Source organism: Aegilops tauschii, chromosome 3, assembly GCF_002575655.3.
Source record: "Aegilops tauschii subsp. strangulata cultivar AL8/78 chromosome 3, Aet v6.0, whole genome shotgun sequence".
Taxonomy (NCBI): domain Eukaryota; kingdom Viridiplantae; phylum Streptophyta; class Magnoliopsida; order Poales; family Poaceae; genus Aegilops; species Aegilops tauschii.
The window spans coordinates 607,291,788-607,363,876 of record NC_053037.3 but is presented as its reverse complement, the minus strand read 5'-3'; the positions used below and the strand labels follow the sequence as shown (position 1 = coordinate 607,363,876).

At 48.1% G+C, this 72,089-nt stretch overlaps 1 long non-coding RNA gene and 1 pseudogene across 1 annotated transcript; one reads left to right on the top strand and one right to left on the bottom strand.

Moving 5' to 3' along the window:
- Positions 1-47,841: 47,841 nt before the first annotated feature.
- Positions 47,842-49,588, bottom strand: LOC120976110 (protein ANTAGONIST OF LIKE HETEROCHROMATIN PROTEIN 1-like; annotated as a pseudogene).
- Positions 49,589-51,883: 2,295 nt separating this feature from the next.
- Positions 51,884-55,496, top strand: LOC141042547 (uncharacterized). Its single transcript, XR_012205741.1, has 2 exons — positions 51,884-52,716; positions 53,063-55,496. It is a non-coding gene; the product is annotated as an uncharacterized lncRNA (long non-coding RNA).
- Positions 55,497-72,089: the final 16,593 nt, after the last annotated feature.

The window sequence follows — 72,089 nt, the reverse complement described above, 5'->3', positions numbered from 1 at the left end:
CTTTTGGGACTAACCTATTAACCGGAGGCCCAGCCCAGAATTGCTGTTTTTTTGCCTATTTCAGAGTTTCGCAGAAAAAATATCAAACGGAGTCCAAACGGAATGAAACCTTCGGGAACGTGATTTTTAGGAAGATTATGATCCAGGAGACTTGGACCCTACGTCAAGAAACAAAAGAGGAGGCCACGAGGTAGGGGGATGCGCCCACCCCCCTAGGGCGCGCCCTCCACCCTCGTGGGCCCCTGTTGCTCCACCGACGTACTCCTTCCTCCTATATATACCTACGTACCCCCAAACGATCAGAGATGGAGCCAAAAACCTAATTCCACCGCCGCAACCTTCTGTACCCACGAGATCCCATCTTGGGGCCTGTTCCGGAGCTCCGCCGGAGGGGGCATCCATCACGGAGGGCTTCTACATCATCATCATAGCCTCTCTGATGAAGTGTGAGTAGTTTACCTCAAATCTTCGGGTCCATAGTTAGTAGCTAGATGGCTTCTTCTCTCTTTTTGGATCTCAATACAATGTTCTCCCCCTCTCTCGTGGAGACCTATTCGATGTAATCTTCTTTTTGCGGTGTGTTTGTTGAGACCGATGAATTGTGGGTTTATGATCAAGATTATCTATGAACAATATTTGATTCTTCTCTGAATTCTTTTATGTATGATTAGTTATCTTTGCAAGTCTCTTTGAATTATCAGTTTGGTTTGGCCTACTAGATTAATCTTTCTTGCAATGGGAGAAGTGCTTAGCTTTGGGTTCAATCTTGCGGTGTCCTTTCCCAGTGACAGTAGGGGCAACAAGGCACGTATTGTATTGCTGCCTTCGAGGATAACAAGATGGGGTTTTTATCATATTGCATGAATTTATCCCTCTACATCATGTCATCTTGCTTAAGGCGTTACTCTGTTTTCATGAAGTTAATACTCTAGATGCATGCTGGATAGCGGTCGATGAGTGGAGTAATAGTAGTAGATGCAGGCAGGAGTCGGTCTACTTGTATCGGACGTGATGCCTGTATACATGATCATACCTAGATATTTTCATAACTATGCTCAATTCTGTCAATTGCTCAATAGTAATTTGTTCACCTACTGTAAAATACCTATGCTCTCGAGAGAAGCCACTAGTGAAACCTATGGCCCCCGGGTCTATCTTCATCATATTAATCTTTCAACACTTAGTTATTTCCTTTGCTTTTTACTTTGCTTTTATTTTACTTTGCATCTTTATCACAAAAATACCAAAAATATTATCCTATCATATCTATCAGATCTCACTCTCGTAAGTGACCGTGAAGGGATTGACAACCCCTTATCGCGTTGGTTGCGGGGATTTATTTATTTTGTGTAGGTGCGAGGGACTCGCGCGTAGCCTCCTACTGGATTGATACCTTGGTTCTCAAAAACTGAGGGAAATACTTACGCTACTTTGTTGCATCACCCTTTCCTCTTCAAGGGAGAACTAACGCAGTGCTCAAGAGGTAGCAGCGTACCCAACTTACAGGAGGAGCATACAGCTCCGCTATAGCAGGTTCAGCTGATTCCAATTTTTCAGTCCCCGTCAAATCCACGGCAGCCTTAATCTCGCCAGACCAGATCGAGCCTTCCCCATATGACTTGGAACGAATCTCACCTGCCATAACTGAGGAGATCTCCATAGCTCTTCTCCTCGACAGCGCCACGCACCGCTCCCGATTCTTCGCCCGATTGATGATTCGCCTTGATTTCTCTCGCAAAACTTCCCAGTCGCGCACACTGAAGAGGCTTCCCTCTAGGCCCTCTCTAGGAGGGAATCCCCCTTTCTTCGGCATGGTCGCCGGCGTCAGGTCCGCCATCTCACCTGCCCGCTTCCTCCGTCGCCTCCAGATTGCCACTGCGATCGCGGGAGCCCCCAGGGGTGTTTTTGCAAAGTGTACTAGGTATCCTAAGAAGGACAACGCTTCTTGTCAGACTATAGCGAAGGGTGTAATCTTCGTAGTCTTGTAAACAAAGCATGCAGGTGAATGAGATGATAATAGATAGGGTCTGCATCAGTGTCTGCAGACTGGTCCTTGCTATCCGCGGATGGATGTCGGAGCCTAAATGTCCGGCTGTCTGAACGTGCCGACCTACGTCGGGACCATGCATGCATGGCCGTGAAAGGGGTCACGCGAGTAGCCAAAGCTACACCTTGGACACTAATGCATGAGAGAAGGTGAGGGAGAGAGAGATGGGTGCTCCCGTTTCTAGTAATCTACTATATACCACTAGTAGAAAAAGGGCCATTTGTCCCGGTTCGCAAGGCCCATTTGTCCCGGTTGGGGAACTGGGACTAAAGGATCGGTACTAAAGCCCTACATTTTTAGCCCCGGTTCTTACATCAACCGGGACACATGGGCCTCCACGTGGCCGCTGCGGCGAGCCCAGGCAGGAGGGCCTTTGGTCCCGGTTGGTAGCACCAACCGGGACCAATAAGCTACCACGCGTCAGCAGTTCAGGGGCTGGGATTGGGGGTTTGGGGGTTTTAGGGGGTTTTGTAGGGTTAATTTAGGTCTTTCATATATTGTGTTAGCCAGCTAATTAATAGAGAGAAGTGTCCTCTCTTATCTCCATGCTTGGTCGACGCTACGTACTATACGTATAGAGAGGACTCGACACGCTAGCTAGTAAGCAAATGAAGGAAACCATTAAGTACAGAAGATCGTCATGAACATATGCATACGGAGAGAAGTGATATCGACCTCTCCTCCTCCGAGAGATTGGTTGAACAACAAGCTGTCGTATATCTATCCGACGCTACTGGCTACATATATACAATATAAGATCTCTTACAATATAATCCCCTAATTATATATGAACTCAGGGTCCACATGGTATTCTCCGTCTTTATTGATCACGTGGTCTATAAAGAATCCCACCAATTCCTCTTGAATTGCTCGCATGCGATCTGGTGCTATGAGTTCATCCCGCATCCGAAACATCTAATTTGAAGAAGGGGGTCAATACATATATATGAATGAATGAAACTCAACACAAATTATGGTAATAAAATAAAATTGTGAGTATTATTGCTTACGCACTTCATATTGTTTGTTAGAGTAGCCCCGCTCACAGGTCGTGTGGCGGATGGACTCGCAAACATAGTATCCACAGTAATTATTTCCGGCTTCCTGCCACAACCACTTTACAAGAAATAGAGGCCAATCAAACTGATAAGCAAGCATGCTAAATGGTATTGATGAAACTAGCGCTTGAATCAGTAGGAGATGCGTGGAACTAGCTAGTAGTACTTACTTTCGGGTGTGTAAATCGCAGCTTCCCCGGCAGTCCCGAAGCTTTTGCGGTAATTGTTTTCCAAACCCTGCCAGACAAAGAAAACAATTACTTGATATCAGGAAATGAAAAAAGTTGCCGATATGGTGCGATAATGATCGATTTAACTTACTTCTCAAGCATTTCAGTCATGTCCACATACTCCTGGGGATCTTTTCGTATCGACTCTAAGACGGTTACTAGTCCCTGCTCAAGCTTAATCTCTAGGAAAATATAGTGGAAGCTGAGGGAGTCCTGGACTAAGGGGTCCTCGGGCATCCGGCCTATTACCCATGGGCCGAAATGATGGGCTGTGAAGATACGAAGACCGAAGACATCACCCGTGTCCGGATGGGACTCTCCTTGGCGTGGAAGGCAAGCTTGGCGACCAAATATGAAGGTTTCCTTTCTCTGTAACCGACCCTGTGTAACCCTAGATCCCTCCGGTGTCTATATAAACCAGAGGGCTTAGTCCGGATGAGAAGACTCATTATGATAGTCATACAAGCTAGACTTCTAGGGTTTAGCCATTACGATCTCGTGGTAGATCAACTCTTGTAATACTCATATTCATCAAGATTAATCAAGCATGAAGTAGGGTATTACCTCCATAGAGAGGGCCCGAACCTGGGTAAACATTGTGTCCACCGTCTCCTGTTACCATCGATCCTAGACGCACAGTTCGGGACCCCCTACCCGAGATCCGCCGGTTTTGACGCTAACATTGGTGCTTTCATTGGGAGTTCCACTGTGCCGTCGTTAAGAGGTTCGATGGCCCCTTGAATCATCCACAACGATGCTGTCCAGGGGGAAGTCTTCCTCCCCGGGTAGATCTTCGTATTCGGCGGCTTCGCACTGCGGGCCAACTCGCTTGGCCATCTGGAGCAGATCGAAAGCTACGCCCCTGGCCATCAGGTCAGATTTGGGAGCTTGAATTACGTTATGGACATCCGCGGAGACTTGATCTTCAACGGATTCGAGACTGCGGCAGCCGCTCCCTGTCACCTCGATGAACATGACTTAAATCTGTCATCGGACCACATCCAGGAGATAGCTCCTGCAACTACTCTGGCCTTAGGTCCGGAGCAAATCGCGCCATCCGACGACGGGAAGCTCAACCCCGCCACGGAGGCCGCAGATCCCGCGGTGTTGGAGCCGCACACAGACCTAGCCTCATGTGGTGTCTACGTCACCGGAACTCCGGACTTGTTTCCGGCTATAGGTTCCAAACCATGTGCGTCCGCGGACACCGATCTTGATCGGTTATCGGTCTTCGAATTCAGCGCCGCAGACATCTTCCGACACTCTCCTTTTGGCGATGTGCTAGACTCATTAAACACTACTAGGAAAAGGCCTACTAGTGGCGCACCAGTTTTGCCTACTAATGGCGCACTACTGGTGCGCACTAGTACCACGCCACTAGTATTAAATACTAATGGCGCACCCCTGGTGCGCCATTAGTATCTGGTATACTAATGGCGCACTTAGGAGTAGGTGCGCCATTAGTATGGCCTCCCAGGAGCCATATATACCCATGTGCTTTGCCATACTAATGGTGCACTGCGGGTTGATGCGCCATTAGTATCCTTTGGCATACTAATGGCGCACGTTGGGGTGATGCGCCATTAGTATGTATATTAGGGATTTTTTCTTTTCTGATATTTGCACATATTACAAAATATATTATTGGACAGAATATAGACAGCACCACACAGCAACAGCAGATTCATCGAATACAATAGAAGATTAGTCTCCAAATACAATTCATCATATTAGTCTCCGAATTCAAAAGACCGAACAAAGATAGAACATTACAAGTCTCGAGACCGCGAGCAGCGAGTTTGTCTTCACATTACAAGTCGATATCGATCATCTAAACTACCATCACATAGAAGAGAGCTGCGGTCATCACGATGAGCATCATCGCGATGAAACTGGTCTTCATCCGGTTCCTCCAACGCTCCCTCCTCTCTCCCGCTAGATAGCGCGCGTATCTAGATTCCGCCTCCGCCCTAGTGGTGTACCCTTTGTAACTGTTACTGCTGAAACGGTGAACCTATCTCCGACACTCCTCCCAGTCGTCGTAAACTCCGGGAACCTTACCCTTGTACACGACATACGACAGCATCTCTATGCACTAGCCAAACAACAGACAATACATAAGCAATATATAAGTATGCAACAAAAGGATCGGAAGAGAAAAGCAAGACATTAATAGCACGATTCATAGTCCTACTAATAAATAGCATCGATTACATCTAAGTTGAACGACTGTCCAAACCAAAGAGACATACAAGTTCATTAAAGTTTAATTACAGCATGAGCTAATCGATGTTTCAGAACTACACATAGCATCACTACTTTCGACTCGACTCATGGGACCGGAGCGTGGATGAAGCCGCCGTCTGTCGTGATGGTCATGAAGTCGCAGGCGTTGTCAGCCTGCATTTGTAGCGTTGTGTCTATCTCACTGTTGGACGGTTGATATTTGAGGTAGAACTGCCCCGAGGTATGAAGGACATCTTGATGGATGATTTCTTCAAACTCCGACTGGATGCGAAAGAATTCTTGTCGGATGTCCGCGTCCTGGATTGCCGCCAAGCTTGCGGCCCAATCTTTGAGATTATTTGGTAGCAGAAGGTGATTATGGTCCCGTACGATCGCCCGCATGTGATGGAGGGCGTAATAGGCATCATTCTGACCGCCAGGCGGCTGCTTGACGCAGGGGAACGTCGTATTGTGGGTGAACACGCGCCTGCCGTACCTACGAGCTGGCCTCTTAAAGGTGCCTCCAGATGCGGCGTAGCAGGGAAGAGCATCATCAAGAACTTGCTTGATATTTGTGTAGTCTATCTTGGAGTCACGGTCCGGGTCAAAATACGTGGCCATGGAATATTTCGGGCTTAAGAGGATGAGTGTGCAATGTGTGTCACTGCACAGAACACGGAATGTTAGAAAAAAAGGAACGATCGAAATCTAAGAAATCATATGTTACGGGGCGGTTAGGGGATGACTTACTCGGGAAAGTAAGGCATGAGGAAGTTATCCTTATCTGGGTTTGCCAGAATGACGCCTTCGAGGTGTGAACTCGCGACTTGCCGGTCCCCAGCGCTGCCCAAGATCTTGGCACGCATGTAGAAGGGGTCGACTATCACAATGTCCGGGGTCTTGTCTCTAATGATCTGCATCTCCATACTCAGCGAAAACAGCCGAACGAAGGTGTAGTGCAGCGGATGAAGGTTAAACATAGCAAAGATGTCATCAAACAGCAGGACGATCGTACCCCCGACGACGCTATCCACAAAGCCCTTGCCCTCTGGCACCTTGGCCACGAAAACTGGGTATGCCACATCATTCTTTGTGAGACGCCACTTCTCCAAAGAAAGAGCACTGTCATGCAGACTCCGCATAGCACCGGTTGCAGCATTGAGCATATTTGTTGGTAGCATCGCCCTACCCGCCACATGCACCCTCCTCGAGATATCCTTAGATGAAGGTGGCCCGTCCTGAGCACGGATCGTACTCGGTGCCGGCTGGCTTGCACAGGCGCCCTTGTTAGTCTTTCGTTTCCGTCCTTTCTTCCTGATCTGCTGTAATGGGATCGAGTTCTGCTCACAGACCGCCTTCTTGAGCGTGTTGGGGCTGATAATATTTCGCACCTCAGCTATCTGAGGCTCGGTGAAGGCGGCAGCTGGAGGCGTCTCCTGAGAACTGAACGCCAGACGACGCCTGTTGCAATTGGGTTTCTCCGCCGTACCAGCTAGATCGCGGTCGTCTTTTTCAGGGTTGGGTTCTTGAGAAGGAGGCCCGCAGAACTCGTCACCGTACCCATGTTCGGCAAAGTACTTATCGACGTTGGTAAATGTACCGTCGTCGTTGTCGTCGTCATCCGGATCCTGTGCCATATGCATGTCTGGATCCTGTGCCATAGGGATGTCCGGCATGTCCGGTAGCGTTGCGGCGTTCTTGCCATGGCTTGGCGCTGGCACGACTGGGGGTCTTGTCTGTGGGGTGGTGTCCCCCGCCCCCAAACGAATCTGGCTCTTCGGCCAAAGCAGGGGCCAGCTTACGCAGGCGCTGAGGGTCATCACATCATCTTCGTCGGCCCCAACGGGTCGAATCGGAGGTAACAACTTGTCGCAGCCTGGCAGCACCCGAACCAGTTCAACCCTATACAAGCTGGGTGGCACCGGATTACCGTGGAACACGCGGTTGCCCGGTTGAACGATTCTGCCCTTGGCGACATCGACTAACTCGCCGCCCACGAAGTGCAGGAGAGTGCAAGGAACGTCGGCGGCGCCCTGCGGAAACATGTAGGGCGTCAGGGATGCCCAGTCAAAGGCAAGGAGATGATGTCATCGGCCGAGAGGCTTAGTTACCGTGATGCCATCGAGCTCGGCTAATGTCGAGGCACCGCCAACGGTGGGCGTGCAACTGACGGAGGGGCCGCTTGTTGGCGAGGTGTCGGCCGGCATACACCCGGGTGCATTAAGCTCCAATGCCCATGCCGGCGCCGGAGACACGAATACCGCCTCTGTCGGAGACACCAATGGCGCCGCCTGCGCGTTGTGCGAGTTGCTGGCCGTGAAGCTGGGAACCGGGGGAGGCCCCTGTTGGCCGCCCGCAATCCACGTCGTCAGCCCCTGAATCAAGGTAGGCACCATGGCGGTGAGCGTCGTTCCCAGTTGTTGTTGCACTTGCTCTTGGACAATCTCTGGAATCCGCGCCACTTGTGCCTTGAGTTCTTGAACCTCGCGCGACTGGCTTTCCGAGCTGGTCTTTTTCTCCTTTCGCCCACCAGCGGTATAGTATGACGACCATTTTGTGGACAAGCCTTTGCCGGCCACACGACCAGCTAACGACGGCTTACTGAGCTTATCCTTGTTTTTCATTATGTTCAACGCCCTATTTAAAGGGGTGTCAAAAGGGGAGCTCTGAGACGACCCCGCGCTACTACTTTCAGCCTCCTGCGGAAGGAATGTGAACCATTTAGAAATTTGGCTTCATTAATTACAATGCAACCATATGGAGCTAATTACGTGGGGGTGTATTCCTTACCAGAACAAGATCAAGCGCCCTGGTCTTCGGATCCGTGGTAAGCTCCTTTGTTACCGGGTCCTCCTTGTACCGGGCCCTGACAAAGTTCCTGGTCTGCTTGTCACGGAATTTCTCGAAGGGGGGCGGTAGGCCTTGCTCGGCACGCTCCGCGTCCTCCTTGTCCCATATAGGCTCCGCCACTCTGTAACCGCCGAGACCGAGTTGGTGGACCCCTAAGTTCAACTGCCGCATTTCTTTCCCCCACTGACTTGATTCAGAGGTTCCGCTGCTCTCGCACTTGATCTTGAACTCCTTGTAGTCATCTTCGCTCATCAAAGGATATTTCGCCTTGATCTTCTCATAACTATCACCTTTTTCAATCATTGCCTTCACCGTGCTTCTCCATGTAGACAGGGCCGTGCTCATCCTCGTGAGGGCGGCACTGTTCACTTTATTCCCTGAGAGGCGTGTGTTTGCAAACTCAGCGGGTAACTTGTATTGTTCGTGCAGCTTCGTGAAGAGGAGGCTGCGCGAATTCCCTCGGTCCTTATGCCTTAGGTTCTCGGTGTTGATCGAGACGGTGGTCCGGAGAATGCACCCGAGCTGAACCGAGTACCCCTTGACTACTTGTTTGGGCGCCGTTGGATGCCCGTCGGAGTTCACTTCGGTAAATTCCTCCTTGACGGTGCCGAGCACGCTCGGGCGCCGGTCCTTCCGTTGCCTCTTTGGTTGGCTGCCATCTGTGTGTGCGCTGCCATCATCAGTGGCGGCATCCTCGGCGGCACCATCAGTGGTGTCATCCCCGACGCCACTAGGGGTTGTGTAGTCAGGATCGGTGTCTTCCGCGGCGTCCTCATAGCGGTGAGATTCTTCCTCCAGCTCCTGGGACAGCTCCCAGAATTGCTTGCCGCCCGAACCGCCGGCCTCATCGTTGTGGGCCATGTTTCGCTCTAAATAGGAAAAAAGTTTGGTCAAAAAGTTGGTTATTGTCAAGGAACAAGATCATGGTCTCATCATTTAGGGTTTGTCGACACCGAGAGGCATCCTAAAAGCTAAGCTTTTTATCATTTAGGGTTTGTCGACGCCAAGACACCCTAAAAGCCTAAGCTTTCATCATTTGGGCCTAATCACTTGGCTCTATTGCCACCTATGGTTTAATGCAGCAATAATAAAGGGGCAATTGATCCTACTTAATTAAGTACTAAGATACCCCGGCCCATGCATTAGTCGCAAGTACCCCATATGTCCTATTTTTAGCAAAGTCATGCTAAAATTCACGGAAAATTTCAGCATGACCTTTGCTGAAAATAGGACATATGGAGTACCCGAATTTGCCAGAATGGAAGTTAATCGACATTCCGGCAAACTCAAGGGCCTCTCGGGGTACCTGCAAAATCATCACGACACGATGGTCGGAGACAAAACCCAGCAAACTAGCACCACAATGTGCCTCTACTTTCATATGGATGAAAAGGCCACAGACCATATGGTCCTCTGCTTTCATATGGACAAAAAGCAGCTCAACTTATGTGAGCTTCCATTCCAGATCTAATAGGTCACCCAACAAAATCAGCTCAACTTAGACTGTGAGCAAACTACCTATTGAAGCAAAGGCAAATATCTCTGAAGTCTGAACTAATGCACGGTTTCCTTGCTAATGATCCACAGTCCCACACTACTGAATGGGTTTTTGTAGAAACAAAACAGACATCACAGGAGAGAAGTCCCAGTGGACAAGTCAGAATGGCATAAAAACATGACTGCATACATTAGGGCAGATGTGATTTTGGTACAGCTACACTACTGCAGGCTGCAAATATTCAGTCATTCTAAAATTTATTTTAGTCTACTACTAAAATTTAGCACTAGCATATCTTCAACACTCCAATTTCTTTCAGTTTTGGCAGTTTATTTCCAGCTTCAAAATGGAAAATACACATCTTCAATACTGCAATTTTACAAATAGTTGGTGTGACTGTACAAATTACTCTACTGATACATGATACATGTGTCATGTGCGTGTGCTATGCTGTCTGTGATTCACAATGTGCCTCTGTATGTATGTGTGTGCTGTCTAGATGCCAGCCACAGATCACAGAAAAAATCTGGAGTCACCAAGCTGGCTAACAAACTCCCAAAGTCCACTAGCAGATCGAAGATCTAATTCTATTACACACAACATAGCAATTTAAGAGAATTAGAATAAGGATAGTAGGAAATGAAAAAGAATTATGCTCAAAGAACAATGGTAACAGCAAAATATTGAAACCTTTGGTAAGCATTATATTACAAAAAAACAAGATATGCAGTACTATACAATATCCATAACCAGAAAACAAGACATGCATAGGCTATATTTGAAACAAGATATTCTGCCAATCTTAGTTAACTGAAACTATCTACAATTCATGTGTTCAAAAATTCAGTTGCATTCAGCTGTTGTGCAAAAACTATCCTCACTTTGCTTGAGCACTGCAAAATACCTTTCCTATGCAGCAAGAGAAAGCTGTAAAGCAGGTGATCTCACCTGCAAGGCACCAGGGTTGAGAAGCAACACACAGATGCCTTCTTTTGGGGAGGAAACAGCAGCCCAATTAGTAGTGCCTCATTGTTAAGGTGTTGTTCAAGCTTCTTATATGGATGAGATGGTATGATTTGTGGTCCTAGGAGATTTAGTTTGGGGGTCATAATCTCCAACCTCATCACAAAATACTACTACTACTGCTGAATATGATTCATGCCCTAAGCACAATATACTACTACTACTACTGCATCATATCATAGGAAATAATTGCCACTGATATCATTCCAGCCTCTCAAGTGGAAGATGACCCAGCTAACTGAATTTAGTTTCAGTAAGGTTTTCAGTAAAGCCAAATTAACTGAATTTTTAGTGAATTTAACAACAGGAATTTTCTTGCTGGCATATCTGAGAAACTTTAATTTCTCATAATTTATCATCATGCTAGTCAACATTAAAGCTCTCCTTGTTTCGAAAGTAACTAGAACAACAATTGTGCAGACCTGGCAATTTTTTTGCACTGCAAATTCACACTGGCATTGCAAATCGTCAGGTGTAGTACTGGCATTGCATTGCAAATTCACCATGATCCCTCATTACAGTTAGATGGAGTAGCACTCTTGATTAACAGGACAGGAACATGGTGGCAGCACTGTTAGATGTAGTAGCAACTAACAGGGTGTGTTTCAGAATTAACATGAACAGGGTGCATATCTAGACTTTGTGTACTCTTGTTTGCAGTGACTTTGGTAGATGGTGTACTCCAGCAACAACATCTAGATACACAAAATCTTCAGATCCTACTACTCCACATGTACTCCAGAAATTACAGTTTCAGAATTAACAATCTGACATTAAGAGTTAAGATTTACTGAACTTGGTGATGGTGGATCAAAATCTCAGTGTGGCACTGAATTTGTAAACATCTTAATTACAACACATATGCCTAAAATTCACCCAACAAGTCCTAAAATTTGCACAACTGGAAAGTACAGAGCTAAGAACAACATGAAAACAACAAGGATTTAATTGCCTATACCAGCGGGGCGTTTGCAGGCTGCGTGTGCTGCAGGATGGCGGCGAATTTCCTGGTGTGGAGCGCGTGGAAGACGAGGTGGGGCGGCGTGTAGACGGGCACCTTGGCGTGCAGGCGCTCGAGGGCGACGAAGCGGCAGAGGTCGAGCGCATAGGGCTTGAGCAGCTCCCCGGAGAGCGCCTCTAGCCACGTCTCCTCCACGAGCAGCTCCGGACTCGGCGAGGCGGAGGTTGCGGCGCACGCGGGCGAGGGCGAGGTTGGTGTCGGCCCTGCGGCACTGCTCCGGCGAGAGTGGGGTGGGGTCGGAGGGGAGGAAGGGGAGGATGGGGAGAGGGAGGCGGCGGGGGCGTGGATTGGGAGCGGACGGTGGTGCTCCCTGGATCGTGGGTCAGGTGAGTGCGCGGGTGGACTGGCGAGGGAGAGGGACGAAGGGGAACTGGCGAGGGAGAGGGAGGAATTAGCTAGGGGGAAACTTACTAATGGCGCACCCCGAAGCGGTGCACCATTAGAATGTTTTTTTAGATAGCAATGGCGCACCCACGATCGGTGCGCCATTAGTAATCTTTTTTTATATAGCAATGGCGCACCAGCCAGAGGTGCACCATTAGTAATGTTTTTTTATATAGCAATGGCGCACCAGCCAGAGGTGCGCCATAAGTAATTTATTATTATTATTATTATTTTGCATCTAATAATTTTTTAGAAAATGAATATGAATATGAAACAGTAATAATTTTTTATAAAAACAGTAATAATTTTTTAAAAAATATCATCAAATTTGTTATTTGAAAATATTTATGAATATGAAAAAATATCATCAAATTTATTATTTGAAAAAATCATCAAATTTGTTATTTGAAAATATAATCAAATTTGTTTTTTTTGCAATTTTAGTTGCATTCATTTGTGACGGTGGAGCGGGCCGGGGAGGGTGCGGGGGAGGGTGCGGGGGGTCGTCGACGGCGGTGGAGCGGGCCGGGGAGGGTGCGGTGGGTCATCGGCGGCGGTGGAGCAGGAGAGGATGCAGTGGGTCGTCGGCGGCGGTGGAGCGGGGGAGGGTGCGGGGGGTCGGCAGCGGCGGCCGGTGGAGCGGGGTAGAGGGTGCGGGGGGTGCTCGGCGGCGAGGGGGACCGGATCTGGCGAGGTGGGATAGCGATCGAGATGGAGGGGGATCGAGATCGAGTGTCCATGAAAATTAAAAATATTCATGAGTTCAAAAAGTGCCCATGAAATACAATCGAGAAATGAAGGCTACAATTTAAATACAATCGATCTTAGCTAGCTATCTGTTCACAATCTTCTTGCCCTTATTTTTCGTAAATGGAGTTCTTCTCTTGAACGGACGTGCTTTAGGTAGGGTGGCCCTGCTTCTTCTTGTGGTGTATGCTGATACTTCATCGTCGTCGTCATTTTCCATCTTCGGGTCGCCGTACTTGTCGAAGTCTTGCTCATTGGCGACTCCATCCATTCCGATGATCTTCCTTTTGCATCTCCTCACGACAACACGACTGGGCTTTGACGGGTCGGTAATGAAGAAGCATTGGTCCACTTGGGAAGCCAGTGCCCATGGCTCATTTTTCGCGGTGACGTTCGCGCCTGCGGTCTTGGATTTGGCTTCGGGTATAACCATGGTGGTGAAATACCGGTCTTCTTTTATAACGCTCTTGGCCCATCTGACACGGAACATCAGGACCTTCTCTCCAGCGTAGCTCAGCTCCTAGATCTCCTCGATCCTTCCGTAGTATCTGTCCTTTTCGTTACCGGTGTAGGATTCCATCGTTACCCCGGAGTTCTGATAACCATCGCTCTTCATGTCCTTGTCCTCGGTGTAGAATGTGTAGCCGTGTATATCGTACGCCTCATACGTCATCAGGTTGTACTCGGCGCCCTGTGACAAGGCGAATATGAGTTGTTCTTCCGCGGAAGAATCCTCATGTAAAGGGTACGACAGAAGCTTCTGCTTGAACCAACACGTGAAACATGAGTTGTGCTCTTTGATTATATCTCCGTCCGTCCTCTGTTGGCCTCGGTCATTGTACGTCTTCTCAATAAAGGTTTTGTGCTCTACCACCGAAGGATCGACCAAGTCGATGTGTTGTAGCGCGACTAGGTTTGCTCTTTCAAAGTCAGCGAGTCGACCCTCGAAGTCGACATGCATTTCGCGGCAACCCTCACGGTGACCCCATCCAGCGAGCCTGCCGAGGTGCCTGTTGACGGGCAGACCAACGGGGTTCTCGATGCCTAGATAATTCGTGCAGTAGGAGATGCACTCTTCGGTCAGAAAGCCCCTGGCTATGCTTCCCTTTGGATGTGACATGTTGCGAACGTATCCTTTGATGACACCATTCATCCTTTCGAATGGCATCATGCTGTGCAGGAACGTCGGCCCGAGTTGGATGATATCCTCCACGATATGGACCAGCAGATGCACCATAACGTCGAAGAATGCGGGCGAGAAGTACATCTCAAGCTCGCATAGTATCACCATGATCTCTTCCTGTAGCCTTCTGAGTTGCCTCACGCCAACCGACTTCCGAGAGATGACGTCGAAAAAGTTGCATAGGCCAAATAGCGTTTCACGGACGTGCGCGTCCATGATCCCACGGATTGCAACTGGAAGTATCTGCGTCATCAGCACGTGACAGTCGTGAGACTTCATCCCGCTGAACTTCTGCTTCGCTGAGTCTAGGTATCTGCTTATCTTGCCCGCGTAACCGTAAGGAAGTTTTACTCCTACGAGGCAGGTGAAAAACTGATCGATCTCCTCCTGACTTAGAGTGAAGCACGCGGGAGGGAAGTCATTTCCGGTCTTCTTGGCCTTTTTGCCTTTGCGACGACTTTCCGTGTCCTGCTTCGCCTCATCATCACCATCATTAGCGTGAAGCTCCTCCCTGATGCCCATTGATTTCAAGTCTGCCCTTGCTTTCGGCCCATCTTGGGTCCTCTCTGGCATGTTGAGTAGGGTACCAAGCAGACTCTCGCACACGTTCTTCGTGATATGCATGACATCAAGGCTGTGAGGCACATGGTGGATCTTCCAGTACGGCAAGTCCCAAAAAACAGACCTCGTTTTCCATACCTTCAGCAGCGGCTCTGGCGCCTTTCGCTTCTTTCCCGGCTCTGGCGCCTTTTGCTTCTTTCCCGGCAGTGGGCAATCTTTCCAATTTTTCAACAACTCGTCTATTTCCTCGCCGCTCCTCGTACGCGGGCGTCTTCGGGGTTCGGTTTCACCATCGAACAGAACCTTGCGTTTCCTCCACGGGTCATCGTCGCGAAGCCACCTTCGATGTCCCATGAACACGGTTTTCGAAGACCCGGGATCTCTATCTAGCTGGCGGTACGTTGTGTCATCCATGCACCTGACCCATCCAGAAAATCCGTGGACCACCTGCCCCGCGAGATATCCGTAACCGAGATAGTCATGCACCGTCGTGAGCAGTGCGGCTCTCATAGGGAAATATTCTTTCTCTGCGGCGTCCCACGTATTGGCTGGCGTTTTCCACAGCGTGTCTAGCTCCTCTTTCAGTAGCCCCAGATACAGATTGATGTCGTTCCCCGGTTGTTTCGGCCCTTCAATTAGCATACTCATGTGAATGTACTTCCTCTTCATGCACAACCAGGGGGGAAGGTTGTACATCCACACAAACACAAGCCAAGTGCTATGTGTGCTTCTCTGGCTGCCAAACAGATTGACTCCATCGGTGCTCGCGCCCAACACGATGTTCCTTGGATCCTTCCCAAATTCTGGGTGTTTGAAGTTCAACGCTTGCCACTGGCTCCCATCCTTAGGGTGACTCAGCATCTTGTCTTTTTTATTTATCTCCGGATCATTTGCGTCATCTTCTCGCTTCTTCTCCTCCCTATCCGCGTGCCAACGCAGGAGCTTTGCTACCTTAGGGTCCGCGAAATACCGCTGCAGACGAGGAGTGATCGGAAAGTACCACACCACTTTTCGAGGAGCTTTCTTCCTCTTCTTGTATCGAGTGACGCCGCACACTGGACATATGGTAGACTCCGCGTGCTCGTCCCGATAAATGATGCAATTGTTCATGCACACATGGTATTTCACGTGCGGTAAATCCAGAGGACACACGGTTTTCTTCGCCTCCTCGAAACTGGTTGGGCACTTGTTCCCCTTGGGAAGACGTTCGTGCCAGAATGACATGTTCTCGTCGAAGCATGCGTCGGTCATTTTGTGTTTTACCTTCATCTCTAGAGCCATGAGCGTTACTTTCAGGCGGGTATCCTCGGGCCTGCATCCTTCATACAATGGAGTAACCGCGTCTATCTCCAGGTGATCCAGCTTGGCTTTCTCTCGGGCGGCAGCTCTTGCGTTATCCGTCTGCTTGAGAAGCAGCTCTTGAATATGAGGGTCCTGCACCCAGCCCATCGATGGTCCATCGTCGTCTGCTCCGCCGGCATCTTCATCTTCATGATCATGCCCTTTGTCTGCTCCCGCATCTTCCTCATCATCATGTCCGGCATCTTCTACATGATGACTGTGTACAACATCACCGTCGTGATCATGTCCTGGAGATTCTTCGTCTTCTCGCCCGCCCGAGCCGCGGTGGTTGTCTTGCTGCCCTTCCTCATTTCTTGCCCGGCCCCCATGGACGACTTCATAGTCATCTTCATCACCTTGCCACCGATAGCCATCCATGAAACCACGCAAGAGCAGGTGGTCCCGCACCTGCCCGGAATCCGGGTCCGCAATAAGGCTCTTCAGCTTGCATCTTCGACACGGACATCTTATCTCCATCTCGTTCTTTTCAAGCATCTCGGCCTTCGCGGAGCTCAAAAACCTATTCACGATGCCTTCAGTCTTCGTGCGAACCACGGCCGCCTGCGGGGTAGAGCAAAACGATATTTTAGAACCAAGAAAAAAATTTGGCATGACTTTCCCTAAAAATAGGACCAAAAAGAATGCATAGTGCCAAAATTCTCGCCGAAATGGAAATGAATCAACATTCCGGCAAAATATTGGCAACTATCGCATTTCAAATACCGGTACCTGCAAACACGAACATATATGCAACACCACAAACATATGCAACACCACAAGCATACATAGATCTAGCTAGGCCATAAAAAGTGCATGTGCACGTTGTTGGAGGGAGAACAACATAAAGATAGCTTCCCCCTTACTTACCTATCAAAAAAGGTAATTTAACCACTTAATTTGGATGAATTTATGGTGCAAATGAGGTGAGGAGGAGGAGGCAGCCGAGACATGCTTGGAGGAGGAGGTGGAGAGATTGAAGTGGGGAAAGTGAGTGGGTAGGTGTGGCTGTCCAAAATATCTAGCTGGCCCTAGGTTACTAATGGCGCACCACCTACAAATGCGCCATTAGTAACCCTGCTTACTAATGGCGCACCTGCTGGTGGTGCGCCATTAGTAGTTTTGCAAAAAAAATACACACTAATGGCGCACCAGGGCACAGTGCGCCATTACTAGTTTAAACTAGTAATGGCGAACTACACACTGGTGCGCCATTAGTAGTTTTGCAAAAAGAAAAATATAGTAGTGTCGCACTATGAGGCTGGTGCGCCATTACTAGTTAGAACTAGTAATGGCGCACTGTGCCCTGGTGCGCCATTAGTATGTTTGGAAAAATAATAAAAAAAATTATTACTAGTGGCGCACCGTGTGTCTGGTGCGCCATTAGTGTCTTTCACACTAATGGCGCACCAGCACATGGTGCGCCACTACTATATAGTAGTGGCGCACCACATGTCTGGTGCGCCATTAGTGGCCATTTCATCTATAGCCCTTTTCCTAGTAGTGAAAGAACCTATCCCTGGTGGGAGACTCACAGCCGAATTATGTCCGGTTCGAACTGGAGGCTGATGATGGAGAATTTCGCTTCCCACCCACTACCCACTTCATAGCCACCGTCGATGACTTAACCGACGCGCTCGACTATGACTCCGAAGACATCAATGGTATGGATGAGATGCTGGAGAAGAGGAGGCCCAAAACCCGCCGTTCACCGGACGATGGATGACCACGTCCTCATATGACGTATACATGGTGGATACGCCGAAAGATAATAGCGGCGACGACAAGGAAAACCAAGTGGAGGATAGCCCCCCTAGGACACAACCAAAGCGCTGGCGTCAGCGGCGCCGCTCTAAACCACGCCGCAGCAAGGATAGCAACACTGGCACAGGAGACAACAACACTCCGGATGGTGCCGAAGACGTAAAAGACCACGATGAACAAATTGTCGAACAGGACAATCAGGAGGATGGGCAAGTCAGCCCTGACGAACATGCCATAAATGAAGACTCGGAGGATGGTAGTTATCATCCGCTCTCCGAGGAGGAGGTGAGCCTCAGCAACGAGGAATTTATCGTGCCTGAGGAGCCCCTTGGGCAGGAGCGCTTTAAGCTTCAGCTAATAGCCACTGCAAGGAGCGTGAAAAAGAAGCAGCAGCAACTTCAAGCTGATCAAGATCTGCTCAACGATAAATGGACTGATGTCCTGGCAGCCGAAGAATATGGCCTTAAGCGCCCAGCCAAAAGCTACCCGCAGCGTAAATTGCTACCTTAGTTTGATGATGAGACGTTGGAGCCCATACCATCATCGCGCAATGCGGCTGACCGACCACCACGGGGTCGGGACAAGGCGGCAACTCAAGCCGAGCACCAGCCTGCTCCACCTCACCGTAAGGGTATATATCAAACAGCTCAGGGACATACCTATGACCTACGGCAAAAACTGGACAGTAATGCAGGACACACCAGATCGATCTATGGATCGCGAGGGCGTGCCCCAACACGTGACGATGGCCACCTATTTGGACGTAATAAGCCCAGTCACGCCCTGGCCGAACTCCGCAGACGGACTCCATCAGAGCTACGTCGCGATGTGGCCCGATATAGAGGCGCCGCACACCCTCTTTGCTTCACCGATGAAGTAATGGACCATGAATTCCTAGAAGGGTTTAAACCCGTAAACATCGAATCATATGATGGGACGACAGACCTTGCGGTCTGGATAGAGGATTTCCTCCTCCATATTCATATGGCTCGTGGCGACGATCTCCACGCCATCAAATATCTCCCACTGAAACTCAAAGGACCAGCTCAGTACTGGTTGAACAGTCTGCCAGAAAACTCCATCGGTAGCTGGGAAGACTTGGAAGATGCCTTCTTGGACAACTTCCAAGGAACATACGTCCGGCCTCCGGATGCAGATGATTTAAGTCATATAGTCCAATAGCCCGGAGAATCAGCCCGGAAATTCTGGACTAGGTTCCTAACAAAAAAGAACCAGACCATCGACTGTCCTGACGCCGAAGCCTTAGCAGCATTTAAGCATAGCATCCGCGACGAATGGCTAGCCCGACATCTCAGGCAGGAAAAGCCGAAGTCCATGGCGGCCCTTACGGCTCTTATGACCCGCTTTTGCGCGGGCGAAGATAGTTGGCTAGCCCGTTGCAATATTAATTCAAGCGAACCCAGCGCCTCTGAAGCCATGGATAACAACGACAAGCCCCGACGCCACAGACACAAGCGTCGAATCAATGGCAACCATACCGATGACACGGCGGTCAACGCCGGATTCAGTGGCTCCAAGTCCGGTTAGCGAAAGAAGCCATACAATAAGAACAATTCGGGCTCATCCAGTCTGGACCGCATACTCGATCGTCCGTGCCAGATACAAGGCACCTCTAAAAAACCAGCCAACCACACCAACAGTGATTGTTGGGTCTTTAAACAGGCCAGCAAGTTAAATGCCGAGAACAAGGAGAAGCGGTTGCAAAGCGAGGACGATGACGAGGATACCCGGCCACCGAACACAGGGGGATAGAAGAAGTTTCCCCCTCAGGTCAAAACGGTGAACATGATATACGCTACACACATCCCCAAGAGGGAGCGCAAGCGCGCACTCCGGGATGTCTATGCGATAGAGCCAGTCGCCACAAAATTCAATCCATGGTCGTAGTGCCCGATCACTTTTGATCGTCGGGATCATTCGACTAGTACCCGGCATGGCGGATCAGCCGCACTAGTCGTCGACCCAATCATTGATGGATTCCACCTGACGCGAGTCCTCATGGACGGTGGCAGCAGCCTTAATCTGCTCTATTAGGATACAGTACGAAAGATGGTCATAAACCAATCCCGGATCAAACCCACAAAGACTACCTTCAAAGGGGTCATACCAGGTGTGGAGGCCCGCTGTACGGGCTCAATCACACTGGGGGTCGTTTTCGGATCTCCGGCAACTTCCGAAGCGAGGAGTTAATCTTCGATATCGTCCCCTTTCGTAGCGGCTATCACGCACTGCTTGGACGAACCGCATTTGCTCGATTCAACGCGGTACCTCACTACGCATATCTCAAGCTCAAAATGCCCGGACCACGCGGCGTCATAACAGTCAATGGAAATACGGAACGCTCCCTTCGTACCGAAGAGCATACCGCTGCCTTAGCAGCAGAAGTACAGAGTGGCGTTTTCAATCAGAACCTCAATCCGGCAGCCAAGCTCCCAGACACTGTCAAAAGGGTCCGGACTATTCTGCAGCATGACAACTTGGCTCGTCAAGAGCTCAATTAGAAATTCAGCCTCCGTCCCGGTCCTGATCAGGTGGCTGCATTAGTCCTACGCGTACATAACTACACACTCAAAATTCCATGGGCGTCGACAGAGGCATAGCTAGCTCGTGATCCACAGTACGGCTCGACCGACCCCGGATACACACATGTGTTCACCTCCCCTTTTTCTTCCTTTTATTCCCTGTTCAGGTTCTTTTCCACAGGCCCTCCCTGAAGGCCAAATCACCTGCCCTTTCGAAGGATAAAATACACCAAGGCGGCAAGCAGCTCGGACAAATAAGGGAAGCTCTAGGCGGCCTCTTCAATGATCATTCTACCTGTTTTTGGTACCCGCACGCAGCTTTGCCTTGGTTGTGGCATGTTAAATAGCCCTATTGCTTATTGCACCGCTTGTACAAATACGCTTTGACGTATTAATTTTGCTATTATGGAAACTAGTTCGCAGTCCTAGTATTTGCGGCACTGGCTTACTGTCCCTTTCCTATTTCTTTTTCCTGATATTTTTATCAATTGCACCCGTACACTCTGGTACGCTTTCATTCGCCAGGGGCTTCATTATGCCTCATAACACGGCAACAAAGTCCGAACACTTTCACAGTATAGTTCGGCACCCCGATCTTTAGCATTATATGCATCGGCTCCGAATCATGTCTTTGGTCAATAGTTGGGTTGCCCGGCTCCTGTGCTTATTACCTTACGTTCCGCTATATCGGCTAGGGTAGTAAAGGGAGAACTACTGCGATTGTGCCCTGGTTCATCCGGCTGAGCACCTCAGTAGAGAAAGCCAAAAACTGACTATCATGATGCGGCGTGAGCCGGTCAGCTGGTCGAGAGGTTACAAATCGTTAGAGGTTTTTTCCGTATTTCGTGAAGGATCGATTTTTACCCGATCAGGTGTCTACAACATCCCAAGTTCGGCTTACAAACACTAGGGGTTGCACCTAAATTTTTATCTGTCAAACTCCTATGGCTAAGTGAGGGTAGTAAAGCCGTATAGTCTGATTGCCTGGTTCGCAGCACTAACGCCTCCTTAACGGACCAAAAAGCTTTGGATGAAGTGTGTTTTGGCGCCAACCGAACACCCCGGTACTTCCTACATGGGGGCTGAAGCCGACGACTGGCCAACTCTCATATTTAATAAAAAACGGCCGCTAAGGAGGTAAAACCAAAATTTAAATACAAGCATTATATTACATAACGGCTCTGTTTTTTCCTACAAGGCAGGGATAATACGAATGTATTCATTCAAAAACAATGTCCTTAGCACATTGGTCCGCCACAATGCGGGCTCCCTCCAGGACACTGTCAAAATACAGTTAGGGCTTGCGGTGCTCTTTGCCCTCAGGCGGCCCCTCGACCACAAGCTTGGCATCCATCTTCGCCCACCACACCTTTACCCGTGCGAAGGCCATACGCGCGCCCTCGATGCAGACTGATCGCTTGATGACGTCTAGCCGAGGACATGCATTCACCAGCCGCTTCACGAGGCCAAAGTAGCTGCTGGGTATAGCTTCGGCAGGCCACATCCGGATTATCAAATCCTTCATGGCCAGTTCGGCCGTCCTATTCAGCTCAACCAGCTGTTTCAGCTGATCGCTAAAGGGCACTGGATGTTCTGGTGCAAAGAACAGCGACCAGAACAGCTTCTCCGTTGAGCTCCCTTCTTCGGCCCGGAAGAACTCCGCAGCGTCGGACGCACTGCGAGGCAGATCTGCAAACGCCCCTGGAGAACTCCGAATCCGGGTTAGCAAGAAATACTTCTTCTTCACATACTTGCTTTGCATACTAAACGCCTTACCCACTGCAATCTTCTCGGCCTCCTGGATCTCCTGGAGGGCGCCCTAGGCTTCAACCCGGGCTTCTTCTGCGATTTGGCGAGCCCTGGCAAGTTCGGTGTCTCGAGCCGAAATATCACCCTCCAAGGTCTCGCATTTCTTAACAGCATCCTGGAGCTATTGCTGGACCTCGTTGACCCCGGCCTTGAGCTTTTTACGAGTGGCCTGCTCCTTGACAGCTTTTTCCTCAGCTTCGGCCAGGGCCTTCTTAAGGGCCTCGACATCGGTCGTAGTTCCTACATATATCATGCCACTACGGTCAATAAAACTCATTTATTCTTTCCGAATACATAGCAAGTTATTACATACCTTGTTGGTCTTCCAGCTGCTTCCTCGCTTGGCCGAGCTCGCCTGGGCCTGCTCTAGTTTCTGCTTCAGTCCGGAGACTTCAGCAGCGCGTGAGGTCGCGGCCAGCAGCGATGCCTGCTCAGTCACATAAGACATATCTAGTTAGTCTTGTACAGGATATTGATCCTCTGTCCTGCTTTTTCTTTCCGAACACCGGACAGTGTCTCAGGGGCTACTGTCTATATTGGGACTTTCTCAATTACATTACTTACCTCAAAGCCTGTTAGAAGGCTAGTGCAGGCTTCGGTCAGTCCGCTCTTGACGGACTGAACCTTCTCAATCACCGTACCCATAAGGACACGGTGCTCATCTACAATGGAAGCGCCTTGTAGCGCTTCCAGCAGATTATCCGGTGCCTCTGGTTGGGCAGAGGTAACCGGCAGAAAAGGCACACCTCCTCCTTTCGGGGAAGGCTGCTCGCTTGACTCCGGAGCCGTATAGGTTTCCGGAATGGTATTCGGCTGGGGGGCGAATGGGACATGGCCCCCGTTGCCAGTCTCCATGGGGGATTTCTCCCCCATGTGTCCGGCGGCCGAGGAGTCATCCTCTGGGGCCGCCCTGACGGCCTCCTGAACCTCTCCCTGTCCTGGGAAGGTCCTTTGGGACATCCCCTTGTTGTTGCCCTTGGCCGTGGGAGAGTGAGCGGTCGGCGGTGACTTGCTGGCCATCGCCTTTGAATCTAACGAACCCCCCAATGAGGATCACTGGAAGCTGTCGTGGGCCGGACTGTAATAGCACAACTTAATATATTAATGCCATGAGGCTGGACACATGGACATACACAAGTTTTTACTACTTCCAATGCGGCCAGGGGCTTGGTCCTAGGAGGTTGCTCCGGACTGCTGTCGACATCCCACGCGGAGTTATCCGTGAAGGGGCCTTTTCCCTTCTTGGGCGCCTCCGCCTCCAAATTTGTGGAGGCCGCCCTCTTCTTCCTTCCCCCCTCCGGGGGGGGGGAGTTGCTTTCTTCCTCCACCTCGTCGTCGTCTTTGGTGGCCGAGGAGTGAGTTTGGTCTTCGGACAACATGTCCGAGGCTCCCTTACGGGGGGGGGGGGGGGGGGCACTTCGGACCCCCTTGGCCTTCTTCTCCGACGCCTTGTAAGGCGCTGGAACCAGCATCTTCTCCAGGAGCGGGATGACTGGTTCTTCGGGCAGCAGAGCCGGACATCGAATCCGCTCCGCCTTCTCTGTCCACGCCTGAAAGGCGAACAGTAAAAGTTTTTAGATATCTTCCTTGAGTAACTAGGAGGAGGGCGCACCTTGAGACATAAATGACTTACCGCACTTGCAGGGTGAGCAAGATCGTGCCCACGGTCCGAGTCTATGGCCGCTGGCGTCTCGGTGCCTTTGAAGAGCAACTTCCAGACATCTTCATGAGTGGTTCCGAAGGGCCTCTCCAAAGTCTGGTGCTTCTCTGAATCAAATTCCCACAGAGGGCATGTTTGGCTCTGGCATGGGAGGATCCGGCGAACAAGCATCACCTGGATCACATTGACAAGCTTGATGTTTTTATCCACCATGCTCTTGAAGCGCGTTTGCAGCGCTGTCAGTTTGTCCGACGAAGACCAGTCCAGGCCCTTCTTTAGCCAGGAGGTGAGCTGTATTGGAGCTGCAGACTTGAACTCTGGAGCCGCGGTCCAAGTGGCGTCGCAAGGCTCTGTGATATAGAACCACTACTTCTGCCACTCCTTGACGGTCTCCACAAACGTACCTTTGGGCCATGTGACGTTGGGCATCTTGCTCACCATGGCTCCTCCGCACTCCGCGTGTTGGCCATCTACCACCTTCGGCTTCACGTTGAAGATCTTGAGCCACAGCCCGAAGTGGGGCTGGATGCGGAGGAAAGCCTCGCACACGACGATGAACACCGAGATGTTGAGGAATGAGTTCGGGGCCAGGTCATGAAAATCTAGCCCGTAATAGAACATCATTCCGCGGATGAAAGGGTGGAGTGGAAACCCTAGCCCGCGGACGAAATGAGGGAGGAACACCACCCTCCCGTTGGGCTTCGGTGTGGGGATGACTTGCCCCTTGGCTCGAAGCCGGAGGGCGATTTCTTTCGCCAGATACCCGCCCCCCCGAAGCTTGATGATGTCCTTCTCCTTGACAGAGGAGGCCATCCATTTGCCTTGCCCTCCAGATCCGGACATAGTGGAATGCTTTCTTGGGGTAGAAAAGGCAAGAACTTGGGCGCTGGAGCTCGAGAACGGAAGGGCAGAGAGAGAGAGGGAGAAGGAGTGGGTGAAGAAAGGTAGTCCTTATCCCCTTATAAAGGCAGTAAATGTCAAGCGCCTCCCCACTCGCCTTAAAACTCTCCTATTCCCAACGGCCGTGCAGATGGCACGGTTGGGTTACCCACGCCCGTATTGATGAGAATCCCGCAATAAGGGGACATGATCTCTGCTTTGACAAGACATGCCAATGGAAACCGCATCTCGAAACACGGAACGGCAGACGAAAACGGTTCGAAATAATGACCGGGTGGATGTGATGTCACATTACGAAAAAGTTGTCAGCGGATTAGACTCGTGGAATATTATACTCTCTACGGCTGTGTGTGGTGTTTGTGTTACAGGTCTAGATACATTCTTCGCGTCCGAAGACTATCTTGGAGTATTCAGGAAGGGGAACCCGCCTTGCAATGATGAAGACAATCTGCGCGCCGGACACCTCGTCATTGAAGCCTGGTTCAGGGGCTACTGAGGGAGTCCTGGACTAAGGGGTCCTCGGGCGTCCGGCCTGTTAGCCATGGGCCGGTCTGATGGGCTGTGAAGATACGAAGACCGAAGACTTCACCCGTGTCCGGATGGGACTCTCCTTGGCGTGGAAGGCAAGCTTGGCGACCAAATATGAAGATTTCCTTTCTCTGTAACCGAACCTATGTAACCCTAGATCCCTCCGGTGTCTATATAAACCGGAGGGCTTAGTCTGGATGAGGAGACTCATTATCATAGTCATACAAGCTAGACTTCTAGGTTTTAGCCATTACGATCTCGTGGTAGATCAACTCTTGTAATACTCATATTCATCAAGATCAATCAAGCAGGAAGAAGGGTATTACCTCCATAGAGAGGGCCCGAACCTGGGTAAACATTGTGTCCCCCGTCTCCTGTTACCATCGATTCTAGACGCACAGTTCGGGACCCCCTACCCGAGATCAGCCGGTTTTGACACCGACAGAAGCTGTGCACGCATGCATAACTAATAAATTACATTACTATAACCTCGACTAATAAGGGAAACCGAATATATATGCACAAGACAGTAACACTCACCTGAAGTTGTTAGGAAAGAGTATTATAGCTTTGTTTTGATTTTTTTACCAATGATCGTAGCAAGTTGGCCTCAGTATCTTTGTCAGGAAATTCAACCGTATATGCATCTATGAGATTTGTGTTAATGAACCTAATATCACCGATTTGTCTTTTCTTCAATTCGGCGATCTTCAATCTGCATAATATAGTGAGGATAATTATATTTATATATACACACACACACACACACACACACATGCAATGAAAGAGCTGACCTATATATAGAGACTAAATGACAGAAGTAGTACTTACAGACAGTAGCAAGTGACCGTTAATTTATCGAGGGCCTTTTGATTGAAAAACTGGAAGAACTCCTCAAATGGAATAGACAACAGCTCAATTCCAACGAGGTCATGCTCCTCTTTAACTCTCAGTGTCAAAGTATCCTTCCCCCAAGACTCTCTACGTGTTTCCATGTACCAATAATGGAATCTTCGCATCATCGTTCTTAGAGATCTTTCATCTTTGACGAGAGGCTTCCCGTAATGGTATTTGTCTTCGTCCACCTCCATTGTATCATAATGTACATCGTCGGGCAGGTAATCTCCAAGATTGGTACCGGGAAAAATATCCGGATGATTAGTGACGATATCGCTAGACACCTTGAGCGGGGGGCACGATTGGTTCGCTTGTTCGCCGAGCTGGGCAATTTTTTTCCCAGCTCGTCGTTCTGCTAACCTTCGATCATTGATAGTACTTCCCGACCGATCCGCTTTGATAAATGACCTTTCAATAATGCGATCATAGTTGGATTGCAGCGGAGAAGGTTGTGGTCGCTTCAGGCATCGATAGTGCGCTTCGCTTTCACCGGATCTATCTTCTCCTCCGGAGGTGGATGTTTCTTTTCTTTCACCGCTGCAAAGAAGTCCTTCACATGGGCTTTCACGATCTTCGCATTTTCCTGTTCGGTCATCTCCTATGGTAACTTCTCTAGAGGCTTGAGAGATGGACCGAATCTGTATTGCCTCCCGCCTCTGGCTGTACTGCTAAACGCCGGAGCAGATGGAGCGGCTGCGGCTGTCTTCTTTCCTTGCTTACAAGGCGGAGGAGAAGGACTATGACGCGCCGGAGCAGCCGGAGCGGCGGCGGGTCTCTTCCGCCTTTGCTGACGAGGCGGAGAAGGAGGAGGCTGGCTGCTCGGGCGTGCCGACGCAGGCGGAGAAGGAGGCGTAGTGCCCGGATCACTCACCGGAGGAGGAGGTAGAGTGCCCTGACTCGTTGGAGGAGGCGGAGGCATCCAGTTCGGAAGGTTGATGAGCTCCTTCCGCCATAGGCATGGAGTCTTCAGAGCAGAACACAGCCGAGTCTCCCCTTCACTGGTAGGGTGGTCAAGCTCGAGTTCCTCAAATCCCTCCGTTATTTCGTCCACCGTCACCCTAGCATATCCTTCTGGAATCGGACGGCAGTGAAAAGTTGCGCCGGGTTCAGGAGGTCGAACAGAGCCGACAGCCGCCTTGACTTTGAAGTTCTGCCATTGCGTCATAAGGTGGCGATGTTGATACTCCGTGATAGCATCCACAGGGTAGCTAGCAGGAGCCGTGAAGACAGGCTCCTGAAGCAGCTCGGTGGAAGCCACGCTGCTTCTCCGCTGAGATGGCGGGGTAGCTTCGGCAGGTCGCTTGCTGCGAACTGCGTCTCGTTCCTCTAGTGCTTGTACCCTCGCGTGCAGCTTCTGCAGTTGGGTCTGCTCCACTTTCTTCCTCCTCTCTTGGCATTTGTAACCGCCTGCGTCCGGAAACCCAGCCTTCCACGGAACGGAGCCTAGCGTGCCTCGTGTCTGTCCAGGGTGCTCAAAATTTCCGAGGGCCATTGTGAGCTTGTCGTTCTCTCTGTCGGGGATGAACGTCCCTTCCTGCGCTGCGGCGATATAGTCCTGAAGCTTCGTGATGGGTATTCGCAGTTGCTCGTTCGTCCAAACGCACTTCCCTGTTACAGGGTCCAAGGTTCCGCCAACCCCGAAGAACCAAGTCCGACAACGGTCTGGCCAGTTCAATGTCTCTGGTTCGACCCCTTTATGAAGCAGGTCATTCTCAGCCTTGGCCCACAACGGCCGGGCTTTGAGGTAGCCAGCTGACCCTTTGCGATGGTGATGCTCCTTCTTCGCATCATTTTTCTTGTTTCTCGCTGACATCTTCTTACTCTTGTCTGATGTCTTGTGGGCCACAAATGCGTCCCAGTGATCTCTAATCTTCTCATACCGGCCGGTGAATTCTGGAGTCTTGTCTTTGTCGACAAACGTTGTTTTCAGCTCAGTCTTCCACCTCCCGAATAGATCTGCCATCTTCTTAAGAGCATGAGCCTTGACCAATGGCTCTATAACTGGCTTCTCCGGATCCTCCTCTGGCGGTAGGGTGAAATTTGCCTTCAGCTTGGTCCAAAGATCATCTTTCAGCCTATCGTTGACATAAGACACCTCAGGGTCTTCCTCCTTAGACTTATACCATTGGTGGATGCTGATCGGGATGATGTCCCTAACAAGAACCCCGCACTGAGCAGAAAATGCTTCCTTAGTCCGGATGGGTGCAATCGTTGGCCATCGCGCGCGATTACTGTGATCGTGAACTTTTCATCCGAGCGCAACTTTTTCTTCGGGCCTCGTCTCTTTACCAAACTTGTGCTCGATCTGGAGGGCTAGAAAAAAGAAGCAAGACGAGAGTTAATATGTGTGCATACCAAAACAACGAATGCATCTAGTCAGCACAGGCTTAATTAATATATATACCTGGCCGGACTCTGTTTGGTCACCGGAGCCGTCATCATGGTATCCTTCTTCCACCGGCATTCGGTCAACGGAGCCATCATAATCATGTCCCTCCTCCTCTATTGTTAGATCACCGTAGCCTGCTTCTTCACCCTGTCCTTCCAGACCATCGCTGTCGTTAAGATACGACAAGACATCAGCTTCGGCTGCGATTATGTCCCCCAACACCTCTTCTGCTGCCTCGTCTCGTCCGTGCTCCATTGTTTCGGCAAATATTACAACATGGCAATTATTATACAAACATGACAGCAGGTGGATATATTAGTGGCAAACATAGACCTAGCTACCTAATCACAACAAGGAATCATATTAGTGGCCTCGATGCTTCTCTAGGGTTTGGGGTGGCCTCGGCAACGTTTATAGGGTTCGGGGTGGCCTCGACGACAATGCTCTTTTAACTTGGTAAATTTGGGTGGCCTCTCTCATGATTGTCCGACGTCCGAACCGACAAGGGTTTGGGCCGAACCGCCTCTCTCATGATTGTCCGACGTCCGAACCGACAAGGGATTTAACAAAATGGCGCCATTCTGGATGTGTGCAGATAATTGTGTAGTGTCAAAGAATTCAACAAAACCATGTCTTCATCATTAGGCGAAAGTAACAAGCGCATGGTGGTACGAAGTTCTCCAAAGTTGTTCTAGAACGGAGTCCCGGATAGGATAATTCGTACAAAAAGACAAATTATCCTATCCGGGACTCCGTTCCAGAATAACTTTGGAGAGCTTCGTACCATCATGCCCCGGTTACTTCAGGCTAATGATGAAGCCATGGATTTCTTCAATACTTTGACACTAGGCAACCTGTCGACCCCTCGGCTATCCTTGAGACCCTCGACCGCTCGGCGATCCGTGACCCTCTACCCTAGTTCCCGACCCTCGACCCCCTCATGTCACGTTTGTCTAGTGTCAAAGGATTCAACAAAACCATGTCTTCATCATTAGGCGAAAGTAACAGGCGCATGATGGTACGAAGCTCTTCAAAGTTGTTCTGGAACGGAGTCCTAGATAGGATAATTCGCTTTTTGGTACAAAGTTCAGCAAGAGCCATCCGAATATCGCTATTTGGAAGGCCTTTGCTGAAATTCATACCAAAAGGTGGATCATCCTATCTGGGACTTTGTTCCAGAACAACTTTGCAGAACTTCATACCAACATGCCCCGGTTACTTCCGGCTAATGATGAAGGCATGGATTTCTTCAATACCAACCTCTCCACCCCTCCGCGATCCTCGACCCTCGACCCTCGGCCCCTCGACGACCCTCGACCCCTCGACTCGAACCCTCGACGACTCTCGGCCCTCTACCCTAGCTAGTTCCCGACCCTCGCCCCCTCGAACCCTCACCGACCCCCTCCCCTTCCCCCTCATGTCGAAGTTATCGGGGAGGGGGTATATTGACAACGACATACCCGATAAAAATAAGAAGACGAAAAAGAAGAAAAAAGAGGAGAAGAAGAAAGGAATAGAGCAGAAGATCGAAGAAAAAGAAGAAGAAGAAAAAGAGGAGAAGAAGAAAGGAATAGAGGAGAAGAAGAAAAAAATAGAAAATATTCTATTTTTTCTTCTTCTCCTCTATTCCTTTCTTCTTCTCCTCTTTTCTTCTTCTTTTTTCCTCTTCTATTTATTTCTCCTCTTCTTCCTCTCCTATTCTTCTCCTTCTTCTCTTCTCCTTCTTCCTATACTTATTTTCCTTTTTCCTCTCCTTCTTTTTCTTCTTCTTCCTTCTTCTCTCTTCCTCTTTTCTTCCTTTTCCTTATTTTACTTTTTCATCTCCACTAACCTAAAATAAACTAACCTAAAATCGATATCTACTAATTAACAACCTAAATAAAAAATGTAATACATATATGAAAAAAACATCATATGCACAAAAAAATCATATGAACATCATATGAAAAAAATACAACATATCAACATCATGACATATATGAAAAAAACATCGGAAGGCCGCCGGACCGTTGGGCGGTGCGGCGACGGCGTCGGGGCAGCGGTGGCGCGGGTCGGTGATGGCGTCGGGGTGACGCGGGGAGGCGACGGCGTCGGGGCGATGCGGGGAGGTGACGGGGCAGGGCGCGGCGACGGGGAGGCGACGGCGCGGGGCGCGTGCTGCGACGGGGCATGAGGCGACGACGGCGACGACGGCGATGAGTTCGGCGTCGTCGGCGCGCGGGTCAAATGGTCGATGAAACTGAAAATTTTCACAAGTCCTGCTTATATACACGAAGCATTGGTCCCGGTTCGTGGCACCAACCCGTACCAATGCCCCCCTTTAGTCCCGGTTGGTGCCACCAACCGGGACCAAAGGTCTCTTTTCAGCAGCCGAAAGGGCGGGAAGCAGAGACCTTTGGTCCCGGTTGGTGGCACCAACCGGGACTAAAGGGGGGCATTGGTACCGGTTCGTGGCACCAACCGGGACTAATGCCACCCTTTAGTCCCGGTTGCTGCTACTAACCGGGACCAAAGGCCTTGTGCTGCCCGCGTCAAAAGTTAAGTCCCACCTCGCTAGCTGAGGGAGCTCGAGAGTGGTTTCTAAGCGCTGCTGCGCCCACCCTCTCGAGCTCCTCTCAATTGCAGGCTTTCGGGCCTAACCTGTCACTGTGTGCCTGTGGGCCTACTAGGCCTGTTGCGTGCCTGAATCCTTTCCCATGATTGGGTTTCTAGTCGTATTCAGGCCGTGCTGACCTAGTAGGTGGCACTTTTTTTGTATTCTTTGTTGCTTTATTTATTTTATTTTGTTTCTACTTACAACAAAATACTTACTGTTGCTATTTTATTTTATTTTGTTTCTCCTTATTTATTAAAGTTTATTTTGTTTCTACTTATTTATTTTATTTTGTTTCTACCTATTTATTTTAATCTGTCTACTTATTTATTTTATTTTGTTTCTACTTATTTATTTTATTTTCTTTTTGCTTATAATGTTTTGAACATAAAATACTTTGATAAGTTTAGTTGCATAAATTTTATATAATTCTAGTTTAAAAAATACTAGAGGTTTATAAAAGCTTTTTAGTTGATTCCTTTTGCTATTAGAGTTTTATAAAAGTTTTTAGTTGATTTTCTTTTTGCTATTGAAGAATATTATAGTTTTGTTTTAGTTGATCACAACAGGATATTTTAATTGATTATTTTTAGTTCATTCTTTTAGCTATTAGTTCATTTTTTTGCTATTAGTTCATTTATTTTTTATATTAGTTCATTCTTTGAGCTAAATGACCCTGAAATTGAAAAGCACAACAAATGAACTCTGAAAATGTTGAAAGTTGGCATGGTATCATCATTTCACCCACATAGCATGTGCTAGAAAGTTGAGAGGGTGACAGGAAAAACTGGATGCACTTCGTGTACAAAATGGACAATCCCTTTCGAAGTATCAGGGTTTCGGACGAAAACTCATCTGTTACAAAGGAATTTCATTTTTTAGAACTTATTTGAACTCCAGACTTTTTGTGTCTTCAAAATGCACCATTCAAAGCCACATCATCAATTTTCAACCGTTTCTGACTTCATTCGTTATTTTTCATGCATTTACTGATTTTTTTGAGCTAAATGACCCTGAAATTGAAAAGCACTACAATTGAACTCTGAAAAGGTTGAAAGTTGGCATGGTATCATTGTTTCACCCAAATAGCCTGTGCTAAAAAGTTGAGAGGGTTACAGCAAAAACTGGATGCACTTCGTGTACAAAATGGACAATCTCTTTCGAAGTATCAGGGTTTCATATGGAAACTCGTCTGTTACATGGATATTCTAGATCAAAGGCATCATCATAATAGTCGTGGAGAGAAAGTCTTCACTTTTTCTTCGCTTCTGCCCTTTGCTTATTGCGCCGTAACCATGGATAATCTTCATCGTTTAACAGGGTGCTTGGGTCAGCCTTGACTTTGAAGGGAGGAATTTCATGAAACTTTTCATAATCTTCGAACATGTCTGTCTTGCCCTCCACTCCCGTGATGTCTCTTTTTTCTGAAAGAACTATGTGGCGCTTTGGCTCATCTATGATGTGTTCGCTTCCTTATCTTTTCTTTTTCTCGGTTTGGTAGACATGTCCTTCACATAGAAAACCTGCGCCACATCATTGGCTAGGACGAACGGTTCGTCAGTGTACCCAAGATTGTTCAGATTCACTGTTGTCATTCCGTATTGTGGGTCTACCTGTACCCCACCTCCTGACAGATTGACCCATTTGCACTTAAACAAAGTGACCTTAAAATCATGTCCGTAGTCAAGTACCCATATGTCCACTATGTAACCATAATATGTGTCCTTTCCCCTCTTGGTTACTGCATCAAAGCGGACACCGCTATTTTGGTTGGTGCTCTTTTGATCTTGGGCGATCGTGTAAAATGTATTCCCATTTATCTCGTATCCTTTGTAAGTCAATACAGTCGAAGATGGTCCCCTGGACAACGAGTACAACTCATCACAAACAGTGTTGTCACCTCTGAGACGTGTTTCCAACCAACTGTCGAAAGTCCTGATGTGTTCACATGTAATCCAGTCATCACACTGCTCCGGGTGTTTGGAGTGCAGACTGTTCTTGTGTTCATCGGCATACGGGGTCACCAAGGTAGAGTTCTGTAAAACTGTGTAGTGTGCTTGAGACCAAGAATGCCCGTCCCTGCATATTATTGAGTCCCCTCCAAGCGTGCCTTTTCCAGTCAGGCTCCCCTCATACTGCGATTTAGGGAGACGTATCTTCTTAAGGCCAGGAATGAACTCAACACAAAACCCAATGATGCTTCCTTCTGGTCTAGCGCGGTTAAGGACATATTTCTTTAGGACTCCCATGAACCTCTCAAAGGGGAACATATTGTGTAGAATGACAATCTCGTCGACTAGATGAACTAGGACGTGCGTCATGATATTGAAGAAGGGGTGGGAACACCAACTCGAAACTGACAAGACATTGCGCCACATCACTCCTTAGCCTTGGTATGATTTCTGGATCGATCACCTTCTAAGAGATTGCATTGAGGAATGCACATAGCTTCACAATGGCTAATCAGACGTTTTCCGGTAGAAGCCCCCTCAATGCAACCGGAAGCAGTTGCGTCATAATCACGTGGCAGTCATGAGACTTTAGGTTCTGGAACTTTTTCTCTGGCATATTTATTATTCCCTTTATATTCGACGAGAAGCCGGACGGGACCTTCATACTGAGCAGGCATTCAAAGAAGATTTCCTTCTCTTCTTTGGTAAGAGCATAGCTAGCAGGACCTTCATACTGCTTTGGAGGCATGCCGTCTTTTTCGTGCAAACGTTGCAGGTCCTCCCGTGCCTCCGGTCTATCTTTTGTCTTCCCATACACGCCCAAGAAGCCTAGCAGCTTCACGCAAAAGTTCTTTGTCACGTGCATCATGTTGATTGAAGAGCGGACCTCTAGGTCTTTCCGGTAGGGTAGGTCCCAAAATATAGATTTCTTCTTCCACATGGGTGCGCGTCCCTCAGCGTCATTCGGAATAGATAGTCCGCCGGGACCATTTCCAAAGATTACGTGTAAATCATTGACCATGGCAAGTACGTGATCACCGGTACGCATGGCGGGCTTCTTCGGGTGATCTGCCTCGCCTTTGAAATGCTTGCCTTTCTTTCGACATTGATGGTTGGTCGGAAGAAATCGATGATGGCCCAGGTACACATTCTTCCTGCATTTTTCCAGGTATATACTTTCGGTGTCAGCTAAACAGTGCGTGCATGCGTAGTATCCCTTGTTTGTCTGTCCTGAAAGGTTACTGAGAGCGGGCCAACTGTTGATGGTTACAAACAGCAACGCGTGCAGGTTAAATTCCTCCTGTTTGTGCTCATCCCACACACGTACACCGTTTTCATTCCACAGCTCTAAAAGTTCTTCAACTAATGGCCTTAGGTACACATCAATGTCGTTGCCAGGTTGCTTAGGGCCTTGGATGAGAACTGGCATCATAATGAACTTCCGATTCATGCACATCCAAGGAGGAAGGTTATACATACATAGAGTCACGGGCCAGGTGCTGTGATTGCTGCTCTGCTCCCCGAAAGGATTAATGCCATCCGCGCTTAAACCAAACCATACGTTCCTTGGGTCACCTGCAAACTCAGCCCGGTACATTCTCTCGATTTTTCTCCACTACGACCCGTCAGCGGGTGCTCTCAACTTCCCGTCTTTCTCACGGTCCTCACTGTGCCATCGCATCAACTTGGCATGCTCTTTGTTTTTGAACAGTCGTTTCAACCATGGTATTATAGGAGCATACCACATCACCTCACCGGAACCCTCTTCCTGGGGGCTTGCCGTCAACATCACCAGGGTCATCTCGTCTGATCTTATACCGCAATGCACCGCATACCGGGCATGCATTCAAATCCTCGTACGGACCGCGGTAGAGGATGCAGTCATTAGGGCATGCATGTATCTTCTGCACCTCCAATCCTAGAGGGCATACGACCTTCTTTGTTGCGTACGTACTGTCGGGCAATTCGTTATCCTTTGGAAGCTTCTTCTTCAATATTTTCAGTAGCTTCTCAAATCCTTTGTCAGGCACAGCATTCTCTGCCTTCCACTGCAGCAATTCCAGCACGGTGCCGAGCTTTGTGTTGCCATCTTCGCAATTGGGGTACAACCCTTTTTTGTGATCATCTAACATGCAATCGAACTTCAGCTTCACCTTTTCACTTTCGCACTGTGTCCTTGCATCAACAATGACCCGGCGGAGATCATCATCGGGCACAATATCGTCTGGTTCCTCTTGATCTTCAGCAGCTTCCCCCATTGCAGCATCACCGTATTCCGGGGGCACATAGTTGTCATCGTCCTCTTCTTCTTTGATGTCTTCCATCATAACCCCTATTTCTCCGTGCCTGGTCCAAACATTATAGTGTGGCATGAAACCCTTATAAAGCAGGTTGGTGTGAAGGATTTTCCGGTTAGAGTAAGACTTCGTATTCCCACATATAGGGCATGGGCAGCACATAAAACCATTCTGGTTGTTTGCCTCAGCCACTTTGAGAAAATTATGCACGCCATTAACGTACTCGGAGGTGTGTCTGTTACCGTACATCCATTGTCGGTTCATCTGCATGCATTACATATAATTATGTGTGTCAAAAACCATTACAGATTCACATGGATAGATAAGTGACCAAATTAATAGAAGTTCATCATCACATTAAAACCAAAGTACATACATAGTTCTCATTGAACAACATATAACTCTCCAGAGCATCTAATTAAACCATACATTGAAACTATGTAAAACATTTCAATGCAACAACAAATGCGATCATAATCACAATCAAGGTAACAATTGATCCAACGGCATAATGATACCAAGCCTCGGTATGAATAGCATATTTTCTAATCTTTCTAATCTTCAACCGCATTGCGTCCATCTTGATCTTGTGATCATCGATGACATCCGCTGTGGGAGATATGCCCTAGAGGCAATCATGTGATGATGATATTTCCATATGTATTCATGAGTCCTTTGTATTGTCCTTGAACATCATCAATGATATGTATCAATAGGTATGTGACTTGTTTGTGGAACTATGTATTGTATGATGATTGTTTTAATGGTCCCTAGTTGATAAGGTTATGCGGACACATATCCTTGACTAGTATACGACTCGATTGATGACTATGTTTCACAAGTCATGTGCATGGAGATGCTAAACCGATAGTATGGGCTCGGGGATGGAGATCACCGAGCCGGACAGACCCACTTTGAGACGCGGCGAGATATAGTCATCTGTTAGTCTCAAGTACAATGTCTATGCCATGTCCTAGACCTGAGGTCCTCGCATGTTCTCGGGATGAGGATCGACTCACTTAGGGTCTATCAAACGCTACTCCGTAACTGGGTAGTTATAAAGGTAGCTTTCAGGTGAGTCGTGAGACATGCCGTGAGACATGGTTGACCAAGATGGAATTTGCCCCTCCTATTTGGAGAGATATTCTCTGGGCCCTCTCGAGTGATCAGATTCGGAAAGCATGGCCATGCGACTTGGGTTAAGTGTTAACCCAGTTCGGGAATCTGTATCATGGTTTCGAGAAGAGAGGTCGAGCTAACACAAGGGTGACAAGTACTCACCTTGAGCTCGAAAACAAATATCGTGAGGCAAAAGGAATGTTGCATATGCCACATATTTGAGGTTCGTCAAATGACTTTACGCCCACATGGGAGTAGGCACGTTCTGCTAGGAGCCGCTACCAACTATCGACTCTGGTCGTGTCCATGTGTACGTGAACCTATAGGGTCGCACACTTAAGGGGCTGCAGCCCATTCGGATTGGATCTGAGTAGAAAATGGATGTGGAGTCCTAGTGGGCTCAAGTGTTGAGCCCACCTCGGAGGTCTATATAAAGGGGAGTGGGCACACTACTTAGGGTTGATCGGATTGAACCCTGGTTAGCCACCGCCACTCCCCATGCCCATGCCGCGCGACCGGACCTAGCAGTCCGCCGCTCGACGCTGCTCCCCGTACGTGTGGATACCTTTGAGGCATCGCATCTATGGTGCTTGGACGAACCGTTCGAGGGAACCGCGAGGTGCCGTTCGCGGGAGATCACCGTTCATGGGTCTTCGCTGTTCACGGGAGATCGGCAACGCGAGGAGGAGATGGCCCGGGAGATCGCCTACACGCATCACCAACTCTACTTTCGCTGTGGTGACTGCGCGTCTAGTGGTAAACCCGATCCCGTGATCTATTTCCAGCAGCATGATCTTGGGTGCGCGGTAGAAAATTTTATTTGGCGCTAGCGTAGCGAACCGCGTGTTCCAACAGTGGTATCAGAGCCTCCGCTGTGTGGTAATAGATTCGATGATATGCATATGAGATATGTAGATCGGTTCAGGTGCGGGTCGATGAGATCGGTCGCGCATGTCAGTGTTGAAGGTTGGTTTCGTGATCTTGTATCCGTGATCGTGATGCAGAGGTCGTGACACAACTTACCCCTACTGGTCGGTTGTCCGCCATCGGGGTAGACAGTGGAACATAAATCCGGATGCAGCACGCGAAGATCAATGAGGTTGATCGAATCGGAACATAGATCAACACCTTGGAAAAGTGATTTCCGCGATGCTGAAATCTGTTGGAGCGGTCTCGGTAAAACGGCTGTAACTTTTGCATACGAACTCCGATTTTGCTCCACGACCTGTCAAACTGAAGCCAACGAAAAGTTGGATTAGCGGCGAAATTCTAGAACAGGATTTCGGCGCTTCTGGCTAGGCCAAAATCTGCTTGGAAGATAGAGTTTCAGGAGGTTTTATCTTTGGCGGTAGAACGTCTGACTCGTTTTTGCAGGGAATGACTGTGATTTGGTATAGCCCATGTATGTTGCTTGTATATTATTGTTTCATGACCTACGTGTCATGAGTGCGGCAACCGGCAGGAGCCATATGGTTGTCCCATTATTGTATTAATGACCTGCGTGTCAACATCAGAAGCCATGTAATGTAATTTACTTTCAGTAGCTATTAGTTTTTTAATAGCATAGTATGTTATGTAACACTTGGCGGTTGACACCATGGCGTGGAGATGGAGATCACCACGAGGACAACCATGCATGGGCAGACTGCGCACGTGGAGATGGAGATTACCACGCGCTGTGAAAAGGGGCTATACCATATCACACATACATAAACCGCCTGTGAAAGTTTATCCCTTTTATTCACCCTTCCTTTTGCATGGTAGATGTTTTAAGTAGGGTGATCCCTCAAAGAATGTCAAGTATAAATGCCTCCCCAATTGCTGCACCTTCACATGTCAAGTATATTTAGTGGTGGGCCTATGAAATTAGGGTGCCACTAGATCTCCTTGAAGTGATGGGTTTGTGTCGGACACTTACACGCGGAGCATTGGTTGACTTGTCGTGGCTATCAAAACAGTTTTGGGCTACGAGGCATAGGAGTTGGCGAGGCATGAGATGTCCCCAACAACAAGAGTCATATGGAGATACGATTAGCAAGAGTTGCTTACCGAGTGATCTTGTCCTCTAGCGGTGATGCAAAAGCTCACTAGTTGACATGTTGATCTTGGATCTTGAATCACTAAGTATCAACCGAGGGATGTTGATTTTAGTGGGAGTAATGATCTTATTAAAATGTTTAATATGAATTACTCTTCATGAATACATGTCTTAGTGTTTTGCATATTTCTGTTGTAGATCAATGGCACCATCTGCTCAAGTTACCCCTTTTGCGTGGAAATCAATCCTGGAAAAAGATAAATTGAATGGAACAAACTTTACCACCTGGTATAGAAACCTGAGAATTGTTCTTAGGCATGAGAAAAAGGAACAAGTTCTAGAGAACCGCTTCCAGAGGAACCTGCCGATAATGCTAATACCACAGCCAGAAATGCCTACCAGAAACTCATTGATGAATCAAACGAGATCAGTTGTCTCATGCTGGCTTCTATGGAGCCCGATCTGCAGCAGCAGTTCGAAAATATTGAGGCTTTCGATATGATCGAGAACCTTAAGAGCATGTTTCGAATGCAGGCTAGGACCGAAAGGTTCAATGTCTGGCGATCCTTGATGGATTGTAAGCTGAAAGAGGGTGATCCACTGAGCCCGCATGTGATCAAGATGATCGGGTACATGCAAGCTCTGGATAGGCTGGGCTTCCCACTTGGGGATGAGTTGTCCATAGATACAATTCTGGGTTCTCTTCCGGACAGCTATGGGCCGTTCATCTCGAACTACCATATGCATGGGATGGAAAAGAAGCTCACTGAATTGCATGGGATGCTCAAAGTGGCAGAGCAGGATATCAAGAAAGGTACACATCGTCAAGTGTTGATTGTGCAGAACTCGGCTAAGTTCAAGAAGAGCTGGTCCAAGAAAAAGGCTAAGGCAAAGGGCAAAGAGAAGGAGGCAACTCGAACTACAGCCGTTGCGCCTAAGTCAGGGACGACTTCGGGGAGTATTTGCTTTCATTGCAAGGAACCCGGACACTGGAAAAGGAACTGTAGCAAGTGGCTTGCCGAGAAGGGCAAGAAGACTGGAAGATTGACTTCTTCTTCAGGTACACTTGTTGTATATATTATAGACATTTATCTTGCTGATGTTTCTAGTAGCTCTTGGGTATATGATACCGGATCGGTTGTTCACATATGCAACTCGATGCAGGGGCTAATCAGAACTAGGAATGTCGCAAGAGGAGAAGTTGACATTCGCGTCGGGAATAAAGTAAGAGTTGCTGCATTGGCCGTCGGCACTATGCAACTTAATTTACCTTCAGGATTTGTAATGGAACTTGATAATTGTTATTATGTTCCTGCTTTGAGTCGAAACATTATTTCTGCCTCATGTTTGCTGAGACAAGGTTATGAATTCAGTATTAAGGACAATGGTTGTTCTATTTACTTGAATAATATGTTTCATGGCTTTGCGCCCGTTGTAAATGGGTTATTTATCCTAGATCTTGAAGGTGAATCAGTCTATAACATAAATGTCAAGAGGCATAAGCCTAATGAGATAAATCCGACTTACATCTGGCATTGTCGACTAGGACACATTAGTCAAAAGCGCATGAAGAAGCTCCATGATGATGGAATTCTAACTTCGTTTGAGTTTGAATCATTCGAGACATGCGAGTCTTGCCTACTCGGTAAGATGACTAAGACTCCTTTTGCAAAGAGTTGCGAGAGGGCGTCCGAGTTGTTGGAACTTATACATAGTGATGTATGTGGACCAATGAGCACGGCAGCCAGAGGTGGTTTCCAATACTTCGTGACTTTCACCGACGACTTGAGTAGATATGGATATGTCTACTTGATGAGGCACAAGTCAGAAACTTTTGAAACGTTCAAGGAGTTTCAGAACGAAGTGGAAAATCAACTCGGCAAGAAAATCAAACTTCTACGATCTGATCATGGCGGTGAGTATATGAGCCAGGAGTTTGATGATCATCTGAAGAATCATGGAATAGTTCCACAACTGACTCCTCCGGGTACGCCACAGAGAAATGGTGTGTCAGAACGGAGGAATCAGACCCTGTTGGACATGGTCCGCTCGATGATGAGTCAGTCGGATTTACCCTTGTCATTTTGGGGATACGCTCTAGAAACTGCAGCTTTCACACTAAACAGGGTACCATCTAAGTCCGTACATAAGACACCATATGAGATATGGACTGCGAAGAGTCACAGTTTGTCTTTTCTGAAAATTTGGGGATGTGAAGCATATGTCAAGCGACTCCAGTCGGATAAGCTCACACCCAAATCGGACAAGTGCATATTCGTGGGATATCCAAGGGAAACCTTGGGATATTACTTCTACAACCGTGAAGAGGGCAAAGTGTTTGTCGCTCGACATGGAGTTTTCCTTCAGAAAGAGTTTCTCAATCGGAAGGCTAGTGGGAGGACGGTCCGACTAGAAGAAATTCGAGAACCACACGGGGACGTTCCGGTAGGTGATACTGTCACACCGGAGTTAGTCAGGGAACCCGTAGTGGAGTCGACACTGGTTCCACGGAGGTCGGAAAGGTTACGCAATTTGCATGACTGCAATGTGTTGTTCTTGGAGAACAACGAGCCGACTACGTATGCGGAAGCGATGGAGAGCCCTGATTCCATGTTATGGCTTGAGGCCATGAGATCCGAATTAAAGTCCATGGATGACAATCAAGTTTGGAACTTGGTTGATCTACCAGATGGCGTTCGAGCCATTGGGTGCAAGTGGATCTTTAAGAAGAAAACTGATATGGACGGAAATGTCACAGTCCATAAGGCTCGACTTGTTGCTAAAGGTTATCGACAAGTTCAAGGAGTTGACTACGATGAGACTTACTCACCGGTAGCGATGCCTAAATCAATTCGGATCATTCTTGCTATAGCGGCATATTTCGACTATGAAATATGGCAGATGGATGTCAAAACGGCTTTCCTTAATAGAAATTTAACCGAGGATGTGTATATGACACAACCCGAGGGTTTTGTCGATCCAAATAAGTCTAGCATGGTATGCAAGCTTCAGAGATCCATTTATGGATTAAGGCAAGCATCTCGGAATTGGAACATTCGTTTTAATGAAGCTGACAAAGAGTTTGGCTTCATCAAGAATGACTGTGATCATTGTGTATTCAAGAAGGTCAGTGGGAGCTCAGTTGCATTTCTAATCTTATATGTGGATGACATATTATTGATTGGAAATGATGTTCAAATGCTTGAATCTGTCAAGGACTCATTGAAAAATAGTTTTTCTATGAAGGACTTGGGAGAAGCAGCTTACATTTTGGGAATCAAGATCTATAGAGATAGATCGAGAAGGCTTATTGGATTAAGCCAGAGTGCGCATATTGACAAGGTGTTGAAGCGGTTAAACATGCAAGATGCCAGGAAAGGTTTCTTGCCCATGTCACATGGCATTAGTCTTAGCAAGACTCAAAGTCCTACGACTCCTGATGAGCGAAGACGCATGGATGGGATTCCGTATGCTTCGGCTGTTGGGTCCATCATGTATGCTATGGTATGTACTCGTCCCGATGTTAGTTTTGCTCTTAGCATGGTGGGCAGATACCAGGTTGATCCAGGGGAGAGTCAATGGACAACGGTTAAGAATATCCTTAAGTACTTGAGAAGGACTAAGGATATGTTCCTGGTTTATGGAGGTGAGGATGAGCTCGTTGTAAATAGTTACACTGATGCTAGTTTCCAAACAGATAGGGATGATAGTCGATCGCAATCTGGGTTTGTGTTCATTCTGAACGGAGGAGCAGTGAGCTAGAGGAGCTCCAAGCATGATACGGTAGCTGATTCTACAACAGAGGCCGAGTACATTGCGGCTTCTGAAGCTGCAAAAGAAGGTGTTTGGGTGAAGAATTTTATTTCTGATCTTGGTGTGGTTGAGGGCGCGTCTAATCCATTGGACCTCTATTGTGATAATAGTGGTGCCATTGCGCAAGTCAAGGAACCACGGAACCATCATAAAACCCAACACATACTCAGGCGTTTTAACCTTATTCGCGACATTGTCGAAAGAGGTGATGTAAACATATGCAAGGTACACACGGATACAAATGTTGCTGATCCATTGACGAAGCCTCTCCCACGTCCGAAGCATGAGGCGCACATGAGCTCCATGGGCATACGACGCCTAAATGATTGACTCTAGTGCAAGTGGGAGACTGTTGGAGATATGCCCTAGAGGCAATCATGTGATGATGATATTTCCATATGTATTCATGAGTCCTTTGTATTGTCCTTGAACATCATCAATGATATGTATCAATAAGTATGTGACTTGTTTGTGGAACTATGTATTGTATGATGATTGTTTTAATGGTCCCTAGTTGATAAGGTTATGCGCACACATATCCTTGACTAGTATACGACTCGGTTGATGACTATGTTTCACAAGTCATATGCATGGAGATGCTAAACCGATAGTATGGGCTCGGGGATGGAGATCACCGAGCCGGACAGACCCACTTTGAGACGCAGCGAGATATAGTCATCTGTTAGTCTCAAGTGCAATGTCTATGCCATGTCCTAGACCTGAGGTCCTTGCATGTTCTCGTGGTGAGGATCGACTCAATTAGGGTCTATCAAACGCTACTCCGTAACTGGGTAGTTATAAAGGTAGCTTTCAGGTGAGTCGTGAGACATGCCGCGAGACATGGTTGACCAAGATGGAATTTGCCCCTCCTATTTGGAGAGATATTCTCTGGGCCCTCTCGAGTGATCAGATTCGGAAAGCATGGCCATGCGACTTGGGTTAAGTGTTAACCCAGTTCGGGAATCTGTATCATGGTTTTGAGAAGAGAGGTCGAGCTAACACAAGGGTGACAAGTACTCGCCTTGAGCTCGACAACAAATATCGTGAGGCAAAAGGAATGTTGCATATGCCACATTGTTGAGGTTCGTCAAACGACTTTACGCCCACATGGGAGTTGGCACGTTCTGCTAGGAGGCGCTACCAACTATCGACTCTGGTCGTGTCCATGTGTACATGAACCTATAGGGTCGCACACTTAAGGGGTTGCAGCCCATTCGGATTGGATCTGAGTGGAAAATGGATGTGGACTCTTAGTGGGCTCAAGTGTTGAGCCCACCTCGGAGGTCTATATAAAGGGGAGTGGGCACACCACTTAGGGTTGATCGGATTGAACCCTGGTTAGCCACCGCCACTCCCCATGCCCATGCCGCGCGACCGGACCTAGCAGTCCGCCGCTCGACGCTGCTCCCCGTACGTGTGGATACCTTGGAGGCATCGCATATGCGGTGCTTGGACGAACCGTTCGAGGGAACCGCGAGGTGCCGTTCGCGGGAGATCACCGTTCACGGGTCTTCGCTGTTCGCTGGAGATCGGCAACGCGAGGAGGAGATGGCCCGGGAGATCGGCTACACGCATCACCAACTCTACTTCCGCTGTGGTGACTGCGCGTCTAGTGGTAAACCCGATCCCGTGATCTATTTCCAGCAGCATGATCTTGGGTGCGCGGTAGAAAATTTTATTTGGCGCTAGCGTAGCGTACCGCGTGTTCCAACATCCGCAACATGCAACTCCAATATCATCTTCTCCTCCTCAAATTTTTTATTTTTTCCTTCAAATAATTGTTTTTTTCTTCAACTAAATTTAACCTCTCGACAATAGGGTCGGTTGGAATTTCCGGTTCAACTACCTCCTAGATAAATAAAATCTATGTCAACTTGATGGGCATAATTGTCATAAACACTAAATGAACCAAATAGTTATAAAAGATAATATATACCACATCTGAATCATAGATAGGACGAGGGCCGACGGGGGTGGATACCAAAGCCATCGCACTATATAATAACAAGCAATAATAAAAGTAAGAAAATTAGACAAGTATCTATTTAAAGTAAGAATTTTTTCTTGCAGAAGAAGATAAGAACAAGAGGCTCACCACGGTGGTGCCGGCGCGGGCGGTCGACGGGGGTGAAAACGGGGACGGGACATGACGGACCGCTAAACCTAGACAAATCTCGGGGAAAATGGAGCTTGGAGGTCGAGCTTCGAGAGGAGAAAGCTTAACTAGTGTGGCTCGGGCATTTTATCGAACCCCTCATGTGCATAGGAGGTGAGTTAGAGCACCACAAAGCTCTCCCCTCGCCGGCCAGAAAAAACAGAGCACTGTGGAGTGCTCTGCTCGCGGGCGAGGGGTATATATAGGCAACTCATTGGTCCCGGTTCGTGGCAGGAACCGGGACTAAAGGCCCCCTTCCATCCCGGTTCTAGGCACAAACCGGGACCAGTGGGCTGTGGGCCAGGAGCGAGGTCCATTGGTCCCGGTTCGTGCCTAGAACCGGGACAAATGGGTCCACACGAACCGGGACAAATGCCTCCCGAGACCCGGCAGGCCCCGTGGGCATACGAACCGGGACGTATGCCCCATGGATCCCGGTTCGTGACAGAACCAGGTCTAATGGATTGGCCAGGCCTCAACCAAAGCCATATTTTCTATTAGTGTACTAGTCTTGTAAACAAAGCATGCAGGTGAAAGAAACGATAATAGAGAGGGGCCACCAGGGATTACAATAGCTTGGACCCGGGTTGGAAAGGTGACAGGTCCGTCGTTCCTTGGTATGGGAGGGCGATGCCCTCAGCTGCTATCTGCGCGCGTGCACGCGTGGGTGGGTCGTCCAGATTTCAGCCAGCCAAGCCGTGTGGAGCAGGCAGAGCCTACGGTAGAGCCACGAACGACCCAATCCCAACTCCCAACTCCGTGTGGTAGCTGTCGCATTGAAGGAGCGAAAACCAATCCCAGCTCCACACCACACCACGGCCATGCACGAGCACGCCATTATAAAATGCATCGCCCACGGCCCGGCCGGAGGCACGTCCACGGGCAACAGTAGCCTACAACGTCTCTTGACCTAGCTCCTTCCTGCCAAGGTAGCTAGCTACAGTGCGAGCATGGGTGGCGCCGGGGACGCGCCGGGCCGGCTGGAGAGCATCCTCACGGACACGTCGGCGACGCTAGCGGAGCGCGCGTGGGCGGTCGAGCTGCGGCTGCTGTCGCGGCTGGCGGCGCCGGCGGTGGTGGTGTACATGATCAGCTACGTCATCTCCATGTCCAGGCAGATCTTCTCCGGCCACCTTGGGAACCTGGAGCTCGCCGCCGCCTCGCTCGGCAACACCGGCGTCCAGACCTTCGCCTATGGCGTCATGGTACCTACGCTACGCACGCTCCCCTGCATCTCATCTCTAAATCATTCCCGTGTGTACCTTTTCTTGATGACATGCCCCACTTTCGCTTTTGATCGATCGAGTAGATCGAAATGTGTAATCAGTCAACCCTCGACAAGCACTGTAGTATTCGTGTGAATCGTGTCAATCATAAAAGTAAACTTGGCAAGCACTAGAGTGTTTGTGTTTCTCTGCCTGCTTGGCATACTTCTGTTCAAGCACACCCTCCATCGATCTAGCATAACCCACAGCTTAGACAAAGCGTGACAAATATCTTAGATTGTGACGTGTGCAGGGGTGGATTAGTGACCTGCTCCGGTTCTACGTAATATTTCACGTCAAGCTCGCCTGTCATGTGTTCGATTTGTTTATGAAGATAAGAGATCGATGGATTGCAAAACGACACACGGACGTCAGACATTTTTTTTATGTGCACCTACTAATACAATGCATATCAAATTTTGCAGATATAGATTTTTTTCCCTGATTGCACCTGTAAATATAATGCATATATAACTTTGTATGTATAGAAAAGATAGCCTGCAGCAGTAATAAAATAACTGAAATTCACTTCACTCGCAATCATAAAAGAGTAATGCTATATATACGCACGGACTATTACGGGGCTATACGGATTTTTCTCTCTAACTTCCCCCACCCCCACCCCCACCCCCCCCCCCCCCAATTTTCAGCCGGGGTGGGGCCCATCCTCCCCTCTTCTCCAATCCCAACCTCCCAGGTTTGCTAGTCCGTGAGTCCCATAATCCTTCCCTCCGTGTGTCTAGCATTACTCTTTTTGGATCCAGTCATAACACTAAATAATGACTTTCCAACCAAAGGAACGACCTATAACCGCCAACGTAACCATCCACCTCCCTCTATCAGCCATCTCACACATGTCTAGCCATGCAAAGAGTAAACGTGGCCGGGTCACTTTTGAGTGCTCCCCCGCCATCGTTGTGGCAACATCGAAGGAGAAAAGGCACAATGCTTCACATCTCACCGCCTCAAGACGCCAACCGTCAATACTCACCACCATGATGTGTTACTATTGATCAATGACTCGTGACGTAAATCTCAATCCAGTGTCGCTGCCCCAACACCAGATCAAGTTGTGCAGATCCAACTACCAGTGTGGCCCTCCCTGCCGCAAACTAGCGACAAACACGCCGACTCCAACACCACACCATGATCTCCTCGCCCACCACTGGTGGATCAGGTTGTCATGCGCACATCATTCGTGTTGGATTGAGGCCCAGCATGCATGCCATCCAAGGGACGAGGGGAAGTATCGTCATCGAGCCTTAAACCACCAATTATAGCATCCATTCCAATAAAAAAACCAGCTTAAGATTCGAGTGTTCAGCTTAAATCCATGTAGAGTAATTTCTTATCAGTTTAATATTTTAGGAGAAAAGATTAAGAAAATATTCCGGATAAGATGAGAGAGATAAAGTAAAGAGAATACTCCCTCTAATCCAAAAGAAAGTGTCATGACAGGGAGTAATATATTTACTTAGGTGCAATGTATAAATAATTATCATATATATTTACAACTGTTAATGGCATGATGAGCAGAGCACTCAAATAATATCTCCTAAGAAAAAAAGATTCTACTGATATAGAAAGTTAGCATAAGATCCATCCTACACTTAATATTGGTGTTTCTAGTGCGATGTATCTATGAGCGGATGGTCATTTGTCAAGCACGCTCCTGGCCCCGTCCTCGCGCCGTCTCCCCGGTAGAAGGCCGGGGCGGTGCGCGGCCCCCTTCCCATTCGTCCCCCCCCCCCCCCCCCCCCCCGAGATGATGGTGAAGCGCGTCGGGTGTTACCCTTCCTTTCTCCTCGCCGTGTAACAGGGGAAACCCTTTGCAAAGCGTCGTCATCGTTGCGTCCCTTCTTGAAGGTGTTGTTTCGTACCGGCCCTTCGGAGTCAAGGAGCATGGTCAGAGGTCATCGGTGAGCACAACGGTCGCGGGGCTTCATCGTTTCTGCTGATCCGCCGTTGTCGGCATTTGTTTCTTTTGTATTTTTTTCCTTTTTTCTTTTGGGCATGATTGTGCAGCTGCCGCCCTTGCACCTACCGTTGGCTCTGTCGGATGTTTGCTATATTCATATAGCGTGGCGCAAGCTTGTTTCGAGGAGGAGGGCTTAATTGCTATGGAAATTACGTTTCTGGATGCAACATCAAGCTGGCTAAAACGAAGACCATATTTCGCTCCCATGTGTACGCGCATCATATCGCCCCATATCACATGCATGGTGTCCATACACACTTAGGCCAACTCCACCGCGCGACCCTAAACGAACATCCGCTTTGCCCGGAATCGGTCCGTTTGGGTAGGGAAATGGGGTCGCATCCGGCCTGTCCTGGGATGCGGTGGCCGTGTGCCCAGTGCGCGGCCGCATCCGTTTGCCCCATCCTGTCCGCCAGGGCCAAAAATGCCCATATTTTCAAATCAAAACAAGTTTGCACGTCCAAATATTAATTGTCTAAAAATAAAAATAGTTTTACAACCCAATCGAAATTGTCTCTAATAAAATAGTTTTACAACCAAATCGAAATTGTCTTGAATGAACATAAAATGAACCAATGCATCTATTGGTTGCCAATGTGATCCCACACGTGCTCCACCAAGTCATTTTGAAGATCCAAATGAGTGTGCCAATCACGCAGCTCACGATGAAATTGCACAAACTGTTCAAATGTGACCGGTTCTTGGTGTAGGGGCTCAACATTTTCACCTTGATAATCAAATCCTTGGTCGAAGATACTCTCATCACGCTCGTCCTCAACGATCATGTTGTGCATGATCACACAAGCAGTCATCACCTCTCAAAGCTTCCTTTCATCCCATGACAGTGCAGGGTTTTGAACGATACCCCACCGGGATTGAAGCACACCAAAAGCACATTCCACATCCTTTCTAGCACTTTCTTGCATTTGGGCAAATCTCTTTCTCTTCTCACCTTGGGGGTTGGAGATTGTCTTCACAAAAGTTGACCACTGAGGATATATACCATCAGCTAGATAGTATCCCTTGTTGTATTGGTGGTCGTTGATCTCAAAGTTGACAGGTGGGGAGTGGCCTTCTGCAAGCCTTGCAAAGACTGGAGAACGCTGCAGCACGTTGATATCATTGTGAGAACCTGCCATGCCGAAGAAAGAATGCCATATCCAAAGATCCTGCGAAGCCACCGCTTCTAATATGAAAGTGCACGCTTTGATATGCCCCTTGTACTGGCCCTGCCAAGCAAATGGACAGTTCTTCCACTCCCAGTGCATACAATCTATGCTGCCAAGCATGCCTGGAAAGCCTCTAGCTGCGTTGGTCGCCAACAATCTCTCTGTATCAGCGGCAGTTGGCTGCCTCAAGTACTCCGGGCCAAACACCTTGATCACAGCCTGGCAGAACTTGTACATTGACATCAGACATGTTGTCTCACTCATACGCACATACTCATCCACCAGATCGCCTGGAATTCCATATGCAAGCATGCGGATGGCCGCGGTGCATTTCTGGTAAGAGGAGAATCCAAGCTTGCCGAGGGCATCCGTCTTGCACTCGAAGTATGGGTCATGAGCAACCACTCCCTCTCGAATACGATTGAACACATGCCTTGCCATTCGAAAACGGCGACGAAATTTATCCGGCTTGAAGAGCGGGGTGTTCGCAAAGTAACCGGCATAGAGCAAGGCGTGGCCTCTCTCCCTGTTGCGGTTCAGGTTGGGAGCACGGCCAGGGAGTGACCCCCTGTACCGAGGAAGCTGCCGTTGAATGTGGTCGTGAATGACCAGTGCAGCCACCACAAGATCTTCATCATCCGACGACGAATCGTCCGATGAACAAATGAAGTGGTGGAAGAAAAACTCATCTCCACTGTCCATACCTTTGTGGGCAAAGTGTCGAACACCTTGCGGTCGTGGTGGCAAAGAGTCCGCGATGATCACCTCGATGCAGCAGGGGTGGTTGGCGGCCGGCTACTGGCCGCTCTGGAGCACCCGACGGAAGCTGTCGCGGCCGCCGTGGTACATCGCCGGCGGTCGTATCCCCTCTGCCGCCGGCTGCGACGACGACGGCCAAACGACCTCCGATCGACGGCCAAAACTACGGCGAAAGCGCGGGCGTGGTGGCAGCCATGTTGAGACGTGGTTTGGTATAGACGGCCGGGGGCTGCGCGGTGAAGAGGCGGCCGGAGAATAGCGGCGGCGCGGGCGGCGGGCGCGGGCGGGGAGAGGGGGTGGAAGCGTTGGAAGCGAAGGGAATGATAGTGTCCCCGACAGGCGGGCCACGAGAGGGGGGGGGGGGGGGACAAGGGCATGCGGCAAGCCCGTCCGCGCGATGTCCGTTTCACCCCAAACTCAGCGCAAGTTTGGGCCGGGGATAAATCGAAAACGGAAGGAATCCAGACATTTGTCCGTTTGGGGCCGCACATTGGGCCGCGCTATTCGTCCGTTTTAACCCAAACGGACGCACCCGGACAAGATGGGGTCGCGCGGTGGAGTTGGCCTTACCCTTTCATAATACCTACCCACTCCCCCACGGATCGATCGGGTGATGAAGCAGAGCCACCGGACTAGCTAGGTCTGGACCGGACCGCCCATCGCCTTGAAAGGGGTCGCGCCGGTGGCAGCCCAGCCACTACGAGCTACCATTGTCAGCAAGTGGCCCGTCAACAGCGGCCGCGCGAACCTCGTGGGTGTGCGTGGACGGCGGCGCAGGCAGGCCGTAGTGATGCCAGAGCTAGAGCCAAAGCCAGAGCGTGGGGAGTCCCACTGTCAGCGCGAATCCAGGCAATGCACTATTTTTGTAGTAGGTATTGGCGAGCGGGGCGTCAACGCTGAGAGAAAGAACACGGGCACATCACCATATTAGTGGAACGCTCGTGCGTTTGCCACGGGCTTTTTAAATTTTATGTGGTTAGCATAACGCGTGTCAATGTTCGCATGTATAAAAGAACAGTTTTTGTAATTTTCAGTCTTCTGTTTTTAAATTGGCTTCAGGCCATCTTTTGTGACTGTCGGATTAGCACAAATCATAGCACTGTTTGGTTTAGAGAAAAGTCTAAGAAAACATTAAATTCGTAGAGCCAGTTTGAATTAAATCCTGAAAAATCCCTGAAATTAGCACTTCATACTTATCGATCCCGGTCAATCCTGACCTTCTATGATCTATATTGGTTTGGGACGCTGACAAACAGACAATTCTTAGTGGGATCATAACTTCTCTCACTGACTAAGCGGGTCCACTTGTCACACATCTTCTCCCCACTTGAAGAGCATAGACATGTACATCATGAATGTCGTCAGTGTAAAGCATGCTAATCTCTTCCTCCATCATGCTCATGGAGAGGCAAGTCTCCAACCACTGCTAAGTAACACAGTTATTATGTGCGACAAGTTAGCAATGTTGTTCGCATATTCTTGGGTTTGCACGGGCGTGCGATAGAAAGAGTGAGGAAGAAGATGTAGATGACACGTGAGCATCCCGTTCGCGATTGACCTTTTTCCGACTGAGGAAGTCGCAATTAATGCAAAACAGCTAATTGGAAAGCAATAGTCATATTTCTAATCCTCCAAGCTACCATCAAATAAAGTTGACTACATATTTGATCCCTCACTTAAACCAAAATTGTAAAAAAATACAAGAAGTAGGAGGGGTTTAATCATGAATCCATTGATTCTTCTCTTTAATTCAAATTTATTACTTAAACCGCTTTTTTATTTGGATATGGGGGTGAGAAGACGGGATTGGCTAGGATTGACAAGTACAACGTGCTAATTTTAGGGATTGAGAATTCAGGATTCGATTCAGACCGGCTCTATGAAGAGTTTTTTTTTCAGATTTATTCTCTTCGGTTTATTTGCTCGCTTCCGTCTATCCCCTGTGTGGCGCCTGTCAGGTCTGGGTCGTTTTTCTTTCGGAATCAATAACTCCGGAATGACCTGTATTTTTGCATCTCGTCCTGAACGCGTCCACAGCCACTTGATCGAAATGCACGGATCTTAAAGCTCATCCCCGCCCCGTCATCCAGAGCCAAGAGTTCGGAATCCGAAGCGGTGGTGACCAACGAATCCCACTCCCCACCCACAGCACACAGCCCCACTCCCCTATCCATTTTCCCCACTCTCTTCCCCACTCCGGCCGGCGACCTCGAGACCCGGCGAGAGGATGGGAAGGAGAGGTTCTGGCGGCGAGGAGAGGTCCTGTTATCCATTCCTCTAACACACCCCGTGATCCAGCAAAGAGTGAGGAGGAGGCCGACCGCGGGTAGCTCGCAGCGATACTCGCTGACGTGAAGCACCAGCCGGTGTGCTCCGGATCCGCGCTGCCCGGCTCGATCTGCCATCGTGGGCGGAGGCCGAGTGCGCGGCGGCGGCTGAGCAGCCTCCATTTGCCCTTCCCGCCGTCGCCGAGCTGTCCGTCCTCGCCGCCATCCGAGGCTGCCGTCACCGAGCTGACCGTCCTCGACGCCATCGGAGTCCTCCGTCGCCGAGCTGATCGTCCGCGCCGCCATTAGAGGCCGCCGCCCCGGGCTGCTCGACCCTCTCTATGAGACTGCCTCACATCCGATGTGGCAGCTCGTCGTCGCCGCATTCCGTGGCCGCTCCCGCAAGCTGCGGAAATCCCGTCGACGGGGCTGCATCTTTCCGCGCCCGTCGGGCGTGCTGGTTGCGACGCGTTGCGCTTTCTACAGGAGGCCCATGCTACTGCTGCTGCTGCTGCTGATTCTTCGCCGTGCTAGGGGCGGGGGCTGTGTCGCGGAGGCACGGTAGCAGACTGTGTTGGACGCGTCAACGATGAAGGCGGGGAAGATGGTGATCAGCGGTTCCTCTCACTGTTTTGTTGTTGATTGAGCAGTCCAGGTTTGTTTCAATCCCCTATTTGTGCCATTTTTCTGCCCATGTAGTATGCAACGTTGCCACTTTAGGCGCTCTATAAAGTGTAGACAATGGCTGTGCTCTGAAATGTTCTTGAGAGAAGCACACTATTGTATATTATGTGATTATTTAAGTCAATAGGAAGATTATATGTTGTGCATCCCTAAGGAAAATAATTAAATGACTTTGGATGCCTGATCACATTCTTGTAGTGAAGTATCCAGAAATGGGCGATGCATTTTGATATGCAGTTTTTCAGTGTCCATCCCTAGTTGTCATCTCCACCCTATTACTTGTTCATGCTAGAATAACACATGGCAAATTATATTAGTACATTATTTGCGTGCCTTGGAAGACGGCCGAGGAGATGTCGTCAAGGCCCTTCTCCTTGACGGCTTGAGGCACAGAGCAGAGGAAGACGAGGAGGACAATGGCGCGGTGCCCATGGCCTTCGTCATATGCGACGTCGAATCACCCCGTGAGCATTTTTACCTCCCCATTGTTCTACTACATGGCATATATTACAGCCCAGGCAGTTAGGGGCCTGGCCCAGTTATTTTATCGTTATTATGGGCTTAGCCCAGTTATTGTATTTGAAAATTATATAAACTCATGTAAGGACTCGTTTGAAGTTAAGCAGAAGCAATCATATTTGCTCGGCTTCCTAAAGGGAGCCAGGAGACCTAACCCTCGCCGCCGCCTCCTGCGCCCTCTCTCTCTCGCGCGACGGCGCCCCAGCGCCGGCGACCTCGCCTTCCTCCACGCCAAGCCCCCTTCGACCCCTACAGCCTACGAGCTAGACCCGGTAGGAACCCAGCTCCTATCAATCTGGTATTAGGTGTCTCAGGTTTGATCATGCCCATGCCACCGCCCACCCCCTCCCTTTCGCTGCCGATCGCCTCTTCGTCGCCGATGACCACCGCGGCCAGCACGCCATCCCTGACCGGGCCGGTCTCCTCCGCCGCCTAGACGCCACCCGCACCCGCCCCCGTCGTGCTCACCCCGGAGGAGATGACGGCGGCACTCCGGGACCTGACTCAGGCGGTCCAGGGCATCGCACCTTCCTCGCGGGGCACTATGGGCTGCAGCCGCCCGCCCCCGTCACCACCATCATGGGGCTGCAGCAGCTCCCGTGGCAGCCGCCACCACCGGCGACCTCCGTCGCATCCATCAAGCCGCTGCCATAGCAGCAGCAGCCACCGCCGCCGCCACCGGCGATCTCGGGGCCGGGCCTTCCATCGACGGCGCCCGAGGTGCCCATCCACCAGGTCCGTTATCCCCCGTCGCCATCTCCACTACCGGCCTGGCTCGCCGGGTCCATCGAGCCTGTCTACACGATGGCCTTAAGACAAGCGCACGTGCTGTTACCGCCGGCGCCGCCCCCGGCCATGCAGTTCGCCGGGTCCTCGGGTGCCGCCGGTCCCTACGACGGTGTGGACGGGCCCCTTTCCCATGGCGGTACTCTACAGCCCGCACACTCGGCGCAGTCGCCCTCGCAGTTCCGCGCGGATGACACATACCCGCCTGTCGTCCACGCCCAGCCACCGCCGAGATTCTCCAAGCTGGAGTTCGCGACCTACGATGGCACCGTCGACCCCCTGAATTGGCTCAACCAATGCGACCAATTTTTCAGGGGGCAGCGCACGCTCGCGTCCGGCTCCACCTGGATCGCCTCCTATCATCTACGAGGCGCCGCCTAGACGTGGTATTACGCCCTCGAGCAGGACGATGGCGGCATGCCACCATGTGAGCGTATTCGCGATCTGTGCCTCTTGCGCTTCGGTCCGCCTATACGCGGGAGCCGTCTAGCGGAGCTCGGGCGCCTTCCATTCCTCACCATAGTGCTAGACTTCGCCGACCGCTTCCAGGCACTGGCGTGCCACGCCCCCGGCGTTTCGGCTCATCAGCGGGCTGAGCTCTTCGTCGGCGGCCTACCTGACCACATCCGCGTGGACGTGGAGATGTGTGGGCCACAGGACCTCCAGACAGCTGATACGTCTCCAACGTATCTATAATTTATGAAGTATTCATGCTATTATATTATCCATCTCGGATGTTTAATGGGCTTTACTATGCACTTTTATATTATTTTTGGGACTAACCTATTGAACCAGAGCCCAGTGCCAGTTTCTGTTTTTTCCCTTGTTTCAGTTTTTCACAGAAAAGGAATATCAAACGGAGTCCAAACGTAATGAAACCTTCGGAAAAGTTATTTTTGGAAAGAAAGCAATACGGGAGACTTGGAGTGCACGTCGGGGGATCAACGAGGAGAGCACGAGGCAGGGGGCGCACCCACCCCCCTGGGCGCGCCCTCCACCATCGTGGGCCCCTCATGGCTCCCCTTACCGACTTCTTTCGCCAATATATTCCCATATACCCTAAAACCTTCGGGGAACAGAATAGATAGAGAGTTCCGCCGCCGCAAGCCTCTGTAGCCACCAAAAACCAATCGGGACCCTGTTCTGGTATCCTGCCGGAGGGGGGATCCCTCACCGGTGGCCATCTTCATCATCCCGGTGCTCTCCATGACGAGGAGGGAGTTGTTCACCCTCGGGGCTGAGGGTATGTAGCAGTAGATATGTGTTTGATCTCTCTCTCTCTCTCTCGTGTTCTTGAGGTGATACGATCTTGATGTATCGCGAGCTTTTCTATTATAGTTGGATCTTATGATGTTTCTCCCCCTCTACTCTCTTGTAATGGATTGAGTTTTCCCTTTGAAGTTATCTTATCGGATTGAGTATTTAAGGATTTCAGAACACTTGATGTATGTCTTGCTGTGCTTATCTGTGGTGACAATGAGATATCACGTGATTCACTTGATGAATGTTTTGGTGATCAACTTGCGGGTTCCGCCCATGAACCTATGCATAGGGGTTGGCACACGTTTTCGTCTTGACTCTCCGGTAGAAACTTTGGGCACTCTTTGAAGTACTTTGTGTTGGTTTGAATAGATGAATCTGAGATTGTGTGATGCATATCGTATAATCATACCCACAGATACTTGAGGTGACATTGGAGTATCTATTTGACATTAGGGTTTTGGTTGATTTGTGTCTTAAGGTGTTATTCTAGTACGAACTCTATGATAGATTGAACAGAAAGAATAGCTTCGTGTTATTTTACTACGGACTCTTGAATAGATCGATCCGAAAGAATAACTTTGAGGTGGTTTCGTACCCTACAATAATCTCTTCGTTTGTTCTCCGCTATTAGTGACTTTGGAGTGACTCTTTGTTGCATGTTGAGGGATAGTTATATGATCCAATTATGTTGAGAGAACTTGCACTAGTGAAAGTATGAACCCTAGGCCTTGTTTCCTAGCATTGCAATACCGTTTACGCTCACTTTTATCATTAGTTACCTTGCTCTTTTTATATTTTCAGATTACAAAAACCTATATCTACCATCCATATTGCACTTGTATCACCATCTCTTCGCCGAACTAGTGCACCTATACAATTTACCATTGTATTGGGTGTGTTGGGGACACAAGAGACTCTTTGTTATTTGGTTGCAGGGTTGCTTGAGAGAGACCATCTTCATCCTACGCCTCCCACGGATTGATAAACCTTAGGTCATCCACTTGAGGGAAATTTTCTATTGTCCTACAAACCTCTGCACTTGGAGGCCCAACAACATCTACAAGAAGAAGGTTTAGTAGTAGACATCAACGGCCATGTACTACACCCGCGCGTTCGAGAACCGCGCGGTGGCCATCCAGCAGGCATCACCGCCCCAGGCCGCTGGGCCGCCACCCTGGCCGGAAGTTCTCGCGCAGGGTCGGCCTGCTCGGGCTTCCGCGGCGCCCCTCACCATGACCGGGCGCGCCCGTTTCGCCGGCTCACCCCGGCCGAGCAACTCGAGCGTTGCCGCCAAGGGTTGTGCTTCAACTGTGACGAGCCCTACGTGCCCGGCCACGTCTGCCCGCGACTCTTCTACCTGGAGGCTGCGGACTACATTGAGGAGGGCACCGCCGCCGCTGGGCTCGGCGACCTACCGCCCCAGCTGACGCAGTGGTGTTTGGCACCCGTTGATCACCTCGAGGAATTCCGCAAGCGCTTCCCCGCCTTCTAGCTCGAGGACGAGCTGTTTGTGCGGGCGGGGAGAGATGTTATGGCCGGCATATACTACAGCCCAGGCAGTTAGTGGCCCGGCCCAGTTATCTTATCGTTATTAGGGGCTTAGCCCAGTTATCGTATTTGGAGATTATATAAACTCAGGTAAGGACTCGTTTGAAGTTAAGCAGAAGCAATCATATTTGCTCGGCTTCCTGAAGGGAGCCGGGAGACCTAACCCTAGCCGCCGCCTCCTGCACCCTCTCTCTCTCTCGCGCGACAGAGCCCCAGCGCCGGCGACCTCGCCTGCCTCCACGCCAAGCCCCTTTCCACCCCTACAACCTACGAGCTAGACCCGGTAGGAACCCAGCTCCTATCAATGATGCTATTGATGGACGCCTAGTGGCCATTGGTGATATTTTTTTGGTCATGTTTGATGTCATTTTAGTTTGCTTAAACTAAGGACAATAGGTAGGAGTACATGGCAGCTTTCACTATGTTTCTTGCTCATGGCAAAACTCATGGTGTGTAGTTAGTTTCCTAGTATCTTAGAGATGGCAATTTTCATTACTTTGTGTCATAATTTTTTAGCAAATTAGATGATCAGCATGTATGTGCCAATCTGTTTTTCTGAATTGAGATTACTGCAACTTAACTTGTGTTCACATGGCATATTCGCCATGATTTCTAATCCGGCCACTATAAATATACCGCTTTTCCATGGCAACTTTCTGTTCATACGGCTTGTTTTTGAGCTGATGCTATGCTTAAACTGATGCTACTCCATGAGTTTGTGTTCACATTTTGCTATGCTGATATGCTTATGTTTTGCTCTTTACTGAATTGAGGTTCTATTCACAGGCTGTGTTCATCTTTTTACAACATTTTTGCCATTATGCTCTGCTATGCTTAAGTTTTAATCTGCAAATTTGCATCATCTTAAGTTCTCATCAAATTAAGCATTTTGCAAATTTGCATCAAATTTTGCTCTGCAACTTTCTATCCACAGACCGCTTCCGTGGCAACTCTCTGTTCACATAGAGCGCACAAGTGGTTTTGATTTCTGTGTGCTTGTGTATGATTGGATACTCACTGGCATCAACAAGTATGTGATTTCTGGCAGAGTAACCGGCGGGAAACCAAAGGTGTTTGACTTTTGCTCTTACTGCATCACAGTTAGTCTTTTTAAGTGTTTATCCACATCCGTTTGTTTTTATTTTGTCTGTAGTGTGTCTCCTTTTTTCATTTTTTCTATTGGGGAAGTATAGATGCACTTAACTAAAAGCTATTGGGGAATGCAAAGGTTAAGGTAGCTTATACAATTGATAAGAACAGAATGCTCAAGTGGGGTTCAGGAACTGAAGCCGGATTAGTATGGTCAATATAAATTGGGTTTGTATTTGCTAGACATTTTTTCATCAATTGCCAGAAGCTAAACTTTAATGTGAGAATCTACATCAAAATTAAATCAGTTAGTCCCTAATCAGCTAATCTTGATTTTAGCAGTTCAACTACTGCAATGGACTCTTTAGAGTTCAAATTTTGTACTGTTAAAGGATTTTAGTTAAATATTAAAATAATCCATGATATGTTTTTGAAGGCAATATGACCTAGAGGCAATAATAAAGTTATTATTTATTTCCTTATTTCATGATAAATGTTTATTATTCATGCTAGAATTGTATTAACTGGAAACTTAGTACATGTGTGAATACATAGACAAAACAGAGTGTCACTAGTATGCCTCTACTTGACTAGCTCATTGATCAAAGATGGTTAAGTTTCCTAGCCATTGACATGAGTTGTCATTTGATTAACGGGATCACATCATTAGAGAATGATGTGATTGACTTGACCCATTCCGTTAGCTTAGCACTTGATCATTTAGTATGTTGCTATTGCTTTCTTCGTGACTTATACATGTTCCTATGACTATGAGATTATGCAACTCCTGAATACCGGAGGAACACTTTGTGTGCTACCAAACGTCACAACGTAACTGGGTGATTATAAAGATGTTGTACAGGTGTCTCCAATGTTGTTTGTTGAGTTGGCATAGATCGAGGTTAGGATTTGTCACTCCGATTGTCGGAGAGGTATCTCTGGGCCCTCTCGGTAATGCACATCACTATAAGCCTTGCAAGCAATGTGACTAATGAGTTAGTCATGGGATGATGCATTACGGAACGAGTAAAGAGACTTGCTGGTAACGAGATTGAACTAGGTATTGAGATACCGACGATCGAATCTCGGGCAAGTAACATACCGATGACAAAGGGAACAACGTATGTTATTATGCGGTTTGACCGATAAAGATCTTCATAGAATATGCAGGAACCAATATGAGCATCCAGGTTCCGCTATTAGTTATTGACCGGAGATGAGTCTTGGTCATGTCTACATAGTTCTCGAACCCGTAGGTCCGCACGCTTAACGTTCGGTGATGATCGGTATTATGAGTTTATGTGTTTTGATGTACCGAATGTAGTTCGGAGTCCCGGATGTGATCACGGACATGACGAGGAGTCTCGAAATGGTCGAGACATATATATTGACATATTGGACGATGTTATTCAGACACCGGATGAGTTTCGGGGGTCACCGGATAAATATCGGAGTGCCGGGGGGTTATCAGAACCCCCGCGGGAACTAATGGGCCAACATGGGCCTTTTGTGAGAGAGAGGGGCCCTTAGGGCTGGCCGCGATCCCCTCCCTTGTTGAGTCCGAATTGGACAAGGAGGGTGGGTGACGCCCCATCTTTCCCTCCCTCTCTCCCACTCCTTCCTTCCCCCTCTTCCTTCCCTTGTTGGAAACCTACTAGGAATAGGATTCCTACTAGGAATCCTACTTGGGGGTGCGCCCCTTGAGGGCTGGCCGGCCTCCCCCTTGCTCCTTTATATACGGGGGCAAGGGGGCACCCTAGAACACACAAGTTGATCATTGATCTCTTAGCCGTGTGCGGTGCCCCCTCCACCATAATCCACCTAGGTCATATCGTTGCAGTGCTTAGGCGAAGCCCTGTGCCGGTAGCTTCATCATCACCGTCATCACGCCGTCGTGCTGACGAAGCTCTCCCTCGACACTCAGCTGGATCGAGAGTTCGTGGGACGTCACTGGGCCGAACGTGTGCAGATCGCGGAGGTGCCGTACTTTCGGTGTTAGGATCGGTCGAATCGTGAAGACGTACGACTACATCAACCGCGTTGTCATAACGCTTCCGCTTACGGTCTACGAGGGTATGTGGACAACACTCTCCCGCTCGTTGCTATGCATCACCATGATGTTGCGTGTGCGTAGGAATTTTTTTGAAATTACTGCATTCCCAACAGTGGTATCAGAGCTAGGTCTATGCGTAGATGTTATTTGCACGAGTAGAACACAAATGAGTTGTGGACGATAATAGTCCATACTGCTTACCAGCAGCTCATACTTTGATTCGGCGGTATTATTGGATGAAGCGGCCCGGACCGACATTATGCGTACGCTTACGCGAGACTGGTTCTACCGACGTGCTTCGCACAAAGGTGGCTGGTGGGTGTCAGTTTCTCCAACTTTAGTTGAATCGAGTGTGGCTATGCCCGGTCCTTGTTGAAGGTTAAAATAGCACATACTTGTCAAAAAATTGTTGTGGTTTTGATGCGTAGGTAAGAACGGTTTTTGCACAGCCCGTAGCAGCCACGTAAAACTTGCAACAACAAAGTAGAGGACGTCTAACTTGTTTTTGCAGGGCATGTTGTGATGTGATATGGTCAAGACATGATGCTAAATTTTATTGTATGAGATGATCATGTTCTGTAACAGAGCTATCGGCAACTGGCAGGAGCCATATGGTTGTCGCTTTATTGTATGCAATGCAATCGCCCTGTAATTGTTTTTACTTTATCACTAAGCGGTACCGATAGTCGCAGAAACAACAGCTGGCGTGACAACAACGATGCTACGATGGAGATCAAGGTGTCTCGCCGGTGACGATGGTGATCATGATGGTGCTTTGGAGATAGAGATAAAAGACACAAGATGATGATGGCCATATCATATCACTTATATTGATTGCATGTGATGTTTATCTTTTATGCATCTTATTTTGCTTTGATTGACGGTAGCATTATAAGATGATCTCTCACTAAATTTCAAGGTACAAGTGTTCTCCCTGAGTATGCACCGTTGCGAAAGTTCGTCGTACCGAGACACCACGTGATGATCGGGTGTGATAAGCTCTACGTTCACATACAACGGGTGCAAGCCAGTTTTGCACACGCAGAATACTCGGGTTAAACTTGACGAGCCTAGCATATGCAGATATGGCCTCGGAACACTGAGACCGAAAGGTCGAGCGTGAATCATATAGTAGATATGATCAACATAGTGATGTTCACCATTGAAAACTACTCCATCTCACGTGATGATCGGACATGGTTTAGTTGATTTGGATCACGTGATCACTTAGATGATTAGAGGGATGTCTATCTAAGTGGGAGTTCTTAAGTAATATGATTAATTAAACTTTAATTTATTATGAACTTACCATATAGTATTTTGCATGTCTATGTTGTTGTAGATCAATGGCCTGTGCTACTGTTCCTTTGAATTTTAATGCGTTCCGTGAGAAAGCTAAGTTGAAAGATGATGATAGCAATTACACGGACTGGGTCCATAACTTGAGGATTATCCTCATTGCTGCATAGAAGAATTACGTCCTGGAAGCACCGCTAGGTGCAAGACCCGCTGCAGGAGCAACATCGGACGTTGTGAACGTCTGGCAGAGCAAAGCTGATGACTACTCGATAGTTCAGTGTGCCATGCTTTACGGCTTAGAACCGGGACTTCAACGTCGTTTTGAACATCATGGAGCATATGAGATGTTTCAGGAGTTGAAGTTAATATTTCAAGCAAATGCCCGGATTGAGAGATATGAAGTCTCCAATAAGTTCTATAGCTGCAAGATGGAGGAGAATAGTTCTGTCAGTGAACATATACTCAAAATGTCTGGGTATAATAATCACTTGATTCAACTGGGAGTTAATCTTCCTGATGATAGTGTCATTGACAGAATTCTTCAATCACTGCCACCAAGCTACAAGAGCTTCATGATGAACTATAATATGCAAGGGATGAACAAGACAATTCCCGAGCTCTTCGCGATGCTAATGGCTGCGGAGGTAGAAATCAAGAAGGAGCGTCAAGTGTTGATGGTCAACAAGACCACCAGTTTCAAGAAAAAAAAGTAAAGGGGAGAAAGGGAACTTCAAGAAGAACGGCAAGCAAGTTGCTGCTCAAGTGAAGAAGCCCAAGTCTGGACCTAAGCCTGAGACTGAGTGCTTCTACTGCAAAGAGACTGGTCACTGGAAGCGGAACTGCACCAAGTATTTGGCGGATAAGAAGGATGGCAAGGTGAACAAAGGTATATGTGATATACATGTTATTGATGTGTACCTTACTAATGCTCGCAGTAGCACCTGGGTATTTGATACTGGTTCTGTTGCTAATATTTGCAACTCGAAACAGGGACTACGGATTAAGCGAAGATTGGCTAAGGACGAGGTGACGATGCGCGTGGGAAATGGTTCCAAAGTCGATGTGATCGCCGTCGGCACGCTACATCTACATCTACCTTCGGGATTAGTTTTAGACCTGAATAATTATTATTTGGTGCCAGCGTTGAGCATGAACATTATATCTGGATCTTGTTTGATGCGAGACGGTTATTCATTTAAATCTGAGAATAATGGTTGTTCTATTTATATGAGTAATATCTTTTATGGTCATGCACCCATGAAGAGTGGTCTATTTTTGTTGAATCTCGATAGTATTGATACACATATTCATAATATTGAAGCCAAAAGATGCAGAGTTGATAATGATAGTGCAACTTATTTGTGGCACTGCCGTTTGGGTCATATTGGTGTAAAGCGCATGAAAAAACTAAATTCTGATGGACTTTTGGAATCACTTGATTATGAATCACTTGATACTTGCCAACCATGCCTCCTGGGCAAGATGACTAAAACTCCGTTCTCCGGAACAATGGAGCGAGCAACAGATTTATTGGAAATCATACATACTGATGTATGTGGTCCGATGAATATTGAAGCTCGCTACGGGTATCATTATTTTCTCACCTTCACAGATGATTTGAGAAGATATGTATATATCTACTTGATGAAACATAAGTCTGAAACATTTAAAAAGTTCAAAGAATTTCAGAGTGAAGTGGAAAATCATCGTAACAAGAAAATAAAATTTCTACGATCTGATCGTGGAGGAGAGTATTTGAGTTACGAGTTTGGTCTTTGTTTAAAACAATGCAGAATAGTTTCGCAACTCATGCCACCCGGAACACCACGGCGTAATGGTGTGTCTGAACATCGTAACCGCACTTTATTAGATATGGTGCGATCTATGACATCTCTTACTGATTTACCGCTATCGTTTTGGGGTTATACTTTAGAGACGCTGCATTCACATTAAATAGGGCACCATCTAAATCCTTGAGACGACAATTATGAATTGTGGTTTGGCAAGAAACCCAAGTTGTCGTTTGTTAAAGTTTGGGGCTGCGATGCTTATGTGAAAAAGCTTCAACCTGATAAGCTCGAACCCAAATCGGAGAAATGTGTCTTCATAGGATACCCAAAGAAGACTGTTGGGTACACCTTCTATCACAGATCCGAAGGCAAGACATTCGTTGCTAAGAATGGATCCTTTCTAGAGAAGGAGTTTCTCTTGAAAGAAGTGAGTGGGAGGAAAGTAGAACTTGATGAGGTAATTGTACCTGCTCCCTTATTGGAAAGTAGTTCATCACAGAAATCAGTTCATGTGATCCCTACACCAATTAGTGAGGAAGCTAATGATAATGATCATGAAACTTCAGATCAAGTTACTACCGAACCTCGTAGGTCAACCAGAGTAAGATCCACACCAGAGTGGTACGGTAATCCTGTTCTGGAGGTCATGTTACCATGACGAACCTACGAACTATGAGGAAGCGATGATGAGCCCATGAAATCTGAGATGGGATCCATGTATGAGAACAAAGTGTGGACTTTGGTTGACTTGCCCGATGATCGACAAGGCATCGAGAATAAATGGATCTTCAAGAAGAAGACTGACGCTGACGGTAATGTTACTGTCTACAAAGCTCGACTTGTCGCGAAAGGTTTTCGACAAGTTCAAGGAGTTAACTACGATGAGACCTTCTCACCCGTAGCGATGCTTAAGTCCGTCCGAATCATGTTAGCAATTGCTGCATTTTTATGATTATTAAATTTGGCAAATGGATGTAAAGACTGCATTCCTGAATGGATTTCTGGAAGAAGAGTTGTATATGATGCAACCTGAAGGTTTTATCGATCCAAAGGATGCTAACAAAATGTGCAAGCTCCAGCGATCCATCTATGGACTGGTGCAAGCATCTCGGAGTTGGAATATACGCTTTGAGAAGTTGATTAAAGCATATAGTTTTATACAGACTTGCGGTGAAGTCTGTATTTACAAGAAAGTGAGTGGGAGCACTACAATTTTCTGATAAGTATATGTGATAGACATATTGTTGATCGGAAATGATGTGGAATTTTCTGGAAAGCATAAAGGAGTGTTTGAAAGGAGTTTTTCAAAGAAAGACCTCGGTAAAGCTGTGTACACAATGAGCATCAAGATCTATAGAGATAGATCAAGACGCTTGATAAGATTTTTCAATGAGTACATACCTTGACAAGATTTTGAAGTAGTTCAAAATGGAACAGTCAAAGAAAGAGTTCTTGCCTGTGTTGCAAGGTGTGAAGTTGAGTAAGACTCAAAACCCGACCACGGGAGAAAATAGAAAGAGAATGAAAGTCATTCCCTATGCCTTAGCCATAGGTTCTATAAAGTATGTCATGCTATGTACCAGACCTATTGTATACCCTGCCCTGTGTTTGGCAAGGGAGTACAATAGTGATCTAGGAGTAGATCACTGGACATTGGTCAAAATTATCCTTAGAGGACTAAGGAAATATTTCTCTGTTATGGAGGTGATAAAGAGTTCGTTGTAAAGGGTTACGTCGATGCAAGTTTTTTACATCAATCCGGATGACTCTAAGTCTCAATCTGGATACATATTGAAAGTAGGAGCAATTAGCTAGAGTAGCTCCATGCAGAGTATTGTAGACATAGAATATTTGCAAAATACATACGGCTCTGAATGTTGCAGACCCGTAGACTAAAATTTCTCTCACAAGCAAAAAATGATCACTCTTTGGGTGTTAATCACATAGCGATGTGAACTAGATTATTGACTCTAGTAAACCCTTTGGTTGTTGGTCACATGACGATGTGAACTCTGGGTGTTAAACACATGATGATGTGAACTATTGGTGTTAAATCACATGGTGATGTGAACTAGATTATTGACTCTAGTGCAAGTGGGAGACTGAAGGAAATATGCCCTAGAGGCAATAATAAAGTTATTATTTATTTCCTTATTTCATGATAAATGCTTATTATTCATGCTAGAATTGTATTAACCGGAAACTTAGTACATGTGTGAATACATAGACAAAACAGAGTGTCACTAGTATGCCTCTACTTGACTAGCTCATTGATCAAAGATGGTTAAGTTTCCTAGCCATTGACATGAGTTGTTATTTGATTAACGGGATCACATCATTAGAGAATGATGTGCTTGACTTGACCCATTCTGTTAGCTTAGCACTTGATCGTTTAGTATGTTGCTATTGCTTTCTTCATGACTTATACATGTTCCTATGACTATGAGATTATGCAACTCCCGAATACCGGAGGAACACTTTGTGTGCTATCAAACATCACAACGTAACTGGGTGATTATAAAGATGCTCTACAGGTGTCTCCGATGGTGTTTGTTGAATTGGCATAGATCGAGATTAGGATTTGTCACTCTGATTGTCAGAGAGGTATCTCTGGACCCTCTCGGTAATGCACATCACTATAAGCCTTGCAAGCAATGTGACTAATGAGTAAGTCACGGGATGATGCATTATGGAACGAGTAAAGAGACTTGCTGGTAACGAGATTAAACTAGGTATTGAGATACCGACGATCGAATCTCGGGCAAATAACACACCGATGATAAAGGGAACAACGTATGTTGTTATGCGGTTTGACCGATAAAGATCTTCATAGAATATGTAGGAACCAATATGAGCATCCAGGTTCCGCTATTGGTTATTGACCGGAGATGAGTCTCGGTCATGTCTACATAGTTCTCGAACCTGTAGGGTCCGCACGCTTAACGTTCGGTGGCGATCGGTATTATGAGTTGATGTGTTTTGATGTATTGAAGGTAGTTCGGAGTCCCGGATGTGATCACGGAGATGACGAGGAGTCTCGAAATGGTCGAGACATAAAGATTGATATATTGGACGATGTTATTCGGACACAGGATGAGTTTCGGGGGTCATCGGATAAATATCGGAGTGTCGGGGGGTTATCGTAACCCTCGGGGGAACTAATGGGCCAACATGGGCCTTGTGTGAGAGAGAGGAGGGGCCCTTAGGGCTGGCCGCGTCCCCTCTTTCCCTCCCTCTCTCCCACTCCTTCCTTCCCCCTCTTCCTCCCCTTGTTGGAAACCTACTAGGAATAGGATTCCTAGTAGGAATCCTACTTGGGGGCGTGCCCCTTGAGGGCTGGCCGGCCTCCCCGTTGCTCCTTTATATACGGGGGCAAGGGGGCACCCTAGAACACACAAGTTGATCATTGATCTCTTTGCCGTGTGCGATGCCCCTCTCCACCATAATCCACCTCGGTCATATCGTTGAAGTGCTTAGGCGAAGCCCTGTGCCGGTAGCTTCATCATCACCGTCATCATGCCGTCGTGCTGACGAAGCTCTCCCTCGACACTCAGCTGGATCGAGAGTTCGTGGGACGTCACCGAGTCGAACGTGTGCAGATCGCGGAGGTGCCGTACTTTCGGTGCTAGGATTGGTCGGATCATGAAGACGTACGACTACATCAACCGCATTGTCATAATGCTTCCACTTACGGTCTACGGGGTATGTGGACAACACTCTCCCGCTCGTTGCTATGCATCACTATGATCTTGCGTGTGCGTAGGAAATTTTTTGAAATTACTGCGTTCCCCAACAGTTGTCGTGTCAATGAAGAGCCGAAGGTCAGAAGAGTAATAAGTTTCGGAACCATAAGCAGAATCTAGTAAGGTCTGGAGATGTTCATACCTAGGGGTACTCCCAATACTTCTTGATAATCTTTGGTTACTTCATGTTTTCCTCGCCATTTCCCTCTCCAGACCAACCTATGCAATTTTCAAAATTCATCCTCATAAGATAGATGTGCCTTTCAGTGTGAAATGCACATATGTGATTTTTTGTTGTTATATTATTAAAATGCACTTATGTGAAATCCTCATAAGGTAGGTCTTCATCATGTGGCTTTCAGTGTGAAATCAGTTTATCCTCACAATATCCCTTTGTTCTTTTGACAAGTTACTTTTGCTTCTCTATCATGTTCCTTCCTAGCTTGAATTCTGCCAATAATGATTATTGTTGGATTATTTATTGTCTAGTTAGACACAAGCATTTTCTAGTGTATGGGCCTGTTGCACATAGCCGGAGGCGGCAGACCCGGACGCTGCTTGCTCACGATGGAGTGCTCCCGCGGTGCCTTCTTTCGTTCGCAAGGAGATTCAGATGTACGTCCACATGAGACATGATAGAACAACACAGGTAAATTCTCTTCTTGCTTTGTTGCTCTCATGAGCTTCGATTTCTTGCTTGTTTCCTAGGAGCATGAACTAATCCTGTGGGCTTATGATAGCTATTTTATTCAATCCATGGTCAATAACAAGTTAGAACAAAAATAAAAAAATAGTGTCTGTCAACTATGAAATTGATTAAGTTGACTTAAGTGCGTAGGGATAATTTTATCGATATCCGATTCAATCCATGACCAATGACAAGAAAATCAGTGTCAACTATGAATAAATTAAACTGGCCTCATTACAATAGATAGAACTTCTTATATAACAAATCGAGTATCTTAACGAGCGAATGTGAGGAATCCTGTTCTGTGGCGACCGGTCCTTTTGTCGCTCAATCTGCCGCAAGCATGTGTTGGCTTCGGTTCATGGAAGAAGACTTGATTTTCTCGGTCATCATAGTAGTGTTAGTGCTCCCGATGATCAGTTGCTGCAGAGCTGAGTTGTACAATTGGGAATCGTGCAGAACAATTAGCTCAGAACTATGGGCCACTGATTTAGGTATAGGAGGATTAGTTCAGAAATATAGGCCTCTGATTTAGGTATAGGAGGATTAGTTCAGACTGCTAGACATACCGGCAACCAAAGGGTTTAATTGTAACTTTGAAGTACAAAAAATTCTCTAGAGTGCCGGTTTTAAAATCACTACATAAATATATCTTGTGGCTAATGAGTCGGAAATCAAACTGAACTAAAAAATGCATATGCCTAGGAATTAATTCATGGTTCAATGTTCATATCACTTTATCTGCAAGTACATATGTATAACTTTCATTTAATAATCACCTCCATAGAGGGCTGATAGAATAGCAATCTACAACTGAATTCAAAGTTGTAGGCACATGGTGTTAACCCTTCAGCAAAAGAATACTTACCCGAAATCAGATGAAAGGTTGATGAACAGAATACTTACCCGAAATCAGATGGGAAGGTTGATGAACATATGTGCTAACACCATCGGTCTGTTCAAGTATTATCCGTTCCGATGGAGTAATATGGACTCCTACAAGTCACACGTCTGTTAGGTATGGTTGATCACATAAAACACATAAAATTAAGCTCTATATATTTGCACAGCCTTAAAACCTGGACTACTTGGGTAAATCATGTCAACTTCGTCGGCTACGGGTATAATATCTGGGTCATAGTCGTAAACATTTGTCCCATCCATCGCGTCTCCTGTGATGGTGCTTGACATGTATAGCAAAATTTGTAGTTGAACATATACCTGGAGGTACATATATACCTGGACTATCATATGTGCTATCACCATCGGTCTGTTCAACTATCACCCGTTCCGAGGGAGGAATATGGACTCCTACAAGTCACATGCTTGGTACATTAGAATCGGTCATGCCCAAGCTAGTAAAATTTAACTCCATAATTTTGCACAGCCTTATAGCTGGACTACTTGGGTAAATTTTGTCAACATCGTCGGCTACGGGTATAATCCCTTGGTTATAGTAGTTAACATCTGTCGCCTCCATCGGGCCTGCAACACATTCAGTTTCCTGGGATGGTGTTTGACATGTATAGCACGATTTATAGTTGGACATATACCTGGAGGTACATGTGACGATGTCGTCTGCTCCGTTGGCTTGCTGTGTTGATTCCCCATATGTAAATATAAAAAAAGAAAGACATGTCCAACAAATTCAGGTTATTAGCAAATACTTTGTTGCTTACATCTTAATAATGCCTTTAGAACTATTGTACAGAAATTCAGTCCATAAGGGCATATATGTCCAACAGACTCTGCTACATTGATATATGAGTTTTTCTGTAGAGGTCAAAAGAAAAAAGACATGTCTAACAGACTCTACTCTGCAAACATGAACTGTTCATCTGATTGCTCCTTACATGTTAAAAATTCAAAATGCTAACACGAACTGTTCATCTGATTGCAACGAGATCAAGTGAAATTACAACAGTTCTAAAGGCCGTCGAAGATCGCAAGGGCAGCTTGCTATTGTACAGGACTTCGGTCCATAAGGGCAGCTTGCTGTAGATTTATGCTATACATGTCACAGAACAGGGATCAATATGAGGCGTCATTTGACTGAACTACAGCCAGTACATGTTACAGAACTTCAGTCAAGATGGGGCGTCATTTGATTGAACCCCAGAATTGTTTGACCTCTACACGACGAACTTACAAATAGAATCCGTGTACAGCATACCTGGGGCGTGCACTCCTATCGATTTGTTTAACCCCAGATTATTGAATTTTGTTTGTTTGATCACGTACAACATACCTGGGGTTGAAACCGCCCTGTGTCCGCGGCGGCGCCGACGCGACCTCTTACGTCCGCGGCGGCGATCCAGAACCGTGGCGTGCAGGCGAGATCCCGTGGGTTCTTCCCAGTGAGATCGGCGACGCTGTGTCCTCAAGGAGATCGGGCGCCGATTCCGTAACGTGGAGGCGAGATCTGGCGGGGTTTTCCCAGTGAGATCAGCATCGGTGGCGCTGTGTCTTCAAGGAGATCGGGCGCCGATTCGTAACGTGGAGGCGAGATCTGACAGGGTTTTCCCAGTGAGATCGGCGGCGGCTTCGTTCTCGAGGGGATCGATAGGAAGGGGATTCTGGAGGCGAGCTCTGGCGGTTTTTTTTGTGGGGTGTTCTTTGGGCTGTGTGCGTGGGTGGGGTGGGGGGTGGGGACGAAAAAAAACCGGTCAAAAATAAACCGTGCGAAAGTGGTGGGACGAAAGAAAACCTAGACGCAATCCTATCAACTAAGACGGGGGAGACCCGGGGTGAACCCATTGGCCGAGTCACGGACTACGAGGCCATGCAGGCCGCACGTACCATGCAGATCGACGTAAACCCTTTCCCGGTACGTCAATTGCAGGAGGATGGAGCAGCCTTGGAGAGGGAGAGTTCAGAGGCACAACTAGGCAAATATGTGGGCACCTACAAGAAGAAGGGGAGAGGACAGGAAAGGGCACTGTCTGCACGCAACTATGAGAACATATCTGGCCTTAAGAGGGCAGCTGAGACTCTTGAAGGTGATGGAGACGAGGCTACAAAGAGAATGAAGCAGAAGGAAGGGCACGCCAATGGAGGTGGGGAGATAGTACTTTCCGATCAGAAAGCGGGGCTGCCAGGACAGCCCTGCGGGACCCAATGAAAATAATCGCTTGGAACTGCCGGGGATTGGGGAACAGGCCGGCAGTTCGTGGTCTTCTGGATATCCAGAAGAGGGAGGACCCCGATAATTTGTTTTTGTCGGAAACGAAGATGAATAAAGAGAGGATGGATAGGTTTAGAGATATGTTAGGTTTACATCATATGGTGGCCCAAGATAATAAAGGGAAGAGCGGTGGCTTAGCACTGTTCTGGAGGAGCGGAATAAATGTGACATTAAGGTGGATGGGTAGAATGCACATTGATGCTATTGCGGAGGAGAAGGATGGGTTCAAATGGCGTTTGACGGGTGTGTACGGAGAGTCACACGTGGACAAGAAGGTTGAAACATGGCGGCTACTTAGGACGCTCCATCATCAAGTCCAGCTTCCGTGGGTTTGTCTTGGTGACTTCAATGAAATCCTCTTCAACCATGAGAAGCAAGGGGGGGGGGGGGGGGGGGTCCCCCGCTCCCATAGGTGTATGCAAAATTTTCGTGATGCCCTTGATTTTTGTAATTTGCATGACCTCGGCTTTGAGGGAGATGTTTTTACATGGAGGAATAAAAACTACCGTGTTGATGGCTATATTCGTGAAAGACTTGACAGGGTTGTAGCCACGCCGGAGTGGCGTGCCCGGTTCCCGGCGTATAAAGTTGTTAATGGGGATCCAAGGAAATCCGACCACCAGCCTATCACACTCTTGCTTGATGGTAGACCGGGGCCGCGACGAGATGCGGGAGGGGACCGCCTGTTACGTTTTGAGGCTCGGTGGCTATTGGAAGAGAAATGTGATGACATTGTGAAGGAATCTTGGGAGGGGGGAGGGGGTGAATGCTTGGGAGAAGTTGAAAGGGGTTGTCAAGGCTCTAAACACTTGGAACCGGGATGTCTTGGGCGATCTGGGGAAGAGGATCAGGAAGCTGAGGAGTGAGTTGGAGGCTATTAGGAGGGAGCCCATTTCGGATAGTCAGGTGAGGCGGGAGCAAACTATTAGTTTTAAACTGGGTCGCCTCGAGGAACAGGAAGACTTGGTCTGGAGGCAACGGGCTCATGTCAACTGGCTTGTTAATGGGGACCGGAACACCAAATTTTTTCAAGCTTTTGCCTCGGAGAGAAAGCGGAAGAACTCCATTCTTAGGTTGAGGAAGGACAATGGGGAAGCTGTGGAAAGTGAGGAGGGGATGAAGGAGCTCGTCACTAATTATTTTTCTTCTCTTTTTACCTCTATGGCAGGTGAGGACACAAATGATATTCTGAACCATATAGCTCCGAGGGTAACCGACCAAATGAATGCACAATTGTTGGCTGAATTTACCAAGGAAGAGGTGAAAGCGGCCCTGGATGATATTGGTGACCTCAAAGCACCGGGTATGGATGGCCTTCCTACAGTTTTCTACAAGCACTATTGGCACCTTGTCGGGGGTGAGGTAACACGGGAGGTGTTGCA